Source organism: Grammomys surdaster, unplaced genomic scaffold, assembly GCF_004785775.1.
Source record: "Grammomys surdaster isolate TR1022 unplaced genomic scaffold, NIH_TR_1.0 167, whole genome shotgun sequence".
NCBI lineage: Eukaryota > Metazoa > Chordata > Mammalia > Rodentia > Muridae > Grammomys > Grammomys surdaster.
The window spans coordinates 28,776-100,864 of NW_021604615.1; the positions used below are offsets into that span (position 1 = coordinate 28,776).

The 72,089-nt window shown below is 37.8% G+C and overlaps 1 protein-coding gene across 1 annotated transcript; it reads right to left on the reverse strand.

Annotated features, from left to right (window-relative positions):
- Window positions 1-5,619: 5,619 nt before the first annotated feature.
- Shcbp1 (SHC binding and spindle associated 1) lies at window positions 5,620-39,269 on the reverse strand. Its single transcript, XM_028766382.1, has 13 exons — window positions 39,162-39,269; window positions 30,601-30,768; window positions 30,349-30,464; window positions 27,349-27,557; window positions 24,148-24,240; window positions 18,634-18,867; window positions 18,373-18,541; window positions 17,969-18,089; window positions 14,697-14,828; window positions 12,218-12,336; window positions 9,748-9,834; window positions 9,274-9,415; window positions 5,620-6,095 (listed from the first exon to the last, which is right to left on the reverse strand). The coding sequence occupies exons 1-13, from the start codon at window positions 39,262-39,264 to the stop codon at window positions 5,782-5,784; spliced, it is 2,007 nt and encodes a 668-aa protein (XP_028622215.1). The 5' UTR covers window positions 39,265-39,269; the 3' UTR covers window positions 5,620-5,781.
- Window positions 39,270-72,089: the final 32,820 nt, after the last annotated feature.

The following is a 72,089-nucleotide window of genomic DNA, read 5'->3' on the forward strand; positions in this document are numbered from 1 at the left end:
GCCTCTGCATCAGCTCCTGCTTCTTGACCTGCTTGAGTTCCAGTCCTCACTTCCTTTGGTGATGAACAGCAATGTGGAAATGTAGACTGAATAAACCCTTTCCTCCCCAACTTGCTTCTTGGTGATGATGTTTGTGCAGGAATAGAAACCCTGACAAAGACTTATTTAGATTCTTGATTGCTCTGGTCTGTGAACCTACAAAAATGGCCATTTTGGACTTCTATTGATCATCTAAAATTGATGACCTGACTACCCAATGCTAGTCAACTACTGTCAAAGCAGGAAAGCTCTCACTTTCCTTCCTCCACATCCCGTTCTTTGCTGTGAATACACCAGCTACAAAGGTGGTTGGTAAACTCAATTCTTACACAGATCTCTCTTTATTTCTAATCCCCCTAAAAAAGTCAGGTAGGTAAGAGGGACACTCATTCACTGGTCTCTCTTCCTTCTCACTGACCAGTCAGGGGCCAGCCTGGAAGGAGTTGCAGGACTGTCTACCAGGCACTGGACAGTAGAGGCAGGATCATGTGTTCAAAGCAAGCATGAGGCAAGCCTAAGCTACAGAAGATATTGTTCTCAGCAGAAACAAATAATCAAACACTTGAGAAAAAAAGAATAAAATTCTTAATGACCCAGAGACACTGAAGAATAGAAACAAATAGATTAGAGCAGTGATGAATTAAGAAAATGAAAATTTAAAAGTAATGCCAACAGTTGACTTCTTTAAAAGATAAATCTAATTGAAAAAAATGCATAGCTATACGGACTTTAAAAAAGCACAGGCTATTCCCTGGTAGAAGAAATGGCACTAATAAGGTAATGTCTGACCTTGACCCTCTTGTTCTACGTTAGCTGCTGAGACTTGTAACCTGACACACATAGCTACAGCCAACTGCCCGTATGTCAGCCCTGTGAGATGACTTATCTATGTCAACCAAGATTGTATATATCTCTATAGGACAGTTCCCTAATTGGAAATTCACTGTTCATTTACTCAACACAACCTCACCAAATTGTACACCCACCAATCTGGTCTATTCAGTCATATCCATGGAGTATGAAGTAATACACGCTGTGAAATTACAAAATCACCACCACTCCAGAATAAGGTCTTTCTTCATAATGGTGACCCCTGAAGCTGACTCCCTTAAACTTAAGTCTGTGATGTCGCTATTGCCTATCCTGTTAAACCATGCAGGGTACACAGTAAACTGTTCTTCCTGTACTGATCTGAAGGCAGAAGCCATCCTCCACATGCAAATCTTTTCCCTGTAATGGACAATTAATCACATGACTCAAATTTTAGAACTCTGTTATGATACATCCCTTTAACTTAAGGATTTAGGATGTTTAAACAAGAGGAAAGCAAGGTCATTGCCCTGGGAAACAAGAGACTAGGCTCAAGGGGAATTCAAGTCAACATATAGCTTGCTTCAGAAACTTTTTTATTGGAGAAGCTGAAGATGCAGCTGTTCTAGAATTACTATGCTTTCCCGGGGAGAAATCATTCCATACACACATAAAAGATTAATTTAAAAATCCCTTTAATAATAGCTTGCATCCAACTCGAATTTGTAGTGACATTTTTGAGAATTCTGAAAGTTTGGTTTCTTAAAAAAAAAAAAAAACACAGAAATCTCATGAGAATGTGCTTTGGTTTTAATACCAGGTGTAGTGATGTGAGGCTGCTTCTGACTATCTGCAACCACGGACCAGGATTTGCAACATGCTCTAGCAGAAGCATGGTTTTGCCAGCTACAGATTTCTGTGATGGTGTAACACTTGGAATTCCAGGAACTTTTTGGAGGGCACATAAATGGGAGGACCCTGAGAGGGAGGGTGGAGGGTTGTTGGTCTTTTAGGAAGATTGGTTGTGGTTTGTTTGTAGCTGTGGCCAAAGAAGAAACAAAGGAAAGAAATTAGATTCAAGGATCTCTTTCTCCTCTATCCTTATCTCCTACATGATGGGCGTGGCTTAGTCTCCTTTAGGTTCAGGTCCCAGGTTATGTTTTATTTATTTATTTATTTGTTTGTTTGTTTGTTTTTGTTTTTTGAGACAGGGTTTCTCTGTGTAGTTCTGACTGTCCTGGAACTCACTCTGTAGACCAGGCTGGCCTCAAACTCAGAAATCCACCTGTCTCTGCCTCCCAAGTGCTGGGATTAAAGGCGTGTGCCACCACCGCTTGGCCCAGGTTATGTTTTAAACAATTTAAATATGGACTGGAGACTACAAGTCTAGCCACATAGACTGATAGGATATTTACACAGCAAAGATATTCCCAGGTTTATTTCTTAAGTACATCAGTGCCCTAAAACAGAATGTCATTCTTTGGTAATGAGATCCTAAGTGGAAGGTCCCAGATGGTGAAAAACATAGCAAAATGAGAAGATAGAAAGTATAAAAGCTGGGGTAGGGAGGTCTTGTACGAGCTATGTCTTATGCTAGGTAAGCTTAAGAAGAATACCACCTTATATACTCCTTATATGGAGGAAATGGGAGACATCTATCAAGTCAGCAGAAACATATGAAGAAACTATGAAGTCCAAGCTAGTTGCTTCTGAGATAGAAAGCAGGGATCTACAACTTAGAACACATTCCAAGAGGTTGTAAAACAATTTACCAAAGGTCATAAAAATGGAACTAACAATTTATTATAGGTACAAAGCCAGAAAATAAAATATTGACTGGGTTTATCTATACAAAACTTCAATGATAACTAAGTTATGGTCTTTAACTCTCCAGGAATCTGTAGAGCTAGTGACAGATAAAAATGTCTAGTCTTAATGGATACATACATAAACATTCTCTGTTGTAAAGGTCTTATTTATGATTTGAATTTATGTTTGAACTTTTGGAAAGCTTTTTTTTTTTTTAAAAGATGCTTGGAAAAACCATATGATCTATTCCCCTAGAAAAGGTACAAAAACTAGGAACGAAGACATTGCAAGGGCATTGTTACATCAGAGCAGAAGTAAAGAACAAGACAGGAAGAAGGACTGCAGAGTAGAATAACTGAGAAATTAAAAGGAAGCTTAGAAATTAAGAGAGAACTTTTTAGAATTTTTTTTTGAGAAGAACTTAGAAATAAAGATTAAAATCACTTTTCAAAGTGTCCCCGTTTCTTCCTGCAATTAGCAGGTGGGGATAAGGACAAAGGCTACTTTACTTAATCCCTCTATTTTATGATGAGGTGCTGAATGTCAGAGACTGCAGTTTCTGGCCTCTGGAACTCAGGCGGGCCAGTACTACTGTAAAGTAACTTAAGACTTAAGAAAGGTAAACGTCTTATTAAAAAGCAACCCTAAATATCGTGCAAAACCAAGTCTTGGCCCTACCAACGCTATTCCCTATCGACTACCTTCAAGAGATTGTCGGAGCTGACTCCAACACTAAGCATTAGTAAATCCTTTACATCATCAATTCTACTCTTTTACACCACAGTTTAATATTGGATTGCCACCCAACACATGGGATATCTTTTACAGCCTCCACAAAATTAATTTCAGATGGATCGTATACCTTAAATGCCAAGGGCAGAACTTGTAGAAACTAGGGCTCTCTGAGTTTCTCATTCTGCCAAGGATGTTTCTACACATAAACCACTGTTCCAAATGCTCTGCACAAATATAGCCTCCATAGTGAAGGTATTCAGAGGCTACTGCTGAGTCTAGAGAGTGGGTAGGACAAGGGACCTCACAGACGGCTGCTGGTTCCCACCCAGCCTCAGGAAAGACCTACCACACTACTCCCGCTAATCAGCCCCCTGCCCCTCCCTGTTGTTGGCAATGACCCTGTGCTTACCATGTCACAAATTCGAAGCTTGACTGCGCTCACCTCACAACACTCAGAAGCAGGGCTCAGAGCACATCACATCAGCAGCGTGGCTCCCAAAATAACCCGCCTTACCTTCTGACTGGCAAGTCTGCCTAAGGCTCTGATTGGCCAGTGAGTCTTGAGTGACATGCGCACCTTAGGGTTAGCGTGTGTTCAGTGGTCGTTCCTAGCCCAAACTTCTGGTACAGAGTCAGACCTTTTTCAGCTCTGCAGGGATCTTATGCCGATCCTCCAATAGCTTACCTGTCTGTCTTGCCATCCATTCCCAGGGAGGACCCACTGCTCCAGCTCCCACTAATCAACCATCTGCTCCTCCCCTTTGTGGGCAGTGACCTTGTGCTCACCAGCTGCTGACTACAGAGATTGCTTGAGCTCCCCTCACAATACTCAGTAGGGATTTCCCCTTCTTCCTCCAGGAATCTAGGTAGATAGCTTGCATAGCCCATTACTCAATTTGCAGTGGAGTTATTAACCTGTCCCACAAGTAGAAGGGTGCCCAAAATATTAACAAAGAAAAATTTTAGAAAAATTTTTTGTGGCTTCATGCTGGGTTCAGGTAAATTGCAGCTACTTCTTACCTGGTAGATATGAGACAATCCTGGAAGAAAAGCAGGAAACGGATGACAAACACTGTGGAGCACTAATCTTAGCTGGCACATCTTCCTCATAATAAAGCTGCTTTAGCCTCTGAGCTTTTGGGCTACCTGGATGAGAACATTGTTGAGCCAGTTCATGAAGCTTTACCTGTGGGAAGAGGCTTTGAGAAGTTTTAGCTGATGAACAGAAGAAATAAGGAAAAATTCAAACAACAGTCTTATGAAATTTCCATACGCCTAAAAAAGGGTCAGGGACAAATTGTTAACTGCAATATACTTTTGCATACTTAAAAATTTTTACATGCATTTAAATGAAGAGTCCCCTAACCTGCTGCCCAAACCCTAATCCCTAACCCTAACAACTCTAACCCCTAACCCTAACAACCCTAACTCTAACACAACCCAAAACCCTAACCCTAGCCGTTAGGACATTAATGACTACACAGTTTTAAACCAGCCTGAGGTATAAAATTATTGTCTTAAATAGAAAAGTCGGGGAGGCAAGAAAGAGAGAAAAACAGGAGGGGTGGAGAGTGAAAAGAATGATTAGAATACAATTAGACACTTTTTATATATTCAATACTGGCTCTGAATACATTTGTTTCGTACCTGTAACCTATTGTTTCCTTATTGAATATACTACATTTCAATATAAAAATGTATCCCATTCGAACATGTGTCATGTGTTTTTAATATCAGTACATGGGAGGCAGAGGTAGGCACGTCAATATGAGTCTGAGGTCAACATGGTTTATACACTGAGTTTCTGGACAGCAACTGCTAAATACACTATCACAAACAAACAAACAAACAAACAAAGGAACACTGAACACATGGTGCCTGCTGCATCCTCATTCTCACATCTTGAATCTCTTTTCTCTTTCACCTTCAAATGCTAAAGGGTATTTACAAGAAAAAAAGTAATAGCAGGCTCAATATGGCAGAGCTATGCAGTTAAGAAGAGATTTTCTAGATAAGAAATCTCCAATTAGATTTATTTCTTTTGGGGGGAGGGAAGTGAGGGGGAGAGCTGGGTATTGAACTTTGGGCATTAGGCCTTGGACATGTTAGACAAATGCTCTACTACTGAGCTACATCTACAGTCATATTTTATGTTTTTTTTGTGGCTTTGTTACAAAGGTATGCTTTGTATATAATACATGTAGATAGAAATAAATCTACATTTCATACAAACTTAATCAAGTATACTTTATTTAATATACAGCCATGAAGCAAATGAAGCAAAATATATAAGCATATAAGTATGTAAGTATAATTATAAGTATATAAGCAGCATGCTTAGGACATGTTCAAAATACAATATTTTGTGAGCTACTGATATCATTGTAACTAGTAAAGAAATGTGCCAAAACTCCCTTTGCCATTCCACTTAAACTGGTTCCCCATAATTTCAATAAACATCTCCTGTGACATAATGTTGTCATCAGCTTGTATGATTCCAAGTTCACTCAGTCTTTTCTTCTTCCGGCCTTTTTGCATGGAAACAACAAGTAGTTCACTTATAATTTCACAATTTCCCTTAGCTTGTTCATTAAAGTCAGCTGTGGCATAAGGCTCCATTTTGCTAGTCACACACTGAAGCATTTCTTCCAGATCTAATCCTTCAGTGACATCTGCCTCTTTATTTTTCTGAACCGTATTGTCTGAGGAAATAAATTATAATGAAGTTAAATATACAGTCTAAACCAACAAGGAGATTTCTAATACAGTCTTTTAGACTCAAGTATTTTCTTCCAAAAGTTTATTATAGGATTTCTTTACTGTAAGAATCTCAATGAGTAGCTACTTGGATCTTCTTGCGAAGTTTCATAACATTAATAGAGTCATCAATTCTAAACTTTACCTTCCTCATCCTTAAATCTCAGTCACTGGAAAGATAATTTCCTAGACATTTACTATCTACTAAGTTATGCATTGGGAGCTAGGATGCAAAGAATAATATAGTACTGCTACTTTTGTTAAATAAACTCATAATCTACCAGCTAGTTCCCATCCTCAAGAACGTCCTCTCATGCAGGTGGCCAGCCCTATCCATCTGGGATTTGGAGTTGAGGTGGAACATAGAGTTGGATGAAAGCCCAAACTGATGATCTCCATCTTTGTAACTAACTACTGGGGGCTAGAAGCTTATGGCTGCTGGAAACTTAACACTCTCTTGCTTATTTTCTGGCTGAAAACCACTGGCTTCTTTTCTCTTTAACTCTGTGTGCTTGAATAAGTGCTGGGGAAACTTAACCCTTTGTGCTTAAATAAGCACTGAGGAAACAACTCTTTGTTACTGTTCTGTGCCTCAATAAGTGCTAAAAACGTCACTCTTTTTTCCCCCTTTTTTTATTGGATATTTTCTTTATTTACATTTCAAATGTTATCCCCTCTCTTGGTCCTCCTCCCCCGAAAAAACACCTATCCCATTCCCCTTCCCTTGCTTCTGTGAGGGTGTTCTCCTACCCACCCACCCACTCCCACCTCCTTGCCCTCAAATTTCCCTACACTGGGGCATCAAGCCTTCACAGGACCAAGGGCCTCTCCTCCCATGGATGCCCAACAAGGCCATGATGCTACATATGCAGCTGGAGCTATGGGTTCCCACATATGTACTCCTTGGTTGGAGGTTTAGTCCCTGGGAGCTTTGGGGGGGGTCTGGTTGGTTGATATTATTGTTCTTCCTATGGGGTTGGAAGCCCCTTTAGTTCCTTCAGTCCTTTCTCTAACTCCTGCACTGGGGTCCTCATTGGGGACTCTGTGCTCAGTTCAATGGTTGGCTGCAAGCATCTGCCTCTGTATTTGTCAGGTTCTGGCAGAGCCTGTTGACAAGAGACTGCTAAAACTTAACTCTTATGCCTAAATAAGTGCTAGGCAACTATGAAAAGGATTCATTACTAGTGCTTCCTTCTCTGGCCAGTTAGCTAAGAAGCTTCTCACTGGCCAGAAAGTTTGTTAACTCTTTTTGAACCAGAGAGAAAAGAAAGGAATAGAAAATAGTCACTCACACAAACAACACAAACATCAGGTGAAGTGGAAACAGACTACATCATCTGTCTTTATTGCTTTCAGCCTTTTTATAGCATTTTAGCCAAAAATTTCTCTATTTAAGAAGAATTACCTCTTAGATAAAATGTTACATAAAAGGGGAGTTACAGAGAAGTATTAATAGCAATTACAAAGTTTCATATTATAAGCTCATTATAAGTTCAAAGCAAAAATTTTTACATGGCTTTGCCCTATCATAGTGTACACCTGTGGCGTCATCCTTGTACCTGAATGTTTTAACACAAATTTGTCCTAAGCATATATGGTTTTTTAGTCTAATTATAAAAGCTCATTATATTGCTTATCATGCAGCTTTTATTTGCTATTTATGAGGAGTGGGCACATTTTATTCCTGATTCTAACTTTATTACATATTTCTAGTAAAACATATAAAACCATCTTAAAACTTCTTCCTAAAATTATTTGAATCAAATCAGAAATTCTATGAAGTCATTAATTCATCTAAACAGTATTAATGAGAGTTCATCTTTATGTTGAACTGCAGGAAATCTGCTCAATAGGGTGGGCTAATGCCCAGGAATCCTTAGGCATAAGGATTACATCCTGTTACATATAACAGTGGCGGGAAAGGTATATCAGCTAGCTGCACAAAGCAACCCTGAGATGAAGTCTCTAGGGACCTTTGCCTCTCAGAGCTCACCTGTTACAGACAATGCAAATATGGTGGGCCACCTCCAGAAAGGTCATCTGCTAGCCTTAGCCTTTCCTAGATGGCTCTGGACATTCTTATGATTGTTACATGCCAAAAATATTTTGTATTATCATCTTGCAATGTGATTAAGGCTATTTAAGAAAGCTTTTATTCCTAGCTGGTTGCTGAAGATTCAAAACATGAGAAATTAGTTTGAATCTGTGTATCTTAATCAATGGGGCTACAGAATGATTCCAGCCAAGACAGACCTTAGTCCTAAAATCTATACTATGGATTCTGCAAATGAATGACAGGAATACACTTGGATTCTTCCACCAGAGCTTTCATGGTAAGATTCTGTTCAACATACATTTCAATTTTACTTTGTTCTGTCCTGAGTGGAATGGCTCCTGAAGAATGACAAGGCCTATCCTTTAAACCACTTCAAAATTTCCACAGCCATATTAATACTTTTTACTTCTTTATGTCTAATAATTAAAAGTGATTTACATCAGTGGCTTGAGATTTATAAATTTCCACTGTGTGTGCTTACCTTTTATGTCAGGAAAAGTGGCTGACAGGGAGACACTTACTTTTACCAGTGAAAAGTAAAGGCAAAAGAAACCTCAAACTTAGAAAATTCATTTCCTACTTTCATTCTCCACAAATATTTACAGAAGTCATTTTGACACAAGAACCCAAGAAGACTTACTGAACCACACCAAAGCTCCGAATGAATAGATCAACTATCAAATTTGAAAGTACCTTCCATGCTTAGATTCAATAATGGCTTCACCATTCTTTATGAACTTGTTCTATCTCTATGACAAAGCAAACTCAAATCTTTATGTTTTTTTTGAAAAGTGATCTCTGACTCTCTGAGGTTAAGTATAACTTTGAACTTCAATCCTCCTGCTTCTAACTTCCAAATGTTGGGACTGTCCTACAGTTTTGTGCATTTTAGGCCAACACTCTACAAGCTGAACTATATCCACAGACTTACAGCAATATTTTTGAGGGAGAAAACCAAAGTCCTCATCAGAATTTGGTACTGAAATATAGTAAACTAGATCTAGTTTTATATTCAATTAATAAATGCATTTACATCCTTTAAAATTAAATTACTAAATATAGCATACCATTAATTTCATCTTGGGCATTTTCCTGTAGATCACAGAAAATCGTAGGCTTCACCAAAACAACACCATAACCTTCATTATTATGTATGACGTTATTTATCATAGATATTTTGGGAATATCATAATGTTCATCAAGGAAGTCCTGTGACATTGAAAACAAATGTCTTAAGGAATTATCATATTAAACATATTTTTCATAAGTTCTTTATCCTTTCTCACACTATTTCTAAAAATAAAAGTAGAAAAGCTATGCTTTATTAGTAAGTTGTAGCACTAAATCCATAGTAAGTGTTATTTTTGTAGATCTAAAGATAACAAAAGATTATTTTAACTGCTATTAGTGTTACTAAAATGTAAACACTGTTTATGCTTTACAAAACAAACTAACAGAGTACAACATAATGAAATAAACATAACTTTTTAGGAGTGAAATCATTCTAACCTTTAGAAAAAACCGTTTCAGCCAATACCCACCTTAATGAGGATTCCTTCTTTGCAGTGATGGATTTCATTGTCAGTCAGGGTACATTTACTTCCAGGATATATTTCTATACCAGCACCCTATAAATTATGAGATAAAGTTTTAAAACATCAAACCAAGGGCTGGAGAGATGACTCATCAGTTAAGACCACTGGCTACTCTTCTAGAGGACCCAGGGTTCAATTCCTAGCATCCAAATGGTGGCTCACAAAAATAAGCCTAGTTACAGGGGATCTTATGCCCTCTTCTGACCCCTCTACATGAGCACCAGGAAAATATGTGGTACACAGACACAGAAGAGGGTGAAACACTTATATACAAACAAATATTTTAGAAAGAAAAGATATAAAGGTTTATTACTATGACTTCTTAGCCTGTCAGATAGTATTAATGTAAAATATACTACTTTAAAGATAACATTTTATTTCTTTCCTTTCCTTCTTTCCTTCCTTCTTTCTTTCACATTTATTTATATTGGGGATGTTTGTGAATGTACAAACGTGTGTGTATATATGCCATGGTATGTCTCTGGAAGTCAGAAGACAATTTGTAGGAGTTGGTTCTCTCTTGTAGTGATATGCATAGTAAAGCCTTTGTGTCTGGCTTTAAATGAAATGTTTCAGCAAAGCCTTTGCTATATTTGGGTTAATCAGTACAGGTTGAGAAATTGTTTTGAGACTGTTTTAACCTTGAAGAACTGTCATCTCTCTGGAAGATCTGCATATGGTACTACATGAGAGCTTGCACCTGCACAAACCCTGGTCCTAGAACATTCCTGGCAAACTTTTCTTACTTTTGATTATGGCTAGCTATGATAAAAAAGAACCAAGATTTGTGTGAGTTGTCTGCTCTCTCAGGCAGCAAGGTCAAGATAACTTTGGTAAGTATATCCTTTCCCAGTCCCAATTAATTTTGTGTAACGATTGAATAAAAAAAGTAACTGGAGTGAACTAGTCATGGTCAGTCTTCCAGGAAGGCTGAACCTCGTCTCTGTTTCTTCCTCAATTATCTTGGTGAGCTTCTTTCTCTACTGTGGCACCTATGACAAACACTCAACACTCCTCTTCCATCATTTTGGTTCCCAAGGACCAAAGTCAGGTTTCCAGGTTTAGTAGCAAGCATGCAACCCATTGTCATTTTGCTGGCCTTTATTAGGCAGTTCTAATCCATATTGCCACCAAGCAATATTGGGGGCACCAAGCAATGCTACAATGCTGAACATCTATTGATAATTAATCACTTCCAAAATTGTAGTCATGTGACTAAAGAAATTGTTTGTTTACTAAAATGCCTACAATACAAGCATGAAATATTTGGATTCCAAACACAACAATGTGAATGTGTAACTCCAGTCCTAGGAGGAGAGAGAGGAGGATCACTGTGTCTCACTGACTAACTGAGCTCCACATCCAGTGAAACTCTACTTGAAAAAAATATTGTAAAATGACTGAGGAAGATACTCAATGTCAACTACTATCTTAAATATGCACGTGTACCTCAGCATACATGTACACATACAAACACACACATATACACATTACACTGCACCGATACACACACTAGCACACACACACTTATAAAGAAATACATATACATATATAAGGAGTAAAGAATGCCACACTTAATGCTTATTACACATTTTCATTCTAGACAAATCAACTTTCTGATTATACTAATAAATTACTTAACAATTTTGTTGAAAGACGTAGTTATTCAAAATGACCATTGTTTCAATAATTAGTTGGACACAAGCATTTAAATATACAAGCCTAAGACAGCTCTTGCTCTAAACCACATGTCATATAAGCAGCAATAAATGAATACAGAGGGTTTAAAAAAAGAGACACAAGAAGTTGGAAAAGTAATAGAGAGGTAGGGGAAAAATTAGAGAGGGAAAAGGAGGTAGATATGTATATTCATGTGTGAACGTCTTAAGCACTTACAGCAATAGCTTCAATTGTTACAAACCTATTTACAAAGTTATAAGCTTTTAAAAAGATTTTAAAAATTATGTATATATGAGTAGGTCTGTGTGTAGGAATATGAAAATTTGAATACAGGTGCCCAGAGTTCACAAAAAGGATGTCAGGACCTCTGGATCTCAAGTTACAAGTAGATGTTAGTATGCTGACATGGGTAACTGAATCTGGGTTCCCTCAAAGTGCAGTATATGCTCTTAACCACTAGCAACTTTTCCAGTTCCACAAAGTTTAATCTTAAAGGTCTATACTTATTAAAGTTTACCATTGAGAACATTAGATAACCAATTTTATTTTCAGTGGCCTGTTTATAAAATGCTATAGCAGTTATATGTTTAATGACTACCTACATTTTAGATGAATAGGAGATATTAGTGTCTAATTTTCATTGAAGAAATAATAGATTTTCATCTTGGTATCATATTTGATTGATTTATTTCAAATTAAACACCATAAGTACTTCTTTCCAAAGATAAAGCAATACCTTGGCACCATATACATCTGAGTTTTTCATGAAAAGTTCTGCTGATGTGCGCACTGTGACTCCTGTAGTTTCACATTGCAGGACACAGTTTTCCAGTGTGGTCTTGCCATGGTGAATGACTGTAACAAAGATATTCAATTATTTTAAGTAATATATCAGTATCAGAAACAGTGTAAAGCTAGCATTAGATGTTGTGATAACTTTTTATAAAAATGTCTCTTGCCACAAAAAATACTTAATTTTTGATGCACTTTGCATCCAAGCTAATAATATATGTTGAGATCATTTAAGATTGGACACTTAACCTATCCTGTTGAGTATTAAGCTGTTTACAGCTGCCTTGGTCACTGGTCTACTGCTGTGAAGGGACATCATGACCAAGACAACTTTTATAAGAGAAACCATTTAAAGTGTATGTGTAGGATTAACAGTTTTAGAGGGTTAGTTCATCATCATCACAGTGGGGAGCATGGTAGTGGATAAGGAGACGTGATACTAGAAAAGTACCAGAGAATTTTACATCCTCATCAGCAGCTAGCAGGCAGCAAGTGAGATTCAGCCTGGTGTGGAATTTTTAAATCTATAAGGCCACCTCTGAAACCACACCTTCTCCAACAAGAACACATCCTCTAATCCTTCCCAATAGTCCACCAATTGGAAGCCAAGCAGTCAAATAAATGGGCCAATTTGGGGCCATTCTTATTCAAACCACCACACCAGCCTTTAAGGGAACAGTGTAACCAACTTGTTTTGAACTTATCATGTAATCAACTTTTACAACTTAAGTGAATGTGTAGCTTTAATCTTAATTTATATACTATCTCACATCTCTGACCATATAATGTATATGTTTATGTGCATGATGTGGTAATAATTTGCTGAAAGCAGCCAACAGGCTGACAACAACCTTAAAAACAAAATTTTTAAGGTTTTTTCCACCATAAATTTTGAAAGCAACATATGGGTAAAAATATGCCATGCTATGAGCAGTAAGAAAAACATAAGACTTAAATTCTATGATCTCTTGGGAAATCCAAATATAAACAATTAGTCCACACCTTTTCCTAGAGCTGACAGACTTCCTGTTGAGATGAGTAAACTCAAAATCTGCATGTCACTGTTGCTGATTTAGATTACTTTTTACTATCCTTTGCATATTGATGATAAAGATTTGCTTTTTCAGTACCTATGCTCAATAATCAAGCATATATGGTCCTCATGTTATTAAGAAAAAAAAACAGTAAGTAAAAGATGAATGATTTTGTATTCAATAAAGATTTATATATAATGGATAAAATGATTTTCAAAGAAGGAAAAACTATAAAGTTTATCAAAGTTAAAATGAAAGTTAAGATGGCTGATATTTCCAAAATTGAACGGAAAAGTAGAAAGTTTGTACAAACTGTGATGGTATAGATCATAATTAGACAACAGGATATTTTTCAGAGGTATCATTTAAATTTTGTTACACGTTACAAACTCATAAAATATATGGAAGTATCTATTTTTAACTATTTTCTAAAAACTAAAGGCTATATTTTTAATAATGAATGACTAGCTTAGTGGATAATGCATTTGCCAAAACACGAGGACCTAAGTTGAAATGCCCAGAACTCTGGTAAAGCCAGGTATAGTAGTGTACACATGCAATCCCAGTGATCCTATAGTGAGATAAGAGGTGGACACAGGAAAAGTACCAAAAGATCCCAGGCCAGCTATCCTGATATTAACTGCAGTTAACAGGTGGATAACATACCCTATAAAGCAAATACTAGAGCAACGTTTTGGTCACTTTTTGAGTGTCTATAACAAAATACCTAATACATGATTCTAGCATCTGTAAACTTAGAACAGCATGGTATCTGATAAGATCTCCCCAGATATGTTACAATGCTTGAGAGGCATAAGGAAAAGGAATTGCAGGCAGAAAGGGCATATCTACTACCAAGGAAAATAGAGTACAGAGGTATCATGTTCATTCTTATAAGAACTTACTTCCTGGAAACTAATCTGCTCCTATGAAACCTATATTAATCCATTCCTGAGAATAGAGGCCCTGTAATCTAATTACCTACCACTAGGTCCAATCTCTAATGGGTTCCACACTTTAACACTGTTATACTTGTGTAAGATACGGTGAAATAGGCCTATAAATCCAGGGCTCGGAAGGCTGAGATAGGATGCCATTTGTTATAAATTCCAGGACAGCTAGTTCAGAGTGAGACCTTTTCTCAAAAACAAGAACAAAAACCAAACAACAAGCAACAACAACAACAAAACAGTAACAGAAAATAAATTACTAAGTTTCCAAGAATAAAACAAATTATTTTTCACTTTGATGCTTCCTAAATTGTCATGCTATACAAGTTATTAATCTGTCTTTCATATATTCAACTATATTAAATTTTAACTTCCATGCAGAGTCAACTTTTCTATCAAAGCTCAAAACAAAAAATACACCAAATATGCAGATACTTACTTAAGATTCCTTCTACAGAATCATGCTGAATAAATTTTATGCCTGAAATTTTAACATCCATACCCGTGCAATCCACAAACGTATCTCCTTTGCCCCTCTTTTCTATGACAATATCATCTGGTAGACCATATCCTAAGGAAGAGAGTAAAATCACTTAGGAAGAATGAAGAGAAACATCTACATACAAAAAGATTAAGACAATCGAAATGTTTAACAACTGATGAACAAACAATGAAAATGAAGCACATATGCACAATGGAATTGTATACAACCATAAGAAAGGAAGATAGCAAATTTGCAGGAAAATGGATAGAAGTAGAAAGTATTACACTAAGTAGAGTAGCCTAAGCCCACAAAGAGAAACTCAAATTTTCTTTCTTGAATACATAGCTTCAAAAGTTATTATTATTTTTTAAATTTGAATTATGGTCAGAGGAAGCACTAAAGGAGGAGGTAACAGGGACGTGAAAGTGGGGGACTAGGCATGAAAGGGTTTGGGCAGGGATATAGGTAGGGGTACTGGGAAGATAGGGAAAAGGGAAAGAAAACTAAGGAAGCATAAAAAAAGCTATACGGAAACCTACTACTGCTCCTGCTCCCTGCTCCCTGCTCTCCCTGCTCCTCCCTGCTCCTCCTCCCCCTCCTCCTCCTCCTCCCACTACTACTACTGCTACTACTAATTTTAGGAATTTAAGTAAGAAAAAAGAAGCTTTTAAATAAGAGTCCAATACCAGATATGATATAATGTCCTATGACTTGTGGGCCAGAAAGGTTTCAGAAGACAACAAACGTACATAGGCTATTGTCATTGCTCTTAGTCACCCACCAGAACTTGAGAGTAACATACTTTTGTTGTAGGACACAAAGAAAGAGATATGGAACTGTGCAGAAAATGTTCTCTAACCTGGCTATGGTTCACAGTACCAGAAGGTGCTATCCAGGCTGCTAAGAAAGAATCCTATCAACAGTCTCACCTAACTGTAGATCACACATGTGATAAAACACAACTGTCAGACAGGGTATTCCCACTGATACAACGGTAGCATGACTATTTTGGAAATAACTAACTGCTTTGTAAATGGACACGAAGTCTGCTCCTCAGGATAGATTACATACCTGGTACTCTCAACCTGGTCAAAATTTTATGGCTGGGGAGCTCATGATCCCAAGGAAAGAGCATACCACCTCTGTCTACAAAAATTAACATGCTATCCAACTGCCTTCTAAACATGTTTTTAGCCTTTGCAGAGGGAGATATATCTGGCCAAAGTGCTGATCAACCTCTGCTGAATAACCACTATCAAAACCCCAGGAGATATCACAGAAGTCAAGGCACAACAAAATTTAACAATCAGAACATTATGAAGAATATCATGAAATGCTGCCATCCAGATATGACATGGTCATTGCAGCCATGAACAAACAGCATTTATCGATGCCTATATAAGACTGAGCCTTTCAGTTTTTCATCATAGATAGATGAGGTGTCTATGAGACTTCATTCCTTCCTAAGGAGCTAATGACTGCTAATGGATGCTGAAGAGGATAAGTATGGGTTTAATTAGAGTACTATGTAGAAAAAAGTGGTTCAGATAAAAAAAGGAGGAAAATGATAGAAGGTAATGAGTGAGGATGAATAAAATTATAATACATAGTATTTGTTTATGAAACTGTCAAGATGAAGTAAATAAATACCTCTTTTAGTTTTAAAACAGTACTAATAAAGCCAAAGCAACACTGAGTTTAAAGAAAAAAAAAAAGCATCACCATTTACCAAAAACAGTATGGTGTTGGTTTGTGTGCATGTACACACACACGTAGGGCATGTAGATCAATGGAACATAAGATCCAGATATAAACCCATGCAGCTACAACTATTTTATTCTTGACAAAGACTACAAAAATATTCATTGAAGAAAAGACTGTCTCTTTAACAAAGTATGTTTCGAGAAAGATGTATGCACGTAGGAGAATGAAATTAGATGACTCCTCATCTCTCTCTCTCCCTCTCCCCCTCCCCTCACACACAAAGAAAACCAATGCTAAATTGATCAAATATCTGAACATAAGCCTCCAAACTCTGAAACTGTCAGAAGAATAAACAGAGAAGACTTCAAGATCTATGCATAAATAAGGACTCCATGTATTTAGGAGAAAAGATTAACAATAAATTTGACCTAATGAAACTAAAAATCATCTGTACAGCAAAGGACCATGTTAATTGAGGGAAAAATGTACCTTTCAAAATGGGAGAAAATATTTTTCAGCTATACATTCAACAGATGGTTAATATAGAGAATATAAAAAGGACTCAAAGAACTAAAAGAAAACAAAGAACACAATGAAAAAGGACACAGTACTGAATAGAGAGTATTCAAAGTAGTAAAAATGGCCAATAAATATCTTTAGTCTTTGGGAAATGCAAATTAAAACTACCATGAGATTTCATCTTGCCATAGTCAAAATGGCCATCCTTAAGAGAATAAATGATACCAAATGCTGGTGAAAGACGTAGAGAATTCTTATGCACTATAAGTAGGAATGTAATATGGACTATGGAAATCAGTGTGGAGGTTTATCTCAATATGCTAAAAATAGAGTTAACATGACTCTGCTATACTACTCCTGGACATATACTCAAAGACCTCTCCAAACTAAAGAGATATTTGCTTATTTGTATTTATTTCTGTTGTACTCATAATTGAAAAAAAAAGAATCAGAATAGATATGCATCAACTGATGATGGATAATAAAATTGTTGTACATATATATACTATACATATTATGGTACATATTCACAATTCAATTATTAAAAAAAGAGATGAAATTATAAAGTTCACAGGTAAATAGATATAGAAAATATTAAGTGAGGTAATCCAGATGGAAAAAGACAAATACCTTGTTTTCTCTCTTACATGTGTATCTTAATTTCTAATTTTTATGTATTTGTGTTTATATGAGAGGAGATGAATGTATTTGTCATGAAACTAGAAAAAGACCAATGAGAGGAAGAAAAAGCATTAAGGGAGAGGGGTGTGAAAAATAATATAACACATGTCATATGAAAGCAGAAGGAAAACTGAAGATCAAAGGGTTCAAACAGTTATAGGGAATAAGGAGATGGTGACAAGCACCGGTTGTAGAGATGGTAAACCAAAACCAAAAATGAAATTAGATGGGTTGATTCACTCTTGGTGTTAAACAAGATCACTAACTTACTTTACTGTTTTCTTGTTACAAATGAAAGTTTGGTTATGATCTTCCATACTCACCTTCCAACTCAATGGAGTCAGCTATGGAACAGGTACCATGAACTATATAATGGCCAGGACAAATAATGACAGTGTCACCATCATAGCAGGCATTTATACCAGACAACAGATCACTATGGAACTAGAAAACAACAGCATATTGTAAAAATACATCCCTAAAAGCCACTTAGGTAGTACTTCAAGTGCCTTTATGCATCACATGAAAATTAATCGAAACTTTTTTTTTATAGTGCTTTTAGCCCAGTTGTGTGCTTGTCACTGAAGTTACAGGCAGATAATCTGTGTGCTTACAATTTGGATCTCACAAAAAACCAGGTCCAGAAAGTTCCTATAAATACTTTGTAGAATTGGTGAAAACTTGGAGTGAATCAAAAATAGTCACTTAGAGCCATAATTTCTTTTACCTGAATTTCCGTTTCTTCTTTGCAAGACTCCTCACAAAACCTGTCCCTGAATAGAGACCGAAGTAGACCTGTCTTCATGGTGGAGGAAACCACATGGATGACCTTCTGGCCATTTTGACGAGTACCCTTTGCTTGGATATTAGAGTTCTTCTGATAACCAAAAACATACCTTTAAAAAAACCAAGAAGACCCATCAGTTCTCACTAAGATAGCTAGAAAGATGACATGTTAAATAATTAAGAACAACAAAAATACACATACCTCAACAAAGGGTTCTCAATGAGTTTTAGCTTTTGTTTCAACTGTTCAATTTCTGAATACAAATTTAACCCTTCCACCATGGAGATATTTTCCTGCTCTGAGTCAGAATTACAATTTGACAAACTGCTTCTCAGATTTAAAAATTTCCTGTAACTCTCTTCACATTGAGACAACAGATTGTGGTAGTCAACAATAAGTCCTGAGGGAACTCGATCTTCAAGTATATCATAATACCTGAAAGTTTAAAAGCAAATTAAAATCCATTCCCTTTTCTAGTATATTTTCCTATCATTAAGACTGGATTTAGTCCTCAAATATCCAGCTTATTTTATTATTGCTTTTAACACTCTTTGTTCACAAGCCATTTTTCCTGGGTCACTTCTTACTTTTCTATTCCTTTCCCTACTCATCTGACATCTGCAAACCTACAATTCTCATTCTTGATCCATTGGCCTGTGAGTGAGTCATCTTTCTTTGGTAAGCCTCTTATTCCCTTTCCCTGGCCTTTATCTCACCCCTCCCCACCAGCTGCAAATTCACAATCCCAATTCTAGACCTGTCCTCATGAACCATCTTCATTTGTAAACCTTCTTTCTTATACTAGTTATAGACCTGTAGTTTAAAAGCCATCTTTCCCTAGTTCAATTAAATAGCTCATCCACCTATGATACCTGGTCTTGCTCTAGGGGCATATCTCCTAATCTGGCCTAATTTAAAGAAGGCCAGATTCACATATCAGACACAACCAAAGGAAAAACGTCCACATTCCCAGATCAAATTATAAAAACAAAAACAACATGAAAGGGCAAAATAGTACCATCAAACCACTGGTCCTACAGAAGTGCTATCTAATGAGAACTTCCTAAATGAACTTCAGATCACAGAATTTAGAAAAACATTCATAAATTTTATCAAAAAATTTAAAAGCACAAACATTTAACTGATCTCCAAGAGGATAATAATAAATACTTAAGTAACATACAAGAAAATATATCTAAATATACAGCTGAATGAGGATAATTTGAGATTTGAAAACAATTCAATAAAGAGAAACATTAAAGAGAATATAAGTCAAAGTGAAGGTGAAAAGAAAAAACTCAATATTCCAATTAGAGAACTTGTTTTGTTTTGTTTTGTTTTACGAGACAGGGTTTTTCTGTGTAGTCCTGGCTGTCCTGGAACTCACTCTGTAGACCAGGCTGGCCTCGAACTCAGAAATCCGCCTGCCTCTGCCTCCCAAGTGCTGGGATTAAAGGCGTGCACCACCACTGCACGGCTCCAATTAGAGAACTTGAGAGGAAAGTCTTACAATTATATGCGACAAATAGAAGACTGACTAGCAAGACTCTAAGATATAGCACAGGTCTAGGGAGAAAAAAAAGCTAAGAAATGATTATTATTTTTAATCAAAAAGTTAAACAAAAAAGAAACTCAGAAATGTGGGATACCATCAAAATTTGAAATTGTAGGCATAGAAGGAGAAGAATCTAAAAGCAATGACATGGACCAGATCTTCAACAACATCATTGCAGAAAACTTCCAAACCAAGGACACAATCATATAAGTAGGAAGCACTAAGAACTCAAAACCAGAAAATTAAACACTCTACAATATATCATAGTCAAAACACTATACAGGACAAAGAAAAAATATAATAAGCTAGAAGAGAGGAGACACAAATGACATATAAAGGAAAGTACTCCAGAATAACATCTGATTTCTCAATGGAAGTCCTGAAGGCACAGGCAAAAGCAGTACACTCTAAGTTCTAAAAGACCACAACTGTCAACTCAGATTGTACCCAGAAAAAAATTTATCTGACATAGTTGAATGATTAAAACAAAACAAAAAAAACCTTCATGATTCAAAGTGGCATAAAAAATTCCTATACAATAATAATAAAAAACCTTAATACAGAAACCTAATCCCATTAGCCTATCTAAATATTTAAATATAAAATTGATACAAATAAAACTCTGGTAAATGTATAAACTCATAGACGTTAAAACTACTCATTACTGAATGGCAAACTGGTCAAAGAAATCAAAATATTCCTCAAACTAAATAAGAACAAAAGAACACCACCATAAAACCTCTGAGACACATTAGAAGCAGTTCTTGGAGAGAAGTTTATAGCCCACAGGACCTACATTAGAAAATCAGAAAGAGCACAAATAAATGACTTAATGATACAGGTCTTAATGATCATTTGATTAATGATTAATAATTATGAAATAATAATGAAAATAATAACTACTTAATGATTCAAGAATGTAGAAAATTGCAAAAATTAAAGTAGCAATTAATAAGATAGAGAAAAAAAAACTACAAAGCATTAATGAATCAAGAGTTAGTTCTTTGAAAGATAAATAGACCTCTGTTCCAACTCAACAAAGAAAAGAGATAAAAAAAAAATTAAAAAGTATGCAGTAGATACATCCAATGGGTAAATTAATGGGTAAAAGGTAATGAAAAAAGAAAATAAAAATAAAACTTAAGTACAATAGTACTGTCATTATATATAATTTTTTATTGGTTACTTTATTTATTTACATTTCAAATGTTGTCCCCCTTCCCAGTTTCCCCTCTACAAACCCCCATCCCATCCCCCTCCCCCGTGACTCTATGAGGGTGCTCCCGTACCCAGCCACCCAGCCACCCAGCCACTCCCGCTTCACTGCCCTAGCATCCCCCTTCCCTGGGGTACTGAGCCTCCACAGGACCAAGTGCCTCTCCTCCAATTGGTGCCAGATTAGGCAATCCTCTGCTACATATGCAGCTGGAGCCATGGGTCCCTACATGTGTATCCTTTGGTTGGTGGGAGCTCTGAGGGGTCTGGTTAGTTGATATTGTTGTTCTTCCTATGGGGTTCCAAACCCCTTCAGCTCCTTCATTCCTTTCCCTAATTCTTCCATTGGGGTGCCTGTGTTCAGTCTAATGGTTGGCTGTGAGCATCTGCATCCAAAAATTTTAACACAGAATTGTTCTTGTCTAAGGAAATGCAGGGACAAAGAGTGGAGCAAAGACTGAAGGAAAGGCCATCCAGAGACTGCCCCACCTGGGGATCCATCCCATCTGCAGACACCAAACCCAGACATTATTGCTGATGCAAAGAAGCACTTGCTGACAGGGGCCTGGTATAGCTGTTCCCTGAGAGGCCCTGCCAGCATCTGACATTATATATACATATATACATACATAAACAACATATATATATGCTGTTTTATTTCTCAGTTAAAAATATACTAAGTAGCCCCAGACCAGAGGTTTTTAACCATAACAATATCATACCCACATGTGGAACATCTAAAAATGTAAATGCTCTGGCTCCTAGTCAGAACAATTAACACATGCACTTTCTAAATGTCTCTACAGAAACTAATATATACTAAATGTTGAGAACTATTGACTTAGGTGTTTTGTTTTGGAGAAGAGTTTTGTTGTTTTAAATCAGCAATGCTCTGAATAAGATGGGAGAAGATTTAAGCTTCACATCTATAAAAGTCAATCATTGCTGTTTAAGAGGAACCAGAACAGAAAATATTCAGTCTCTTAATATTCAGGAGTCTTAATGTACTATCTCAGTTGATATGGTTATACATATCAAATTATAGTGACTGAGTAGGGCATCAGATACCATTACAGATGGTTATGAGCCACCACGTGATTGCTGGGGATTGAACTCAGGACCTCTGGGAGAGCAGTCAGTACACCTAATCACTGAGCCATCTCTCCAGCTCCTCAAATAATATTTTAAAGAAAATAAATTTCTTGGCTTTTCAAATATTAGGGGACACTGGAAAAGAATGGACTTGGTTAACCTATATGCATCTAAAGACAATCTGTAAATCTACTTTTCAAACAAAGAAACTAAACCATAACTGACTGACACATAAGATCAACCAAGCTATGAAGACCAGGCTCAAATTTTAAAAAAAAGTCTACTAGCATTTCTGCAACCATGTTAATTAGCTTATTTTTTTATTATACTGATACTCCATAGTTTGGAAATAATACACCAAATTCATATTTCAGATCCCTATGTTTTGGTAAAGTGTATTTTGAATTAAAAAGGAAAATACACACAATGTAAAATAAATGATTCCATTTAAATGTTGCCTGTTGACAGTACTTCTCCTATCAGCACAGGGAGCTTTTCCTGTCTGTTAACATTTCTATCATTCCATTTTTTCAACATAGTGTCATATTTTCTTCTCCTTAACAAAAAATTTCCCTTAGGTTCTCCCATTTGCCAGTATATGACACTATATTAATTAATCCTTGTTAACACATGCAAGACTGTCAAATCAGAACACAATTTTTTTCCAGGTAAAGATCAAATGTGCCATATACATATGATATTCACCTATAATTAAGATTCACATCTATAAAAGTCAATCATTGCTGTTTAAGAGGAACCAGAACAAACAGAAAATATTCAGTCTCTTAACAATATTCAGGAGTCTTAATGTACTATCTAAGTTTAATATTATTCAGTGAACTGAACACACAGGAATAAGGGTCTTAAATGGCTAAGTGTCAAGGAGGAGAGCATGGAATGAAAAATACAGAAGACAAAAATAAAATAAAGTAAAATAAAATAAAATAAAATAAAATAATAAAAAAAAAGAAAGCCAGGCAGTGGTGGCACACGCCTTTAATCCCAGCACTTGGGAGGCTGAGGCAGGCGGATTTCTGAGTTCGAGGCCAGCCTGGTCTACAGAGTGAGTTCCAGGACAGCCAGGGCTAAACAGAGAAACCCTGTCTCGAAAAATCAAAAAAAAAAAAAAAAATACAGAAGACATATTGTTGGGATCAGAAGGTTTTGTATAAGCTAAAGACTTATTCCAGGAAAGTTTATTAAAAAGCAGAACATCTCATTTACTGTTTGTAGAGGGGAAATGGTCAAGGTTAGCAGAGATAATGATGGCAAAGAAAATGTAGGATTCCTCAGATACAGCTGCCTTGGTACTGATAACCGTGTCCCTTTAGAGGGGAAAGCAAATTTCCCAGGAGCTAAACCTGTAACTCAGTCCTACTGTGGCCCCAGTCCTACTCTGGATTTTGCCACATCTGCCCCTGGACAAGGACACAGAACTAGAATTGCCTGTCCTCCCTTCTTTTTTCTCATTGTAGGATACCGAAGAAGCTTTGGATTGAATTAGCTCTTAACAATTCAGATTTACAAGCTTTCAACCTAGATAGTCTTAAAATTTATTAAATTTAGTTTATAAATATAGCATAGCGTGAGGGCATCCTTATTATCAGAATACTTAGGAGATTGAGACAAGACAAACACAAGTTCAAACCCAGGTTGGTCTATAGAAAGATTCTATCTCAAAACAAAAGAGAACACACACACACACACATACACACACACACATTGCAGATGTTTATTTTCTCCCACAAGGTTTATATAATAACTTGTCACAAATGCACTATTTGTACACCGATCTACTTCTGGCCCATAAAGCTCCTGGGTGCTTAACTACCACATCAGTAATAAATACTTACAATCTCAATCGAGGTTCAACACATCTGACAAAATAATCATACTCATCCTCCTCTTCTTCATCCCAACTCCTCCAGATGTTTTTGTAGAAAAATCTGAAAAGAAACTTAATATCAATAAAATTCAACCACTGGCTCAAGAGGGTGGATATTGTAGTTTAAATACGCCCATCATAGGCTCATGTGGGTCAACACTTGGTCCCCAGCAGGTGACAATGTTTAGAAAGATGAGGAAATGTTTAGATAAAGTCTTGCAGAAAGTAATACTGAGTGCAAGGTTTTAACTTAGCTGTACCTGTTGTTATTTCTCTGCATCCATACTGCCTGTACAAGGTTTGGGGATGGCATCACACAACCTTCCTTACTATGATGGTCTATACAGCCCTTGGGGCAGTAAACGAAAAGAAATCCTTTTTTCACTAAGTTCCTTTTCTTTGGGTATTTTGTCTTAACAACAGGATATAAACTTTAGTTTTATGTCATAACAGTTTTTGTGTTAACAGCTGGAACTTCCCACCTACCAACATATCAAGTATATATTATATTATAAGATGTATTAAAGTTGGGTATTTGCTACAGTTGACATTTATGAGTCATACAAAATAAAGCCTTCAAACAAGTTAGGTTCCCTACAATATTGGAACACTGCTATCAGGGCAATCTACTTTTTTTTGGTTTTGTTTTTTAAGTGGGCTAGTTTTTGTTATTTTGAGAGAAAATTGTGTTCTGTAGTAAGCTGGTTTTGAACTCCTAATACTCCAGCTTCAAGAGTGCTGGGATTATAGGTGTGGATCACCAGTCCAGGCAAGATTTCCATTGGATCACAACTATTTATTAACAATCAATGACGTAACAGATGGCAGTGTCATTCATTCAGGTAGTAAAGAAAGAAATTAGGATTTACATAAAAGTTGTGCTTTAAGTGTATTTCAGATGAGATGATTTGACTTACAAATGAGTAATGTCCAATAACAAATCAATATAGCCTTTTCCCCTTCCAGTGACAAGGGATAAAAAATAGAGACATAAATCTAGGACTTACTGATAAAATTTATTGCTTTTTATTAAAGCAGTAAAAGATGATACAGGAACTTAATATAAAGCATTAGCTCCCAACCACAGCTACACATTAAGTGTCTCCTGGTATACACTTTTAAGAATTTATTTCCTAGCTGGATGGTGGTGCATTTAATCTCAGCACTTGGGAGGCAGAAGTAAGATCTCTATGAATTTGAGGCTAGCCTGGTCTACTAAGTGCTAGGTCAGTTCCAGGGTTACATAGTGTGTCCATCTCAAATGAACAAACAATCAACAACAAAAAAGGATCTCAGGGGGGAAGATGATATCCATAATTTCTTTAAAACTCCCTAGATGTTTTAACATATTTTTGAAAGATTTCAAAAATATATAGCAAAAGAAAACACAGATAATATTATTAATAGCAGCTTCAAAAATATCAGTTCACAGGTAATCTTTTTCCATTTCTACCCAACTCATGTATTTCTCTTCTCTCCCATATCATCTTGATATCAGATTATTTCAAAACAAATTGCAGGCATATTAGTCATTTATTTTTAGAATGTATCTTTAAAACACTTTTGGTTCAGAGTCCTTACAAGCAAACCTTCAATTTTATACTCTTTCAAATTTCTTTGTAGCATTTCTTTGTCAAATGTCTCTCACTTTCTCCACCTGGTAAATATATTTAAGTTTCATACCTAGCCCAAATTATTACCAATACCAATACAGTACCAGATACTTATGTATCATTTATCAATATTATTGATATCATCTAATCTTCCAGGTCCTAAAATATACATCTAATTTTATTATTTTTAGTATCTTTTCAAATATGTTTCTTTGAAATTTTTTTTTGTGAAAGACAAATTTGTTTAGACAAATAGGCTTAATAATTAAAAAATGAGTATATCTGTGCCTATTATAACAACATAGAAGAGTTGTATTTATATTCCCCACCTTAAAGAGGCAAATACAAAACAAAGAACAAATATACTAGCATGCACAGAGATTATATAGAACTTGAAAAAACAAAATGTTGGGGATGGAGAGATGGCTCCGTGCTTAAGAACACTGACTGCTCTTCCAGAAGTGCTGAGTTCAACTTCTAGCAACCACATGGTGGCTCACATTCAGCTGTAATGGGATCCAATGCCCTTTTCTGGTGTGTCTGCAGACAGCAACAGCACATTCACATACATAAAACAAATAAATCTTAAAAACAACAACAAAAAAAATCCCCCTAAAAACCCAAAATATCTTCATTATTAAGTAATAATACAATTTTCTTCTTTTATTCACCAAATCAGATTTAGATTTTAAGAGTCCAATTAAAGACAGTCATGATACATATCCATTTTAAGCAGCTAAAAGCAAAATTTCTTACACACACACACACACACACACACAGAGAGAGAGAGAGAGAGAGAGAGAGAGAGCATATAACTCTAGTTACAGGAGATATAATGCGTCCATGTTCACCAGGTATACATTTATATATTTGGTGAACATTTATAAATGTAGGCAAAATACCAATACATATAAAATAAAATCTTTTTAAAAAATGAAGTATATTTAGTAATCCATATATTACAGAGACATTATTTCACTTAAAGGGACACCAACACCTACAAAAAAAGACACATGAACACATCCTCTAAGAACCTTCAAAGTAGCATGAGAAAATAGTCTCTCTGGTTAGACATATTCTTGAAAATGATGTATACTATTCCAACTAGTAGTATACAACTTTATTTTCTTACCTTTCATCTTTTTTTCTGTCCTATTACATTCAAAATGTAACAATCACAAGCCTTAGCATCCATGACTTTTAAAACAGTTTCTAAATCAATAAGAGCCAAATTAACAATTCTTTATCTTTTGTAAACATTTGGAGAATTTTAATGATAAACAAGAATTCCAAATAATATTTTTTTCAACATTTTTTATGGGTTTGAAGTGATAAGATGAAAATTTGAGACATTAAAATTTTTTTATTTTTTTATTTTTAAAAGATTTCCTAGGGCATGGATATGTGGCTCAGTGGTAAAGACATTTCCTAGCGTATATGAGGGCCTAGGTTCAAGCCTCATGACAGAAAAAAAGAAAAGAAAAAAAGAAAAGGATTTATTTTAATTAAATTGCAGTTCTGACCACAAGGTTACTTCTATCAATGTTCCTTTCTACCTGACGTGCTCAATTGCAAATGCCATCTGGTGCAATTCATGTGAGTCATCTGATACCACCCACAACTCCTGCAGAGGCAGATGAAACTCCTTCAGGTCCAAAAGCTCCTTCACATTGGCCAAGGTAAAAGTGCTCAATTTAGATTCATAGATACATGGCTCTGCAAGCCTCACTACTGCCTTCAATGATGAAAAGTCCACATTTGTAACCTGAAATTAAAAATAATGTGTTTCATTTTAATACCCAGAAATCAAAGTGGAAACACACAACATAAAATACTATTTATAACTTACTTTTAAAAAAAGTATGTAATGTGTCAGAGTGTTTTCTAAGGACAAACAGAACAGAAATGGCTCTTATCCTCAGAATATAAATCAAGGAAAAAAATAAACAGGAGGACTTATGGATAAGATTACAGAAAAAAAATTGCCTTGGTAGAGACAGTGGAAGAAAAGACTTTGAATTTTTTAAAAATGAGAATATTTAAAAAAAAAAAAAAGAGGAACAGCACTAGAAATTAAAAAGGCAGTGATAGAAAAACTGAAATGTATTGAGAAAAAGATAGGCAACTAAAGTTCCTTAGCAGTGGGAGGGAAAACAGGAGCCTCCTTCAAAAGGTAAGCCAGGTGGTGCTGGTATAGAGAATGAGAGTCTGATTTTCAGAACAAGACCACAGCTTTTTCAGTAAAGCAGTGATTCTCTGGAATTTTACTAATACTCTATATGACTGGGAGGGCACAGGCCAGGAAAAATGTTACTTATTTAGAACTGAGCTAAAACTGGGGCCTCATTATGAGGAACAACCATAATAAAGAAAGTCTGAATTTAACCTGCCACAACTTCATATTACAGACAGATAGCTCTGGATCCCAGCTAGAGAGAGCAGAAAGGCCGGATGCTGAAAAGTAGAAAAGTGCCAGCACTAGGAAGCTCTGATCAAATAGTGAAATGCACAAAGAAAACCAGCCCCATCCTCAGCTGCCAAGAGCAGAAGTCCTCAACTGAAAGTAACCCCTAGAGTTCCACTGCCCTAAGGCTAAACTCAACAGAGCCATCAACCTCTAGTCATCTATCTGTCATTCACTGCTCTGAGTTCTAAAACTTGGATGTTCTAATAGTCTACTTTACTTGCATCTCTCTAGCAATCTGATTAATATTTAAAAGACTTCCAATGTACAAACAAACTAGACCTATATAAGAGTTCAGTGCTGTAGTTGTTTCGTACATTCTTATACATTTGAGAGATAACTCACAAGTAGAACATTAGCTACCTCATGGGTATAAACTGGAAAACATCAAGAGGCTGACAAAAATCTGCACAGCCCATGGGTAACACAAAGATAAACTACTAAAGTGAAGACAGATCTGGTGGACCTCAGACACTGTAAAATGCAGATTCAACACCAGCATAAGACAAAGGTACATAAGCCCAGTAACCTTCTACCTCTCCCACCCTATGCATGTGACAGTTTCCAGTTTTCAAGGACCTAGAAAGAAGCCGCTCCAACATTATTACTATTATTACTATTATTATTATACCCATTATATTTTATTGTCCCTCAGCTTTTTGTCTTTAATACAATATCAGATGTATTTTTATTTCATTTATTTTTTAAAATGGTTACAACTTTAAAAAAGAATTATTACTTCACTTCCTACATTCACCTAATTTGTGAACTTTTTTCATTAGTGGGTACTCTTTTTTCTCCTTCTTTTGTTTCACTCCCCCCCCCCTTGAATTCTGTCCTATAGTTTTAGTAATATTTAATGGCTTTTGTTTAAATAATGTTTTAATTTTTATTCCTCTCCATATATTTAATTTTGAACTTTTTCATTCCTTAGGGGTTTTCCCCTCCTTTCTGTGTTTAATCCCTTGCTCCTTTTTTTCCCTCTTCTTAACACTTTTCAACCTTTTATCTTCTCATTTATTTAACCTTGGCTGTCTTCTATTTCTTTCTTTTCCCAGCCTCTTTCTTTTACCTCATTAATGCATTAGAGATACATTTATCCTAAATAATTTTTAACTTTATAACACATTCTATACGAATTTTCCCACTGTCTGGCTTATGGTCATCAGTGATGTATTAGTGGGCTTTGATTTTATGTATATTTCTACATTTTCTATACTTTAGTGTTGAGCTATCAGAACTGTGTTCCCCTCGCTGACTGGTATTGGGAATTAAAACCTGAAGAAAGGATTTAATTTAATTTAATTTAATTGGGAATTAAAACCAGGAAGCTACCCATGTATAATCTCCAAGTAAAACCAGAAAAGTTATCTAAACCAACAAATGTATATATTCCATCACAAAATACACAAGCAAACAGGAAAAAGTAACATAACAGGATGCCTCCAAAATAACACAACTTTTCAACTGCTGAATTTAGATACTGAAATAGGTAAAAATACCAAATGAAGATATCAAAATTCTCTGCTATACATTTGTGGCCAAGAATCTAGAGTTTGGCAAGGCTCAGCAGATAAAGGTGCTTTCTGCCAAACCTGAGTTCCTGGGGTCAGTTCCCTGAATCTAGAAGGTAGAAGAAGAAACTGACTTCCATAAGTTGTCCTCTGATTTCTACATGAATATACAGGCGTATGCACACATGCATGCACACACACAATTAATAAACATAAAAATATATAAAAATTTAAAAAGAAACATGAAATGGAGGAAAATATCTTAATGGAGGCATAAAATAGAAAAGGGTAAAGGAATACATGTGATAAGAAAGCAGAAGTCAGAACTAACTGGAGGGGGTTTCTGGGGAGGACAACAGATGAGAACAAATTATGTCACACATGTTTGAGGATGCCATGCATTAAAACTAGCACGTTTAACCCTTAAAAATTAGTTTAAGACTTTACTATTAAAAATGATCAATGACTCCAAGGAGGATTAAAAAGAAACAGATTAATTCAATCCAGGACCTAGGAAACAAAGTCAGAAACACAGAATACAGCTTGGAAAAATATATTCATAAGAGAATTCAACTTACCTCAACCAACACCTCAAACACATTTGTGTGCCAGACTGCCCACCATCCAGATGGTTCAAGGACTTTTTCCAAGAAGCTGACTGTGAATTCCTTTACCTCAGAGGCCTTACAGTCAGCTACAAATTAAATAAGAATTGGAAATGTATAGATAAGAAGTTAATAAATCCATCTGAATCCACTTTCTGAGAACAATCTGACAATCTGTGGACAAGCTACTTGCAAAATAAAACTACAAGAAAAGAAATTACTCACCTAAAATATAATCTTGATAGGCTCTGAATCGCTCATAAAACAGAAGTTCATTTGTTTGGATAATTTGTGGAAAAAGAATTTTTCTTTCAGGCATGAGAGATTTTACAGTGGCACCTGGATCAGCATGATAGCCACGATCGCTGCATGGATCTGCATCGTGGAATAAACCTAAAACAATATAACACAAAGACTCAACTATCTAGTGTAGCACTCATGGGCTACACTACTTTGGCTCCCAACAGGTTGCACTTGAACACCTGCCCAAGAGTTATCTGGATTCACGAATGGAAGACAAACACACACAACACACACACACACACCAGTTAATTTGAAAATGCCTTGGCTAGCTCAAATTACTCGGCAGTTCTAATTCTTCCTACAGCATGCACACATTTCCCTCCTGTAATCCTGGCTTAACACCTTCTAATTCTACATTTTATCTTTGTTGCCCTGGCTCCTTCTGGCCAGCTCCCCTAGTCTTTGCTGCCCAAGACATTTCTGGGCAGCCCTTTCAGGGGCCCATATTCCTTCTCACCTACATTTCAGATTTTCCTTCTGCAGCTCTCAATCTGATCCATCTCCCTCTGAATCGTGGCAATTCCTCTCTTTCTTTCAGTTCCTAGCTTGCGCCCCCTCTTTCTCCGTCCAGCCATTGGCTGTTGGTTCTTTATTGGTTGTTCAAAAACCAATTGGGGGTAAGGACCTTTAGCATTTGGACAGATTGTCGACTAATTCAAAGCATTAGAAACAATCCCTAACATCTAGTTATCAGATAGTGTTCCTAACTGCAAGTCTATTTTAAAGGATTTTTGTTTTTAATTATTTGTATGTGTTTAACCCTGTGTGGGCATGAATAGGAGTGCCAAAGGCCAGAAGCACTGGAACTCTCCGTGCCTACTAAACTACCTCACATGGATGGTGGAATTTGAATGTGGGTGATCCACTGCAAAAGCAGTACTATTAACTGAGCCAGCTCTCCAGATCCCAGGATTTTTATTTTTTACTATAATTAGCAGGGTTAGACCAAATATCTTGTAGCTAATTTTTCCTCTAAAACAATTCCACCAATATATATTTTAAAAAGGAACTACATGGAGCTGGGGAGATGGCTCAGCAGTTAAAAACATATACTGTTCTTGCAGAGGACCAGAGTTTAATTTCTAGCACCCATGTGGCAGTTAACAATCTCCAGTTCCAGGAAATCTAATGCCCTCTTCTGGCCTAGGCAAGCTGTTTCAGGTACATAGTATAAGTATTCCTGCTTGGATGGAAGGGTATCCTGGGACTCAGAAGCCCAGGAATCACACAGCTCTGAGGGGGAAAGGTATCCCAGTGAAAGGGCATACTGAGATACAGGGGGCCACAAACCACACAGCTCTTGAGAGAAAGCCTCCTCAGCAGAGATGTTACAGCTCCCAGGAGAGGGTATCACTAGCTGAGCTGAGGGGCTCAGGAGCTTCAGCCCCACTCCACTTCATCAATTCTTCTCTTCATTGCTCCTTGGCTTCTTCCAATAAAAGAGTCACACCAGGCAGCAAATCTCATAAAACAGATTAATTGGAGAGTCCATAGTGTGGAGGGACAAATCTAGGGATGGATGCCTCTGCCCCTAGGAGCAGACAGTAGGGAAATGGAAAAAGGGCTTACATAGGAATTCTTGGCGGTGGGGGGGGGGGGGGGGGGGGGGGGGGGGGGGGGGGGGGGGGGATTTTTTGGGGGCGGGGTTTTATAGATTTAGGATTTGGTGCTTTTTTGTTTTTTGGGGTTTTGTTGTTGTTGTTGTTTGTTGTTGTTGTTTTTGGAAGCTCAGAGATTGGTTCTTCCCAGTTTGTGGGGTTCCTTTAGGAATGATTAGGAGGTATGTCATTGTTGGATGAGGTATGTCACTAAGGGTGGGCTTTGAGGTTTATGAACTCTTCTTCTTGCTCACAGCACTGTCATTAGGACAAAATAGCAGCCTATGGAATGGGAAAATATCTTTTCCAACCCTACATCTGACAGAGGGCTAATATCCAAAATATATAAACAACTCAAATAGATATGAACAAACCACATAACTCAAAAAAAAATGAAGCTAAACAGAGAAATATCAACAGAGGAACCTCTAATGGTCAAGAAACACTTTAAGAAATGTTCAATGTCCTTAGTCATTAGGAAAATGCAAATCAAAACGACTCTGAGATTCCCTTTTATACCCATTACAATGGCTAAGATTAAAAGCTCAAGTGACACCACATGCTGGCGAGGATGTAGAGCAAGGGGAACACTCTTACACTGCTCGTAGGAGTGCAAACATGTACAATCTCTCTGGATGTAAATTTGGTGATTTCTCAGAAAATTGGGAATAGTTCTACCTCAAGACCCAGCTATACCACTCCTGGGCATATACCCAAAAAGATGCTCCATCATACCACAAGGACAATTGCTCAACTATGGCAGCAGCTTTATAGCCAGTAACTGGAAACAATCCAGATGCTCTTCAACCGAAAAATGGATAAAAATGTGGTTCATTTACACAAATGGATTACTATTCAGCTATTAAAAAGGACATCATGAAATTTGCAGGCAAATGGATAGAACTGAAAAAATATTATCCTGAGTGAAGTAACCCATACCCAAACAGACATGTATGGTATGTATTCACTTATAAGTGGATATTAGCCATAAAGTACAGCATACCCACGATACAATCCACAGATCCAAAGCAGCTAAATAACAAGGAGGGCCCAAGGGAGGATGCTTGAATCTCATTTAGAATGGGAAATAAAATAATCATTGGTGGTGGATAGAGGGAGGAAACTGGGTGGGAGTGGGGATGGGGAGGGGAAGTGTATGTGGGGAATCAGGTGTAGGGAGAGCAGGGCATCTCTAGGATGTACCAGAGACCTGATATGGGGGAGGCTACAGGGAGTCTATGAGGGTGACTCTGGCTGAGACTCCTAGCAGTGGGGGATATGGAGCCTAAAATGGCTCCCTCCTGTAACTAAGCAGGACTCTCAGTGGAGGGATAAGGAAACCAACCCACCCACAGAACTTTTGACCTAAAATTTGTCCTGCCTAAAAGAAGTGCAGAGACTAAGATGGAGCAGAGACTGAGGGAATGGCCAACAACTGGCCTAACTTGAAGCCCATCCCATAATAAAGAACCAATCCCTGACACTATTGATACTCTGTTAGGCTTAACAGTTGGGTAAGAATTGAGGACCTGGAGTGGATAGGAATTCTACAAGAAGAAAAGAGTCAACTAACCTGGACCCTTAGGGGCTTCCAGAGACTGAACCACCAACCAAAAGCATATCTGGGCTGGACCAAGGCCTCCTGCACATATGTAGCAGAAGTGCAACTTCGTCTTCATGTGGGTCACCCAACTGGAGTGGGGACTGTCCCTGTTTCTGTTGCCTGCCTGTGGATCCTGTTCCCCTAACTGGGTGACTGACTGTCCCAGGGCAGAGGAGTACCCAAGGGAGCTTCACTTTTTCCTCAGAGAAAGGAAGGGGGTGTGGGGGAGAGGGTTCTAAGGATGGTACTGGAAGGTGAGGAAGAGGGGGCTGCAACTGGGATGTAAAATAATAAATAAATTAATGGGGAAAAAAGCAACTTAGGGAGGAAAGGGTTTATTTCATGCATAGTTGCATATAACAGTTCATAATCAAAAGCAGGCAGGAACAAAAGCAGGGAAGGGAGCAGGAGGCAGGAGCTGATGCAGCGGTCATGGAAGGGTGCTGCTTACTGGCTTGAATATCATGGCTTGCTCAGCCTGATTTCTTAGGACCACCAGCTCAGGGACAGCACCATTCACAATGAGTTGTGTCCTCCCTATCAAATATTAATTAAGAAATCTCCTACAGCCTGATAAGATTTTATGCAGGCATTTTCTCAGTTGAGGTTCAGTCCTTTCAGACACTTCTAGCTGTGTACAGATAACATAAAAGTAGCCAGCACAGTTACCATCACCCCAGAACATAGTTTTAGATTACCCCAATGTCTTAGTTAGGGTTTTACTGCTGGGAACAGACACCGAGACCAAGGCAAGTCTTATAAAGACAACATTTAATTGTGGCTGGCTTACATGTTCAGAGGTTCAGTCCATTATTATCAAGGCAGGTACATGGCAGCATCCAGGCAGACATGGTGCAGGAGGAACTGAGAGTTCTACATCTTCATCTGAATGGTGTTAACAGAATACTAACTTCCGGGCAGCTAGGAAGGTCACACCTTCTAATAGTGCCACTCCCTGGGCCAAGCATATACGAACCATCACATTCCAATCCTGGTCCCCGCAGGCTTGATCAAACATATGAGTCTATAGGGGCCATATCTAAACATAGCATAATGCAAAATACATTTAGTCCAAATTCAAAAGTCCCCATAGCCTACAGCAGTCTCACTAATGCTGAAAGTCCAAAGTTCAAAGTTCTCTTCTGAGATTCATCCAATTACTTAACTGTAATCACCAAGGCAAGACAGGAAAACATCTGGGCAAACTCCAAACTCTGTTTCTCCATAGCTGATGTCAAAGCAGTCTTCAGATCTCCAACTCCTTTTTCATCTTTGTTGACCAGCAACAAACTTCTTTCTCCTTTTTTCACTCACTCTTAGAAGCTTTCCTCAGCAGATATCCCACAGCCCTGACATCTTTAATATCGTGAGTCTCCAAGGCATCTTCAAATTCACAACTTCTTGTTCCAATGTCTGGGATCTACACATGACTTTCTGAGCTCTTCCAAAGGCCTGCCATCACTTCTCCAGCTCTGCACTCTGTAGCATGCTAAACTCAGGTTGATCCACTGCCTCTGGTGTTCTTGATGATCATCCCCATGGTAATGGGAACTCCAATACACTGGAGTCTTCTGCTGCAACTAGGCTTCACCAATAGGCTCTCATAGGCTCTCTTCATGATGCCAAGCCTCAACTCCTTTACATGACCCTTCAGTTGTGGGCCATCAACTACAACGGAGGCTACACCTTCACCAATGGCCTTCCATGGCCTCTCACAGTGCCATGCCTCAGCTGCTCTTCATGACCCCTTCATGCCTTTAAAACTAGTACCACCTGGATGACTCTTACACATTACCAAGAACAGCTGCAGAATGAGGCATTACCTTGGCTATCTCTGAAACACAGCTTCTTTGTGCTCTCAGAAAACTTCCCAGAAGATCTCACCTCAGTGATGATGGTCTCTTCTTAATCACTGCTAATTTCTTAGCTCCAGCTAACCAGCATTCAATTGTCCCAGTAGTCCCTTCTATTTTTCACTCTAACACCAGAGCCACATGCCAAAGCTGCTGAGTTCTGCTGCTTTCTGGGGCTGGAATATAGCCCCTCTTACTCCATTACCAGCTTTCTGTTTTCCAACTCCCTCTCTGCCTAAGCTTGGCTTTCCTGGAACTTGTTCTGTAGATTGACTTTGAACTCAGAGATCTGCATGGCTCTGTCTCCTGTAATGCTGGTATTCAAGGTATTTACCACCATCCCTGGATTTAAGCTTTTCTTCACCTAGAACATGCTTTGTCCCAGGCTGGCCTTGAATTTAGACATCTGTTTGGCTTTATCTCCTGGGATTAAAGGTGTGTAGCACCATGCTTGGATCTAAACTTAGCTGCGTAAGATCTTGCCCCCAAATCCTTTAATCTTTTATCTCCTAGAACATAGGGTTCAGTTCTGTTTCATTTCCTGGTGCTCCTTTAATACTTGAACCATATATTTTATATTTTTTCTTTCTAAGCTTGCTATGCTTGTTCAAAATGCTCTTCATGATACTTAACCAGAGAACAAAGTCTCTGCTGGGCTATTTTGAGACTTCCTTTGTCAGTGCAATTAATATAAATCTCTTTATCTTAAACTCAGGTAAACTCTTCAGACAATGGCAAAAGGCAGCCACATTCTTCACCAAAATGCCACAAAAACAGTCTCTAGGCCACATTCTGAAATTCTTCTTCACTGAAACTTCTTGAGCCAGGTCTGCACAGTTCAAATCATACTCAGCAACAAAGTCTTCCACACTAGGATACTAGGGTAGCCCATTAACCCCAACTTAAAGCCCTCCACTGCTTTATAAAGTTCCAAAATCCACATTTCTCAAAACAAAAGCATGGTCAGGCCTATCACAGCAATACTCCAGTTCCTAGTACTAACTTCTGTTTTAGGGTTTTACTGCTGGGAACAGACACCATGACCAAGGCAAGAGTTCAGTCCATTATTATCAAGGCAGGAACATGGCAGCGTCCAGGCAGGCATGGTGCAGGAGGAACTGAGAGTTCTACATTTTCACCTGAAGGCTGTTAACAGAATACTGACTTCCAAGCAGCTAGGAATAGAGTCTTAAAGCCCACGCCCACAGAGAATCACCTACTCCAACAAGGCCAAACCTTTTAATAGTGCCACTCCCTGGGCCAAGCATATACAAACCATCACACCCAAATTCTATGTTACAATGTAGACGCAGTTTCATTAAGTTTTTTTTTAATAGTAACAAAATAAAATAAGTCATAAATCAAGGCATTCTTCAAATATATTGGTGAAAACATAAAAGGCAAGTTATAGCCATATAGATAGCTCTCAGCTATAAACCTCAGATGCTGATAGCATTCTTAGCCCTTTGATTGGTAGAAACTAGAGTTTATTAAGTTGATAGATTCCAAATGCTTTTTAGCTGTATCTGTCTTTAAAATTAAAATTATATTAAAAAAAATTTCCAGGCTGGAGAGATGGCTCAGTGGTTAAGAGCACTGACTGTTCTTCTGGAGGTCCTGAGTTCAAATCCCAGCAACCACATGGTGGCTCACAACCATCTGTACCGGGATCTGATGCCCTCTTATGGGATGTTTGAAAGCAGATACAGTAAATAAATGGATAAACCTTAAAAAAAAATTTCCCCGCAACAAGTAGAAAAATGAACTCATCTACCAGAGACATTCATGTTTATATTTACATATTAAGAATGAGTACCACAAGAAAGCTAAGATTCCTATTACCTCACATAGCTTCTTTAAATGGCGAGAATACACTCTACTCTTCATGCTGTTCATTAAGTTTTGTTTTTGTTTTTTCCTTTCTTTTTTCGAGACAGGGTTTCTCTGTATAGCTCTGGCTGTCCCGGAACTCACTCTGTAGACCAGGCTGGCCTGGAACTGCCTCTGCCTCCCAAATGCTGGAATCAAAGGTGTGCATCACCACTGCCTGGCAAAGGTTTGTTTATTTATTTATGTATGTATATGAGTACACTGTAGCTGTCATCAGACACACCAGAAGAGGGCATCATACCCCATTGCAGATGGTTGTGAGCCACCATGTGGTTGCTGGGAATTGAACTTAGGACCTGTGGAAGAGTAGTCAGCGCTCTTAACCACTGAGCCATCTCTCCAGCCCCATTCATTAAGTTTCCTTTGACAAACATGGCCTCAGTTTCCCTTTGCTTTGGGAAACCATCAAGTAAACTCTATTTCTCTAAGTTCAGTGTTTTATTGTGACTGTTGTTTTGGTTTGGTTTTATGCAGGCAAAGTTTCTTGTAGCCCAGGCTGCTCTCCAATTTATTAGGTAGCCAAGGATGGCCCTTTATTCCCATTGCTCCTGCTACTACTACACTCAAGTGCTGGGATCACAGGTATGCACTATTATTCCTGACTCGTAAATGTGACTTTTAATATTTCATATATGGCAGTATACAAATTTAGTTCCTTACAGCTACTTTAAAGCTGACACTTCATATTATAACATTTTCACATAGGAAATACTGTTTTCTAAGGCAGTAAAACTGTACAAATGAAACTTTTGGCTGTTCACAAAGTACGTTAGTTGCAGAATTAAGTCACAGCTATGATTTCTCACTTCAATCAAACTCTTTTATTATACATTATAACTGAATGTGTTAACATAAACTAGCCTTAAAAAATCATCAGGGCCAGGCATGGTAATTCATGTCTTTAAACCCAGTACAGGTGGAACTCTGAGTCAGAGGCTGGCCTGGTCTACATAATGAGTTTCATGTCAGCCAGAGCTACGTAGAGACCCTGCCTCAAAATAAAAAAGGAACTGAGGATATTGCTCAGTGGTAGAGCACTTTTCCTAGCATATGTAAGGACATAGTTAGGCAAATAAAAATTAAAATGGAATCCCCATGACAAGGTACAAAGAACTTGAGGGTTAGAAAATCTGGGTTATTTTTATTTCTAGATTCTATTCGAACTCAGCTCTGCTGTCATCTGTCCTCATTGTTTAGGATCAGAGTTCAATGTTGTTTTTATAAAGGAGAAGTGTAGCACATGATCCCTTAGATGTAGGTTAAAAAAAAAAAACTTGGCTCAGCAAATAAATGAATACTGCTCCCTGTGTCCCTTTCATCTGGGCAATCTCCACCCAGATCCAACTCTTTCTCTTCTCCAGAAGCTGAGTCAAGAGGATAGAGAACCTAAATTGGGCACAGTATCTGCCGACTCCGAAGTCGTGAGAGTGGGGCCAGGCCCGGCGCAGCACTCCCCACGCAGGTAATCGCGTCCTAAGGCTGTTCAGGCCCGGCCGGCAACCATAAAAACAGCCCTCCGACACGGACTGAGGTGCTCACCTTCCTTCCAGGACGTCGAATCCTCCTCCGCCGCCAAGTCAGGTCTCGATGGAACCATAACTTTAGGTTCCAGAACTACACCGGTCCGCAAATCATCAGCCATTTCAAATTTACGCGGGCGGCTGTCACAAACCAGAACGCGATGACGACATCACTAGCGTCGGTACTCGGATAGAGGAGCCTCTTCAGCTTTCAGTAAATGCTCTGATAGTGCTTCAGCGCCACCTATGGGATTGGCAGACTGTTCTGGAGCAAATTCTTCCCAGTCACTGGTTTAGCCAAACAAAAGGAAGTAGAATGTTAATATAATTTGGAATGATTTCTCAAAAATCAGTAAGGCGAACTTGGATGTTGAGCATAGTAGAAAAGATAATGAAAGTGAAATGATTAAGTTATGCCATCTTGATTAACTCTATTTTATGTTTGCTTAAAGAGTTCTTTGGCCAGCCGGGCAGTGGTGTCACATGTCTTTAATTCCAGCACTTGGGAGGCAGAGACAGGTGGATTTCTGAGTTTGAGGCCAGCCTGGTCTACAGAATAAGTTGCAGGACAGCCAGGGTTACACAGAGAAACTCTGTCTCGAAAAACCAAAAGAGTTCTTGGGCCAGTTGGCCTTGGCAACACCTTTTAGACTTCCAGGGCCTTGCCCATGGTCCAGAGGTATTAATCGAAATAATTGGCAAGTTATGTCCAAAATAACTACTATTTTTTGCTAATAATAAATGTTTCTAGATTACTCTAACATCCACTTTACTTTGGTGTACCTTAGTGGCTTTTGCCTTTAAAACTATATATCCCTGAGCTTTGTCACCAAGTGACTTTTTAGAGGCTAAAGTCTGGTCTTTAATAAAAAGGACTTAAAACTTAAAAAGTTTTAATTGGCTTAATCAGTGTGGTTGTCAATTACAGTGGATCATTACAAAAAGTAAAAAAACAAGAAACCAAACACAAAAACAAACAAAAACCACGTATGTGTTTCAGCCACTACTAATGAATGCTAGTGCCATGAAAAAAAAATCCCTTCATTACTCAGGAGCTGACTACAGAAAGAAACAATATTATAATGTTGGCATAAGCAGCTCTGTCACTGTCACTAACAGGAACCAGATACTGGGTTGTTTCAAATTATATTAAATTATATTTAGATGGGCTATGGTGGCATATGCCTTTAATTCTAGTTCTCTAGAGTCAGAAGCAGAGACAGAGACAGGAGGTAGGTCACTAGGAGTTCCAGGCCAGATTGGTCTATAAATCAAATTCCAGTCCAGTTAGAGTGACATGGCAAAACATTGTCTCAAAATGTTATATTTAGTATGCTAATTGATTAACTTTTAATAATTTAAACTGTAACTAACAGTAATAGCTAGTATTTACTATGCAAACTACTGCCAGCAAGTTTTACCTACAATATCTTATTTAAACCTCAAAATCATTCTATAGAGCTGGAAAAATGTTTCAACTGATGTGATAGTTGCTAGGCAAGCATAAGGATATGTTTGGTTCCCAAACCCACATAAAAAACTAGATATGGTAGTAACCATTTGTAATCTCAGTGCTGGAAGAGGGATGGTTTTGAGACAGGACCACTCTGGATCTTACTGGCCAACAAGTCTATCCAAATTGGCAAAATTCAGGTTTGGTGAGAGACTTTAATTTAAAAATTAGAGTGGGGAGCCATAGAAGATGACACCCAACCTAAACCTCTGTTATCTACACATATGTCCACACACTCACATGAACATACATGTACCACAGACACATAAATATATGTAAATTAATACATAAATATTTTATGTCTTTGAGTATCCTGGGGGATAGTCTTGCTATCCCCCAGGAGTCTGCCTTTTACTATGTACTCAATAAGCTTGTTTTCTTTAAAAAAAAATATTCCTGTGAGATAAGAAGTAGCAGTACAATGTACTCATTTCTCAATGAGGTGTAGAAGTCATGAAGTTGAGTAACTTCTCCAAGTTAATTCAATAGCTTTTCAATGGACTGTTGCTCTGGTGGCTGGCTGTTAGTCATCAAGATGTCTGTGTTTGGAGTGACTTAGTGAGGCCTTGGGTGAACCAGATTCTAGAGAGTTGTGTTTTTTTTTCCCCCCGTAGTTGTCGAACCCCTTCCCAGTTGCTCCCAAGAGACAAAGTTTCTTTAGTATCAGTTCATTTTTTCTCTTTAGATTACCATCTTCACCAGCTTGCCACAGGTATCTCAGTAGCACCTGAACTTAATGCTTTCTCATCCTCGATGCCACTTCTTGAGGTATGTTGTATGAAAAAAAATTAATTTCAGTAACAGAAAAAAAGAAAAGAATTGCCAGAATCAAGCTTTTAGTCTTCTGTAGACTAGTCTAATCCAATGTTCTGGGAAGCTGTGCTATATTCCATGTAGAGCTCAGCCTGGTAGAGTGGAAGCATCAGTATCATCCCTTTGTTTCAACAGCCCACCTCCCAACATAGTCTGCCTTGTACTATGTATTTAAAGCCAAATTCTGATATTATTATTTTATTTCTTATAAAACCTCACAGTATTTTTTCTGAAAAATTTAAATGATAAATTCTCACTAGGTGTCCTAGGCTGGCCTGAAATTTGCTGTGTAGTCTAGGCTGGCCTTGAACTCATAATTTTCCTGCTGGAATTATATTACCATGCTTAGTCTAGCTTGTCTTATCTTCAGAATAAACTTTTAGCCCTTTATTCATTCTTCTCTAACTTTATCCCCTGATCTTTTAATTCTTTCCATAGGCAGATTTTTCTATCCTTGTTTCCAGATATCTGTAGGACTCAGTTCATGTACCTCAGACACTATATATATATATATATATATATATATATATATATATATACACACGTGTGTGTGTGTATGTATGTATGTATGTATGTATGTATATACCCCTTATTTTCTGCATTTGGTCTCCTGTGTTTAGTAATAGAAAATCCACTAATTTAATTGTAGGCAATTCTCAAAAGCTTCCATGACTATCTGTGTTAATTACTTTTCTATTACTATGATAAAACACCATGATCAAGGCAACTGGTAAAAGAAAGTGTATAATTTGGTATATGGTTCAAGAAGATTAGAGTCTTTTATGGATGAGAGAAGGCATGGCAGTAAGAACAGCTGAGAGCTCATATCTGGAACCTTATGTGTAAGTCAGATAGTGCTTTGGGGATGGCGGGGGGCTTTGAAGCCCCAAAATCTCAAATATATGAGCCTATCGAGGTCATCTGTATTCCAACCACCACATTCTACTCCCTATAGGCTTATAGCAATATTATATTGCAAAAATGCATCCAGTTCAGCTTCAAAAGTCCCCACAGTTTATCACAGTCTCAATTCTCCTTAAAAGTCCAAAATACAAATTCTCTTTTGAGACTCATGGCAATCTCTTAACTGTAATCCCTTGTAAAATCAAAATATAAAAGCAGATCACATACACTCAACATACAGTGACAGAGACTATACATTGCTTCAAAAAGGAAGCAAAGGGGGCATAGTGAAGAAATACTGGACCAAAGTAAGACTGAAACCCAGCAGGGAAAACTCAAAATTCTGCATCTCCATATGTAGTGTCAAAGTGTTCTACTCTTCAGATCTCCAACTCCTTTCACCTTTGTTGATTACAACAGATTGCTTTCTTTTGGGTTCGTTCAACATTAAGAGGTAAAGATAACTGTTTCTTTTACTGTGTATATATCTGAGTCCATGTATGTATGTGTATATATAAAATCTACAGTTACATATACATTCCATGCACTTGTATATTGGATTTTGCATTATGAATTTCCATATAGCCAAGTTAGCTATTTTCTTTCAGAAACAGCTGACCATTCAAGAAGTAATAGTAATACATTTGGGGAATATAGAGTACTAGCTGAGGCTGGCTTAATGGTTAAGAGGACTGACTGCTCTTCCAGAGAGAGTCTTAAGTTTAGTTCTCAGCAACTACATGGTGGCTCACAACCATCTGTAATGGGATCCGGTACCCTCTTCTGGTGTGTCTGAAGACAGCTACAATGTACTTGTATACATAAAATAAATTAATAAATCTTTTAAAAATTCTGAAAGAATTAATAGAAATATTTAAAAAGAGTACTATCGCTGGGCAGTGGTGGCACATGTCTTCAATCCCAGCTCTTGGGAGGCAGAGGCAGGTGGATTTCTGAGTTCGAGGCCAGCCTGGTCTACAGAGTGAGTTCCAGGACAGTCAGGGCTACACAGAGAAACCCTACAAAAAAAAAAAAAAAAAAAAGAGTACTATCTCTGGGCTGAGAATCTAACTTGGTGGTAGAGTGCTTCCATTATATACTTGAGGCTGAGACCCTAGATTCAATCCAAAGTGCCACAAATACAAAAACAACAAACTATACTTTAAATAACTTGTAAATTTTTGATCATCCTCTCCATATAGTTGAATATATGCATTTGATATGTATATCTGTGTCAGATACATATGTGTTCATATTTTGATATATGTATATATACTAAATTTATCTTATGTGTTCTTATGTATATATTTATATACATAAGTTCATAGACCTTTCTTTAAATCACAGCATATATTGTCTACGAAAGGTAATCTTTCATGGAAAATACTTCTTACTTGAAATTTCAGATATGGGATTGTGTGTGTTCCTCTCCTTTTTTGTGAATGGTGGTAGCAGGTCCACCATTATGTGTATGCATGTATCAGATTCTTGGTATTTTTTCAAATCCCTACCTAGGACATCTGTTTGGTAGGGTTTTCTCTATCACATATTTTTCCCTTTTTGTATTTCTGATTACCTGTTGGATACTCTAACAGTTATCTTGCTTATTCATTTACTTACTTTATGCCTTACTCTACTCCTAAGATTAGCTCATTTATGAACATACTGACTATAGTACCTAGAGTCTTAGAGTTCGGCTTGGGTGGTATGATTGCCTGGTACATAGCTTTCTTTGGAATGGGTGAACAAATGAAGAGATTTATCACTCATCTGCTTGTACACTGTGATGCCTGTTGCAGAATGTAGGCTCTGCCTGTAGATTATATAGAGCTTTATTTATAATATAAACACAATGGATGTTGGTAACAGTGAATAGGCCTAAAGTGGATAAATATAAATTTAATGGTATTAACATGTACGACCTACAGAAAGAATTCTTTCACAATTCTCATGCTATAGGTGTTGACTCTGAGGACTTCAGCATTCTTCCTCCTGAAATAAAGCATGAGATCACAGCTGGTATGAAGGAGTTTACCAAGAAAAGATGAACATTGTTTGAAGAAATGTCAGAAGCAGAACACCCAGCAGTGAACAGTAGCACACCAATGCTTAGAATTAAGAACTTCAGCAAAACTTAAGGAAGAGAAAATAGATAGGTGGTAGAATCTAAGTCTTCACTTTATCCAGTATTCCAGTTACAAGAACACAGCGTTTGTGTATCTCATGTTTCATGAAGCATAGTTTATTTATTACAACTCATAAACTTTCAAACAAGTCTTCTACACTTTCCATCCAAAACTAGGCCTTTTCTTCTGTGTGTTATCAGCACCTTGTAACATGATATTCTAGTTCTCAGCACAAAACACTCTGATCATGGCTACACTCTTAGCAGGCACATCAGTATTTCACATAGTAAGTTCCCAGCATAATTTGATTCTTGGGCTAGTTCATAGACCTTACTTTACATCACAGCATGCACTGTCTATGAAAAGTAATCATTCATGGAAAATACTTCCAACTTGAAATTCTAGATATGGGATTGTGTGTGTTCCTCTCCTTCTTTCTGAATGGTGGAAGCAGGTCCACCTGAATATGGAACTCCTAATGGTGACTTCAAAGTCACAGGAAGCTGGAACTGGTGCAGTATATATATATAGTTGTGTGTTGTTGAATATGTCCTGATTGTGTTGCTTTTGATTACTTAATTCTTGCCCCCGTTCAACACTTGTCTTTAGTTTCTGATGTGTGATTTCCATTTAACTTCTGGTTGGCAATATATGCTATTTCCAGCAGTTCTCTTCAAACACTGAGGCAAAAAGTAAATTTGAAGCATCCCTTTATTAATTGATGTAATGATTTTTTTTAATTTGCTGTGGACTTTTGAGCTCATCCTAGGCCCTTAAGATAACACTTGTAGCCTATCTTTAGAACTCAACTTCATGGGAACAAGTGACATGCACTTTGAAAAGAGTTTTGACACAATTATGCCTCCTTGTGCACATGGGATTGTGTTACACCAGGAAGTCCCCCCTTTTTTCCTGAAAATTATACTGTATTTAAATATGCCTACAATAAGCTGTCCAGTGTCAAACTATTGAAATTTGGACCAACACCAGATAGTAAGTCATGTTGCATCTGATTGGTTTCCTTCTTGTCTCATGTGACTCGTTACTCTCTTAAAGATGCCATTTGCAGACATCTTCCACAATGGTAGCAGATCTGTCTGGTAGTTTTGGATTAATGTTTGACTTGCAAAGAAAGTTTGAAGAAATTATAAGAAAGTGTAGCAGGTACAGGCAGTGGTGGTGCATTCCTTTAATCCTGGCACTTGGGAGGCAGAAGCAGGTGGATTTCTGAGCTCAAGGCCAGCCTGGTCTACAGAGTGAGTTCCAGGACAACCAGGACTATACAGAGAAACCCTGTCTTGAAAAAAAGTGGAAAAAAAGAAAAGAAAAAAAGAAAAGAAAAGAAAAAAGAGAAGAGAGGAGAGGAGGGGAGAGGAGGGGAGGTGAGGGGACGGGAGGTGAGGGGAGGGGAGAGGAGAAGAGAAAAGAAAAGTAAAGCAGAGCCAACATTGGAACCTGGAGAAAGGAAAAAGCTATAGAAATGAAACTAGTTTTGCACAACCTTTGAGAGTGGTTCCTGGTCTCCTTTGGAAATGTATACAATGTACAGAAGCAGAAAGCTCGTAGAACTGCTGAGTTAAGGGTTAACTTGACTCTTTCTGGCCACTGCCTGACAGCTTTGCCCATGTCATTATCATTAGAGTTTCATAGGAAAATAAATGTAGCTGACCTCAGAGCTCTGAGCTCTGAAGTATAATAAGTCAAAAGTTAAAGTTTAAATAATGATAAGTTTGCAATTATTAGTTTGGCCACAGGCCTGGGAATAGGGGAAGCTTAAAACTTTGGGGAACAATTTTAATCCTTTTATTCTATTTTGTTTACTTTTATTGCCTTGTTGTTCAATCACCTTATCAACAAAATAGATAATTCTTGAAGTCATTCACTGTAAAGAGATAGGGATTCCCATTAGGAACTATTGGGCATATACCCAAAAGATGCTCCAACATATAACAAGGACACATATTTCACTATGTTTATAGCAACTTTATTTATAATAGCCAGAAGCTGGAAACAACCCAGATGTCCCTCAACAGACGAATGGATTCAGAAAATGTGGTACCTTTACACAATGGAATACTACTCAGCTATTAATACCAATGACTTCATGAAATTCGCAGGCAAATGGATGGAACTAGAAAATATCATCCTGAGTGAGGTAACCCATATACAAAAGAACACATATGGTATGTACTCACTGATAAGTGGATATTAGCCCAAAAGCTCACAATGCCCACAATACAACCGACAGACCATAGGGAGCTTAGGAGGAAGGAAGACCAGGGCGTGGATGCTTCAGTCCTGTATTGAGATGGGAATAGGATGATCGCAGGAGGTGAAGGGAGGGAAAGAGGAGGGAGAGGAAATAAGGCAGGCAGTATCAGGCACCAGAGGGACAGAAGAGAGGTACAGAGGGTTGGTAAATCGAATAAAAATATGTAGCAGTGGGAGATGAAGAACTGGGGTAACCACTGGAGGGTTCCAGATGCCAGGGAAGTGAGAGGCTCCCAGGACCCAACAGGGATGACTTTAGAAGAAATGTGAGTAGTGAAAGGGAAATAGAACCTGTATAAACCACCTCCAGTAGACAGGCATGGGCCTCAGTTGAGGATTGGGGCCACCTGCCCATCTTAAAGTTTTTAATCCAGAAGTGTTCCTGCCCAAAGGAAAGACAGGGACAAAAAATGGAGTAGAGACTGAAGGAAGGGCCATCCGGGGACTGCCCTACCTAGGAATCCATTCTGTCTGCAGACACCAAATTCTGACCCTGTTGCTGTTGCCAAGAAGCATTTACTGACAGGAACCTAGTGTGGCTGTTCTTTGGAAGGTTCTGCCAGCAACTGAACAATGCAGATGTGGACGTTAGAGTCAACCACCAGACTGAGCCTGTGGAACCCGGGTGGGGGAGCTGGGGCAAGGACTGGAGGAGCGGAGGTAGATTGCAACCTCATAGGAAGAACAACATCGGTTTTTATTGTGTATGAACCATGAAGAAATAATTTGGCTTCTAACTTACAGAGGCATGCTGCAAAGAAAACTATGGTAGCTGGAAAAGTGTGTGGGATTTTTGGAAGACAGGAGTGTTATATTATGGGAATACTGGTTATTTGTCAAGGCATGTCAAAATGAGAAGTAGAAACATATTTTCAGAGACTAACAGCTCATTTAAACTGATTCCAATTACCTGCTCTAAGTGAATGGCATACATATTGATCTTCTTTTAAACCTTTCCTGTGGTGATGTAAATTCATAAAGGTAGAAGCTACCCAAAACACCTCCTGGTGGTTCAGTCAGTTGGTATTCCAATTTGTAAATGTTATATTGGTGAGACTAAGTGAATTCTGTACCCATTGTTAGGAAAATTTATTTTCTATCAATATAATGGTTTACACAGGATAAAAACCTATTTATTTTCAATGTTTAAAACATTTATTATCATTTAGAATTGACGTCTTCTTAGTTATTATGACAATTATGCCTTTCCTTGTGAAGGCTGAGGTCATCCTTGCTAAAGATAATGTTCTCTTTCTCTAACAGAGACTTAACCATGTAGCCACTGCTATGATTCTGATGTGTACTAAGTGTTGTTTACATGACTTTCTTATATCATACTTTGTTAATATATGAAATTTTACTATAATTTCTCAGCTATATGAGGTTAAACGACTATGCAAGTACAAATACACTTACTGCAAGTTTTGAACTAATTATTATCATTTGATATTTTAATGAATTATGTATAAATTGTTCAACAAATGATAAAGAATGCATCAACATATCTCTGTTCATTAATTCAACAATTGATGGCTCCAGAAACTCATAAAGGTAAATAATTTTGTTTTTTATTTTAATTTGACCAATTCTGTGTAGATAACCTACTAATAGAATATAAAACCTTACCTTTTCAGCCTTCATTAATACTTAAAGTTTATTAAGGGAACTAGAACTTATTAATTGCATATTATACCTTGGCTTGTGATTGCCAGCTTAAAATACCTCGAATAATGTTCAGTGAGTACTGTTAAACACCCACAGTTCTGATGATATAGTAGTATATCATCAGTATAATAATTGACATTATTATAAATAACTGACAATAATAAATTAATTTATATTATAAATGACTGTCAATAATACATTAATCTGTAGAAGATACAAAATGTTTTAAAGTTTTTCTTTGATCAACAAAAATAGACATTTAAAAACCAATGCTATACAAGATATACATAGTTGTGATTCTAAATTATTTTAGACAAGTTTGAAAGAAAGAGTAAAATAGTTGTTTATAAAAATTAAACACTTTTTAAAGATAGTTATTTATTGATTTTAAGTACATGTGTACACTGTAGCTGTCTTTAGGCACACCAGAAGAGGGCACTGGATACCTTTATGGATGGCTGTGAGCCACCATGTGGTTGCTAGGAATTGAAGTCAGGACCTCTGGAAGAGCAGTCAGTGTTCTTAACCACTAAGTCATCTCTCCAGCTCTAAAATAAATATTTTTAGTGATGCTTGGATAAAATATGTATTCAGGCTATAAAATATCTCTAACATGTTTTAATCATCTCTGTGACTATTGATTCAAGGCAAAAATAACATAATTCAATTTCTAGATGTAAGAATTTAAATTTGAGTTTTTGAAAATGACCCACCACATTTACAGTCTTGCATATGAATTATGGCTTTGCATATTATGAAATATAATGATCTTCATTGAGAAAAAAGTGTCGGTTCTTACATAGACTAGAAGAATTGCTATATTTTAGTGGAATAGTTTTAAAATAGACTGAATTTTCTTCCACTCTCTTTCTGCCGCTTTTATCTATCCACATTATAAATGTTATTGAAGAACCATAGATCTGTGTCTTTCTTTGGTCTCCTGCAAACCCTGTAGCCTATTAAATGCCAGTGCTATGACTATAGCAATTATTGGAAACCAAAAGATGCAAATTGTAATCTCATAGAGAACCAAGCCCATCAGATATTTTGAATACAGATGCAATTTCTGTGTATCTCATGAATAGAACTATGTCTCCTAATTGCTGAGGCTACATTGGTTTCTGCTTCTGGAAGGGAAGCTACCTTCCTTGCAGTGAATCTCTTGTTAGTGTGATATAAGGTGCCTTCTTATCTTGGGCTACTACATCATTTATCTTAAAGTCTATTTATCACAGTTTCATAATTTGCAAAATTAGCTGAAACTTTTGGCCAGTAGGCTTATGCACAGGATTCTATATACACCATCTCTTCTTATTTAACTGGTGATGAATGAATATGAAATTTATATCTTTTGCTGAGCCCTATGATATGTTCAGCTCTCTAGTTTATAGTCATCTAGCTAAACTTCTATAATAGAACTTACAAGTTGATATATAATCATAGTCACAGTGTACAATAAATGCTCAATAAACAAGGGAATAAATGCACTATCTAGCTATAGCTTAGGCCCAGGGACCTCTCTTCAGTGATGCATTTGCATTTCTGACTATGATGTTTTTGACTCCCTTCAGGACATAGAATAATGTTCTATATGGAATATCACATGAAAAGTCCTTCAAGAAGGTTCATAAATCTTTAATGAGTTGGATTAGTAGGTAATACAGATTTTATTAATGACATTGCCTTAATATAAAAAATTGAATAATTCTAGTTTTGTTTGGAAAACCTATCAAGTTGTAGTCTGAGGGGACATGTTTGTATATTAAATGGAGTCCTATAGAACACACAATGATAAAGTGAGACTCACATGAAAAGAATAAACCTTTTTCGAGACCCCTGGCATATAGAGGCTGAAGCCAGGCCATTCGTGCTCCAGGAACTTAGCTGACTAGAAAAGAGCAGAGCCAAGAATGCAGGTCATCTGGTTCATAGGCTTTGGGCTCTGGGTTCTAGGAACTGGTTGACCATAAAGAAAATACCAGTCATCTGGGCTGTTCCAAGGACTGGCTGGCCACATGATAGATGATTAAACAAGATTAAACTCTTAAAAAAATAAGTACACAGGATGTGTTTCCCACATGATCGAATGACCTGGGGACCTTCCACTGTTTTTATGATACTGTCTGCTGATGTTCTTATGATTCCCCCTTACCCCCTGGATTGTACCCCCCTAGTTTGTGGTTTTCTCCTTTAAATACCCCTTGCTCCCGAGCCTCGAGGTCGACGCTGTTCTTTCGAGCCTTGGCCCCAGCCAGCTGATACCCCGAAATCCAGAAATAAAGCCTTTTGCGGTTTACAGCAAGTTTGGTCTCTTGTGTGATTCTGGGTAGTCGAAATCTCTTGTGGCTTGATTGGGGGGTCCCCCACTCCGGGCCTTACACATGAACACATTAAAGGTTTAAAAAGTAACCTGGAGAAATATATGCTAAATAAGACTTATTTTCTACATGTCTAATAAGAACTTAAATTTACCAAACCACCTCCGATGTCTCTAAAACTCAGGTTTGGATGTAATAATTCAATGCCATGCAAGGGGATGTATAACACCACTCCAAAAGCATGGCTATGGTTGATGGCCTCATCTAGACTTTTGTCACCTTCCATGTTGATCATTCCAACAAGCTACTAATTAGCTTCTGGGCTTGCCCTTTAGCTACTACTGCCAGAACTAGTTATTAGAATATCACACATGATCATGCTAGTGACCACTTCAATGATCTTTATCAGCTCTTGTCACTTATAGATGAAGTCAATGCTGCACTGAAGTCTCACTTCAATGTTCATCAACAGTCCTGTCTTTGGCAATAATTCTCTGAGTGTGAATGTCATTTCCTTTACGATACTTCTCTTTAAACCAACCCACCAAAGTGCTTCTCTAACACTCCAGAGACAGCTCTTTTATAATAATTGCCAAGCTTATTTGGTATTTATTTAGTGTCTTTCTCTTTTTGATCCAAGTGTCACATTTTCAGTGCAATCATTTCTATTCACTTGTTTTCCATTTGCATCTTGAATAGTCTCAGTAAGATAAGAATTTTCTCTCTTCTGTAAAGATTATAAAATATAGTATTCTTTAGCCTGTTTCATTAGTTTCAGACCCTGTACTTCTTTGCTTCTTTGAAACTAATTAGACCAATAGACAGGAAATATTGCAGAATCTTCTCTTTTTTTGTTTTTGTTTTTGTTTTATTTTGTTTTGTTTTTCGAGACAGGGTTTCTCTGTATAGCCCTGGCTGTCCTGGAACTCACTTTGTAGACCAGGCTGGCCTTGAACTCAGAAATCCGCTGGTCTCTGCCTCCCAAGTGCTGGGATTAAAGGCGTGCAACACCACCGCACGGCACAGAATCTTCTCAAGAGTCAGTTTCTGTAAAAGATTCCAAGATTCTAACATTGCTTAAGTACTCAGAATTGTATCTTTTTTCCCACTAACCCTACATCCAATAGAGAGCTAATATCCAAAATATATAAAGAACTCAAGAAGTTAACCTCCAAAAACCCCAAATAACCCAATAAAAAATGGGGTATAGAGCTAAACAGAGAATTCTTAGCAGAGGAATCTCGAATGGCTGAGAAGCACTTAAAGAAATGTTCAACATCCTTAGTCATCATCGAAATGAAAATCAAAATGACCCTGAGATTCCACCAAAAACTCACTCAAATGACAGCACATGCTGGCAAGGATGTGGAGAAAAAGAAATACTCCTCCTTTGTTGGTGGGATAGCAAACTGGTACAAGTACTTGGGAAATCAATCTGTCAGTTCCTCAGAAAATTGGAAATAGACCTACCTGAAGACCCAGCTATTCCACTCCTTGGCATACACTCAAAAGATGCTCCAAAATATAACAAGGATGCATGCTCCACTATGTTCATGCAGCCTTATTTGTGATATCGAGAAGCTAGAAACAACCCAAATGTCCCTCAACCAAAGAATGGATACAGAAAAATGTGGTTAATTTACACAATGGAATACTATTGAGCTATTTAAAAAAGAGAACATTATGAATTTTGCAGGCAAATGGATGGAACTAGAAAATATCATCCTGAGTGAGGTAACCCAGACCCAAAAGGATATGTATAGTTTGTAATCTCTGATAAGTGGATATTAGTCAAAAAGTACAGAATACCCAGTATACCCACAAGTTTATACTGGGTTTAACAAACAAGAAGGTCCAAGTGAGGATGCTCCAATCCCACTTAGAAAAGGAAACAAAATAATCATGGGAAGCAGAAAGAGGGATGGAACTGGATGGGGAAAAAAGAGGAGAAGAGGAAAAGGGGAACAGGATCAGTTATGGATGGGGAACAAGAGAGAAACCCAGAGGACCAGGAGAATGAATGAAAATATGCAGCTTCTGGGAGTTGGAGGTGGGAGGACCCTCTAGAAAGTTCTAGAAACCTAGGCAGTGAGAGACTATCAGGACTCAATGAGGGTGACCTTAGCCAAAATGCTCAACAGTGGGGAGAGGAAACTTGAAGAGTCCACTTACAGTAGATAGGGTCCAAGTGGACAGACAAGATTACCAACCCACAGTCAAAATTTCTGACCCAGAATTATTCCTGTCTAAAAGAACTACAGAGACAAAAATGAAGAGACTGAAGGAAAGGCTGTTCAGTGACTGGCCCATCTTGGGATCCATTTCAGGGGGGAAGGGTGCACCAAGGTCTGACACTATTACTAATGCTAGATGTGTTTACAGGAAGAAGCCTAGCATGGCTGCACTCTGAGAGGCCTAACAAGCAGCTAACTGAGACAGAAGCATATTCTTACACCCAACCATTGGACTGAAGTCGGGGACTCCGATGGAGGAATTAGGGAAGGATTGAAGGAGATGAAGGGCAAGCCTGCAGGAAGATCAGCAGTCTCAACTAACCCAGACCCCTGGTAGATCTCAGAGACTGAGCCATCAACCAGGCAGCATATACGAACTGGTCCAAGGCCCCTGCCACATATATAGCAGAGGACTATCTGGTCTGGCCTCAGTGGGAGAAGATGCACCTGATCCTTGAGAGAGTCCCAGGGAAGGGGGAGGATACTCTTGGGGGGGTGGGAGAAGGGGGAAGCACTCTCTTGGAGGCAAGGAGGAGGAAGAATGGGGTGAGGAACTGTGGGGAAGGATGGGAGGGGGCAACAACTGGAATGTAAATAAAATAATGGAATGTAAAATACTTAATAAAAACCAGAATTGTATTTTTTTTTATGTTGGCCTTTGACCATTTACTAATCTGAAAATTCTTTAATATTTATTCAAAAAGTCTGCAGGCATTTTTCAAAAGCACATGGCACTATTCACTAGAAGATTCAGTTAAATGACAACCTCTTTCACTTAATGGAGTAGTTTATACTTTAAATTTTGCTGACAGGTTTCATGGTAGCCTTTAAATGGAAGTTTAAACTCACTTTTCATAGCTGTTTAATACCTGATATTCTTTTCTTTTTTTGCGTGTTTCTATGCTCTGACCCTTTCACTTTTTATTGTTCCTATTGACCTACCTTAAAGGTAGGAAAGAGTCCAGCAGCAGAGACAATTCACTGTTGAATTCTCAGAAAAATCGCCATTGAAATGTGGCAGAATATTGCTAATTTTCACTATACTCTTGAAATCGTTTCCATTCCCAAGAGATCAAGAACATGTGGTAAATTTTAAATCACTATCAGTAAAGATTTATAGCTGCAAAATAGTATTTACTTTTTTATATAAAAAAGTTTTAAAGTAGATAAACCCAAGACAGCAGCACAATTGTGAAATGTCTTAATTATATTTTATTTGTGAAGTTTTGATATTTATGTTGCAATATCAAGTTCAATGAGCAAATAATATTCCAAGATTAGAGTAGACAACTTTCTTCTAAAAGTGCAGATGTTCCTCCTTCATGAAATATTCTCCCTGCAAAGGTTATCTGGAAATGTTCTCCCTGTCAAGGTTATTGACTCCATGATAATTAGAAGCAGCCTGATTCTGGGATGCGGAGTGTGTCTATGTCCTTAGCAAAAATGGTAAATGTTGAGACCTTCAGGGTAGCCCTTAAGGCTGTGGGAAAGAATTCTAAAAACATGGGTTTAAAAATTTCTCAACTATGCAAAATATAAGGATAAAATATGAATTATTTGAGGAGGTCCATGAACGTAAAAGAACAAAACCAGCTGCACCAAAAGACAGCTTGTCAGAAAGATATTAGGGAAGGAGATAAAGAGATTTAGGGAGGTTATCACAGGGCAAGACCCCTCCCAGCTAAGTTTATTGTCTGTGTTTGCAAATGCAGACAGATCTCTGAAATCATTTGCATGTTAAAAAATGTGCTTGCTATCTCTTTATAAAAATCTAGGGGTGTTGGAATGCTTATTTGTGAGATAATCAAAAGGGAACCTGGAGTAAATGACCAAATTGATATGTAAATAAAAGACTGGGCCTTGGTCTGTGAGAGTAGAGCTATCTGGATAAGCTGTCCAGAGATCTTTAGAGAAAGCTGCCTCAAGCAGCTTATCTAAAAAGCTGTCTTGAGCAGAACATAGGCCGTCAGCTTCTATCCCATGACTGACTTCAAGTCCTTTTTTCACCATTCTCAAACACCCCTTCTCTCAGGAACCCCTCTCCAAGCAGAGGCTGGTCCTTAGCAGTGTATTAGAATTTCATTGTATTGTTGGGACAACTGCCCTCCCTTCAAGCCTCACAGCTGACTGGGAAATGATCCACATGAGATGAAGTACCATTTCAGTGTTTTGAAACTTCTAGAATTTCATGACATGGTTTATTTAAATAAACTATTTAAATACAGTAACACTTTAGAAAGATGTTTCCACATGATAATCAATACAACAAAACTTTAGGCATAGCTATATCAAAACCCCTTAGCAAAGTAGCAAAGCACCTGTGACCTTTACTATAGAAATAAGTTCTATTGACTAATAAACAATGCTCAAGGCAAGGCCTAATGAGGAAGGATTTGTAATAAGCATAAAGATAGATTCTATTGATGAAGGATGCAAAGTACACAGAACTTTTTTCATGTGAATGATTTCTATTCATTGAGAGACTACTAAGCTCAGGATAAAGGTTTAACCAATGCTCAGGATATTGGGGGATTCAGGAAAGCTGGCTTCATAGAATAGCAAAAAGATCACCAGATTGTCAGACAATATCCACTCCAGCTTTTCAGGTAACCAGACTGAAGACCTCTGCAGAGGGGAGACCCTCACTCAAGTCTCAGAAAGTCACAACCACCCAGTAATCTGCTCGAGACACCGTGTACCAGAGCAATAGCGAGGTTTATTAGGGCGTGACAACTAGCTGCCGGTCAATTCGTATGCCCACTCAGGAGCAGAATTGACCCCGACAGCCAGTTTGAGAGGGGTTTTTAAAGGGAAAAACCACAAACCAAGGAATGGGGAGGGGGTGAGGTGTTGCTAGGGTGGTATAACATAAAAATAGTGGAACATTCCAAAGGAACCCAACCTACTGGAGTCAGGGTCAGGTGAAAACTCTCAGTACGCTTATCTTTCTCAAGAATGTGGTCCTGCCCTGTTACTTCGGCCTTGTCCTGTCACTGCAGTTACCAGCCTGGTTCCCAGCTTGGTTCCTCCTAGTTCACTTGCATTCTTTCCTTTCTCTTTGTGATAGGCCAGTTCCAGTAATGGTGACTGGTCTTTCCACATTCCTAATTTGCTTCATGGCTCAGTTTCTCAGAAAATTTTCCATGTCCTTATAAAGAAAGCCTAAAGAATATTTTATATGTCTAAAAAGGATTCTATATACCCAGTATCTATAATTTTTCACTCTACACAGACATAAGTCATTTTTTTTCCTTTGAAGAAAATAGGCCCATATGCTTAACAAATTTGTTTCCTCTAATGTGTTCTTTAAGCTGTGCCTGCTACAACTGTATGATAATATTAATATTTTGAAGTAAAATGCTCAAGTCTTAACTATAAACTGAGCACTATTTGCTAGTTCACCAATCTTTTAAATGTTCAATCTCATTTTCAACAATGAATCATAACCTCTGAGGAATGCATTTGTAGAGTGAAAAATTATAGATACTGGGTATATAGAATTCTTTTTAGACATATAAAATATTCTTTAGGCTTTCTTTATAAAGACATGGAGAAACCGAGCCATGAAACAAGTTAAGAATGTGGACAGGCTAGTTACGGGAACTGGCTAGAATGCAAGTTAGCCAAGCTGAGAACCACAGTGACAGGGCAAGGCCGAAGTAACAGGGCAGGACCACATTCTTGAGGAAAGATAAGGATACAGAAAGTTTTCACATGACCCTGACTCACGTAGGTTGGGTTCCTTTGGAATGTTCTGCTATTTTTATGTTATGCCACCTTAACAACCATGAGCCCCCTCCCCATTCCTTGGTTTGTGGTTTTTCCCCTTAAAAACCCCTCTCAAACTGGCTGTCGGGGTCAATTCAGCTCCTGTGTGGGCATACGAATTGACCAGCAGCTAGTTGTCACACCCTAATAAACCTCGCTATTGCTCTGGTACACGGTGTCTCGAGCAGATTACTGGGTGGTTGCGACTTTCTGAGACTTGAGTGAGGGACTCCCCTCTGCGGAGGTCTTCACATTCTTTGTAAATCATATTTGGAGCATAGTAACCTCCTTTATAGAACACAGTGATACTCTGAGCTTTGTACTATCTAGAAATTCCCACTGGATTATATGGGTATTTCTATTGTAAGGCCCCAGGAGTGGGGAGACCCCCACTCAAGCCACAGGAGATTATGACCATCCAGAATCATGCGAGAGACTGAACTTGCTGCAAACCACAAAAGTCTTTATTTCCGGATTTTGGGGTATCAGTCGACTGAGGCTGACGCTCACAAGGGGAGCATTGATCCTGAGGCTTGGAAGCAAGGTGTATTTAAAGGAGAAAACCACAAACCAGGGGGGTAAAGGGGGAAATCATAAAAGAGGAACAGTAGTGAATCATAAACCAAGGTGGGGAATGGGAAACATCTTACACACGTCATAAACCAGGGTGGGGAGTGGGAAACATCCCGTACACATTTTTCTCAGGAATGTGACCTTAACCTAGCCCATTGTGGTCAGTCACTTCCTGGGGTGACTTGACCAACCTGTATTTGTATTTCTGCTATTCTTCGTCAGAACGACCTGGCTGACTTGCCCCCTGGCTAATTCTTCAGGTGGCCAGCTAGTTCCTGGAACCTAGGCCTGTAAACCTGTCAACCTTAATTCAGATGGAGGGGGGGGTTCTCTATGAATTTTTATTCTTTCACTATTACAGTTAAAAGATTCTTATAATCAATCTTGTGGTGCTATTGTCTTCTGATTTAAATAAGTAACTACTACAGCTTTTAAAAACCATTTTATATGTTTGGGTGTTTTGTCTGTTTATATATATCTGTGCATCACCTGCTGTAGGACTTTTGGGTCTCAGTTTGAATTTATGATTAAAAGAATCCCACTGTCCCAGGACACATCCTGGGAGGGGCACATTCCATTCCTTAGTCAGAGGACACTTGCTAGATTAACATTCAGAGGAAAAAGGGAGAGAAGTATTAACATTCCTCAGACCACAAGGAAGGGAACCCACCTGTGGGTGAGGAAGGACCAGAGCACACAGAAACATTCCAGGAATCAGGAAGCTGGGCCCTTAATGTAATAAACCTGGGGAAACAGAAGACACTCCTTGTCATAATCTGAATCACCTAGAGACTGGACCTGGAAAGGTCAGACTTTGTGGTTTGCCCTCGTGAAGTCTGTATAAATACTGTTCCCAGCTTTTGTTCGGGGCTCTCTTGCCTGCATGTGTGAGAGAGTCCAACATTGCCTAAGAAGGTCAGAGGAAGGGCACTGGATACCATGAAACTGAAGTTATAGATGGTCGTGAGCTGCTATGTGGGTTCTGAGAATTGAGCCCAGGTCCTCTGAAACAGCAGCCAGTGTTCTCAACTGTTGAGCCATCACTCCAGCCCCAATGACTACTACTTAAAAGTGATTACTTCAAAATCTTGCCTAGAAGTTCATACTGAGAGGAGCCATGTTTTGAGATGAAATAATTGTGAATACTCTAAATATCCCACATGTTATACTCAAATTATTGTTTTTCCTTACAAAGATTTTTTTATAAGATAGTTCAAAGGAAACTTGAATATTTAATTTTTTGCCCTTAAAGATTATATTCTTTATATAAATTATTTCAAGAGTCAATTTCATGGCATTCTGTTTATATTATATAAATGGTTGTAATTTTATGAGGTTGTTTCTTCTAGAATATTTATATGGTATTTAAATGCAAAAGAATACCCAGACATGGCAGTCCATGTCTTTAATCCCAGCACTTGGGAGACACAGAGAAACCCTGTTTCAGAAAAAACAAACAAAAATAGATTGTTGAAAGGTCTTTGCAGTGAAAGAGTATCCTGGTAATGAGAGCCAAGGAATGCCACAAAATCACACCATGCAACACATATTATGCAAGAAATTTATTGTGTGTGTGTGTGCGTGTGTGTGTGTGTGCAAAATGGCTGCCTATGAGCTTAAATGGAAAACAGAGTCACTGAAAGTAGGAAGGAACATGGTTCTGGAACGTGGGTAGGTCTTACAATGTCAATAGTAAACATTATCAATGAAAATTTACTCATCCTTATAATGTTTTCTATAGGACCTTAGATAAATACTTCAAATCACCTTAGATAAATACTTTTATTATTTATTTACTTTTACATGTATACATGTATTGTTTTGAAGAGGAACTTTGGAGAGGCAGGCGGATTTCTGAGTTTGAGGCTAGCCTAGTCTACAGAGAGAATTCCAGGACAGCCAGGGCTACACAGAGAAACCCTGTCTCGGAAAAACCAGAAAAAAAATGAAGAGGAACTTTGGAACACTGGTGTTCCTCCCCATCTCCCCATGGGAGAGGCTAATTAACATTTCTAGGTCAGAGGACACTTGCTGTATTAACATTCCTCAGTTAGAGGAGGAAGAGAGAGGCTGATTAGCATTCTTCAGACCACAAGGAAGGGAACCCATCTGTAGGTGAGGAAGGCCCAGAGCACACACATACTGCAGGATGGACCAACCCTTGCCACTTACAGACAAGGGAGGTCCTTGACACCTCATTTCCCAAAGACCAATCAGTTTAAAAGTTCTGCCAATCATGTTGTGCCTAGTCACTGTTTCTCTAGTCTACCCTTTAAACTGTATAAAAACTGACCAAGTGGGCTGCCTGGGGTCACCACTCCACCTTCAGATCATTAAAATTCCTCTTGCTTTTTGCAACAATTTATGTCTCCACATGGTTCACTCGGGGGTCTCTGGTAAGCTAGGGCTCCCCAAGAGTCTTACAGTATACATGAATGTATATATGAAAGAATGCATGTATGTTTGCATGCATGTGTGTGTATGTATGTGTGTACATGTATGTAGAGGCCAAAGATTTAAGGTCAGTATCAGATATTTCCCTGGATTATTATCTATTTATTTTACTGAGGATAGTTCTCATCCCAAACCTGAGATTTAATGACAGATAATCTGGAAATCTAGTTTGCCCTGGGGATACACTGTTTCTGCTTCTTGAGCACTAGGTTTACAGGTTTATGTTTTTGTTTACATAGATTCTAGGGAACCAAACTGGTTATCATGCAATGACTTTATCCACTGTTCTATCTGTTGTGTTTATTAAAAGATAAAGAGGTAAAGAGTATGGGTGTGTGGAGAGGTATGGGGGAAGGGGATGTCTCAGAGGGCCCATGCCGAGGCATTTCTTCCCCCTGAGGGACCAGCTACACACTGGTATAGCATAGAATAGAGTTTATTCAGAGCATGGGGAGGGGAGCCAAGAGGGTAGTAGAGGCAGAGAGAGAGAGAGAGAGAGAGAGAGAGAGGAGAAGAGAAGAGAAGAGAAGAGAAGAGAAGAGAAGAGAAGAGAAGAGAAGAGAAGAGAAGAGAAGAGAAGTAGAGGAGTAGAGGCCGGTCATGACCACGTGGAGAGAGGGGAAGGGAAGAGGGGAGGGGGGAGAGGACAGGGGGAAGCTAGAGGCAAGAGAGCAGGAGAGCAGGAGATTAAGAGAGTAAGGAGGGGCAAGCAGCCCCTTTTATAGTGGGCAGGCCTACCTGGCTGTTGCCAAGTAACTGTGGAGAGAAGCATACCTGGCTGTTGCCAGTTAATTGTGGAGGTGGAGTTTAGACAGAATACTAACACTATCCCCCTAGCCCATTTTTTAAATGGCTGTATATGCTGGATACAGTTGTGCTCTCTTAGAGGCTGTAAGCAATCATTAGTGGTTATAGTTGATTATTAAATTCTCTTTGAAGATATTTATCTTGGGAGTTTAATTTTCAGTTATAGTAAAATATTCATATATGTTGTAAAAATTTCATTTTCTTGTGGAAGTAAAGTTGTCATCATTATTAAATGGAAATTGTAAGCTCTGGCTATTCAGAAAGACAAAATGAAAAGTCAGAGACACACTTGCTGTTACACACTTGTTAGACAACAGTATTAATATGGTCAATTATCTTTTAAAATAATGTGTAAAGTCAGAGATATCAGATTTTACCAGTAGATAGTCATCAGTAAAGTTTTTGTAACAAAGACTGGAAGTCTTAGAGACTCTCCTGGGGTTTGCTGTGCTCTAACAACTATTAATCCCTGTGGAGAGCCAGTGTTTGTGGGAGAAAGAGAGTAGGCATTAGAATGTTATATGTGGTCCCAAAATGACAACATAAAGATACACAATTATAGACAGCACAGGAGCATATTGTTGAGTGGAATTGAATATCTTTTTATCTTTTGTTCCCAAATAACAGGTCATAAAGTATATACTACCACATATTACCAAGTCTTGGCGTTGTATTATAAAATTGCTATAGAAATCTTATAGTCCATCACCAGTCTTTCTTTTTATCCAGTTGAAACAAGTGATGACCTTTAAGACATAGTTTTTTAACAGTATTTAAGTTATTATTTGCTTCATTTAGTGTTGTAGAAATAGATGGTGGTATCAACTTAAGTAAAATTCAGAGAGACTCTTATCTGTGAAATGTTAAGTTAAATTATGAGGTATTTTTTATTTTTTAATTGAGGGTAAGAGTAGTGTGGACATTACACAGTGTAGGTGTGGAATGTATGAAGGTAAAAGGACAACTTGGGGAATTCTGTTTTCTACTTCCATGTGGTTTCTAGCAAGCACCTTTACTTACTGAGCCTCTTTCTATCCCTGTCAAGTATGTTTAAATAGTTTACTGGTTTGCTTCATCCAAAGTCAGTGAGTACCTTGAATTGAGAAGGGCACCATTTCTATCAGGTTTTGCTTTGTGTGACTTGAAAAAATATTTTTTATTATGTTCTGTAATCATGCAAAATACTGTTTCTTTATGACATTTTCATACATGTATAGTATTCTGCTCATGCTCATCTTTTTTTTTTTTTGCCTTTTTCTTCTTTGCCCCCTTTCCCCTTCCATGCATGAAAATAGTTCCATGCCAACATTTTAAAATCTAGATACCATATATAAAAAGAACACACAATATTTGCCTTTCTTTCCATTCCTCTCTTCTTTCACACATCCACCAACTCCTTCCTCCTTCTACACTGTTCCCTTTCTACATTTGTATCTAAAAAAAAAATCTGGATAAATCTTGATTAAATCTTAAATATAGAATCCTCATATGAGGAATAAAATATACCTGTGGGCCTGGCTAATTTCACTTAGCATGTTAAAACTACAGCCTTTCTTTTTCCTTTCCAGAGGCCAGAGAAGATGATGATAACAAGCAAATAGTCAAAGAGATCATGGAAAGATGGTTTATTTAGACTCTGATAGCAAAATTTCCTGGAAAGGTCTTCACTTTGTTGGTCATAGATTTTGATTACTGAAACCAAAGATTGTTAGGGTGCTGTGATTTGGCCATTAGTATAATTTCTTATAAACTTGTTGTAGTCGATTACTTTCCAATTTTATTCATTGTCATATTTTACTTGGAAGAAGGAAACATTGCAAGCTTCTACTTTGTGACCTCAAACAACACTAAAATTTAGATAAAAATTACTTCTGCTTTCCAGTGTATTATGACCTGGACTTATGTATAACTCCTTAATGGTTTAAAACAGATTTTTTAAAGAAACGATCAATGTTTAACACCTCTCTCTCTTTTCATCTTCTCTCATACATTACATCCCTATAGTAATTTTCCCCAACCCTCCACTCTTTCCAGTCTCTCCCCTCACCTCCTTCCCCAGATTCACTCCTTCTCCATTTTATTTCAAATAAAGAAGTGCAGGCCTTCCATAGTATCAACCAAACATGGCTTAGCAAGTTATAATAAAACTAGACACAGACCCTCATATCAAGACTGGACAAGGCAACCCAGTAGGAGGAAAGAGCTTGAAGTGAAGACAAGAGAGTCAGAGACATCCTCTTCTTTTACTGTTGAGAGTCCCAGAAGAACGTCTAGCTAAATAACCGTAACTTAAATGCAGAAGACCTAGCTCAGACCCATACAGGTACCTGATTGTTGCTTCTGTGTCTATGAGCACCTATGAGCTCTGAATGTTAACATTTTCCCTGGTTTCTTTCCAGAATTTTCTGGGTAAGTAGCTTTAAATCTTCCTATTATAAACTTATAATTCCAGGTAAGTTGTGAACTTAATCATACTTCTAGAGAATATGTGTGAAATACCAGTCATAAAAGGTCTATTATTGTCAATCTTGATGTACTTTAAATTTTAGCACTATTTCTATGTGCCAAGTAGCTCTGGATTCTTTTGGGGTTTTGTAGTCCAGTGTTTTTATAAATACGCACCTATAGAATAGGGAAGAGTATTAGAAATCACATGAAATTCCTGCCACTGCTTTGAATTTTAGGGGTTTGTTTTTGTATTTCTTTACTCATCTCTAGTCTTCTTTTATGACCTCCAGTTCTCTCACCAGCATCTTTTCCAACTGAATATTAAATCCTCTGTCTCTCTGTGGCTGGCCCAGTTCAGCCCAGTCTTCTGTTGTTCTTACCTATTTCATTTAGCTGCCTTCTCTGAAGTGTACTATCTCAACTTATCCTAATTTCTTTCATCTTCAGAAGTACACACCTAGGACTTTAGAATCTTGAGAGAGGGGGCTGGAGAGATGGCTCAGTGGTTAAGAGCACTGACTGCACTTCCAGAGGTTCTGAGTTCAAATCTCAGCAACCACATGGTGGCTCACAACCATCTGTAATGGGATCTGATGCCCTCTTCTGGTGTGTCTGAAGACAGCTACAGTGTACTCATATATAATAAATAAATAAATCTTAAAAAAAAAGAATCTTGAGAGAACAAGATTTAGTAATTCCCAACTTTCTAAACACTGGAGGGAGATGATTAAAGTCCCTTCCAATACTGAAATAAAAAATTATCTGGATGCTATTCTATCTAGTGTGCTTAGTGTTAGAGGCTTTGTTCATATCTACTGATGGCCTCCTGGTACAGAAATAGATTCTGTGTTTTGGGAAGCCAGTGATTTTTATTAAAAAAAACTGATTACTTTGGTGTATTTGTCTAACTTGAGAAAAACATAAAAAAATGAGGTTCATTTGGAAAAATTTCTGAAAATGGTAGTGTTTGTGTCTCTAAACAGAAAGACATGTAATACTGAAACTGAGTCCTTTTACAGGTTATTTTCATATTCTGTTACTGCTCAAAGTTCACTTCAAGAAACAAATTTCTTGAACTATCTGCTGTATAGGTTCTTTCTGAAAAGCACCACTCTTCACTCAAGACTCAGAAACTACTTTTGTCTTCTTCTTGTAAGCATTCTGTTCTGCATCTAGAACCTTTGACTTTAGGACTGTATACATGTGGGCTATGTTATAAGTATTTTCTGGTCAGAAGATTTACACTTACAATAGAGGCAAAGTGAAACTGAGCCATAACCATTCATGTCCCCATATTTTTTGTGTGATGAAACAGTATTTTTTCCTTTATCTATTTACATGGGCACATCTGGTTCAATGTTACATATATTCATTTGTTCCTATGTGAAAGGTTCAGAATGCTTTTCTTTCTTAATTTTCACTTTTCCTACTAACCTTTGGTCACAAGTGCTTCAGAGACTGCAGCAAACTTACCTCAATTACTTGGAAATCTGCAATATAATATTCCCAGAAACATCAAAATAAAATGCAAGTATTTGCCTCATAGAACTATACTGAGGAATAACACCAAATTGGAACTTTCTCAGGTCTTTCGATAATTCCCACTACATTCTGGTGGTAGATGTCTATGCACATCTGTTTCTGGAGGAGCTCCTCATTACCTTTGACCATCTTTGCAGAGAAACTACTACCATCCTCTGGGACATGAGATTTAAGCCAGAGAAAGAAAATAAAATTGTATATATGTTTAAACAACTGTTGATCTCAAGGAAATTTCTAGTTTCACTAGCCTGAATATTACGTTGCACAAAGTTATGAAGAAAATCAAAAGATTGTATAGTGAATAATGTCTGTGAATGAAGACATGGGAGCATCAGGTAATTTCCAGTAGATCATTACACATACATAAAGACACACACACACTGTGAGAATAAAAGCTGACTCTCTAAACTTCCCTTATCTTATGCAAATACTTTACACACATGAAATAGATGCTTCTGTAGCATTAGGGTAACTTGTTACCAAATATGTTTACTCAGTCCTCTAATTTCATGGTAACACAAACTTTCAATAACACCATAGCATGTCATCATTGCAAAATGATAAATTTAAATATGATGTCTAACTGAATGTTATTTTTTTTTCATTTTAAAAAAATAGTCAAAATTAGCCTTGAACTTGAAATCTTCTTACTCCAATCTTACAAATGCTAGTTTACAGGTATGTACCACCACACTCATCCAATGTTGTTAATTCTTTTATATGTAGGTGTATCTTTAGAAATAAAGAACAAGCTACAGTATAATTTACAAATAAATCTGAAAAGGCAGATACATGATGTAATGGTCAGTACTATGTGTCTGTGGTTCTTACTAGTGCTCTCTTAGAGGTGGGCTGTCATTTCTGCCTGGCAGATTGAACCTCTGGTGTGACTATGGAATCAACCAAGCATGTGGATCTGATGTTATGGGCAAGATTTCCCTCTAACAGGGGGAAAAAGTTTGAAAACAACATAAGAATAGCTGAGATTCTGGACCCATTATGGTTTTTTAAAATTATTTTTATTATTATTGTTTTTAAGCCTAGTAAATTTAACTGTTTTACAGAAATGAAAATAATTAATAACTTTGAGTTGGAAGAACATGACAACTTTTAAGTTTATAATTTCACATAAGCAGATATATGGTTCACTTTGAAGTTTAAATTGCTTCTAATAAACACAGACCTAGATATTTCAAATTCTTTTGTGTGTTTTCATGTGGCCCTTGGAGATTAGAATAAGGTTTAAGGTAATTAAAATCAATGTGACAAGAGTAAAGAATTAGGACTTTGTGCCACATGATTGCCTATACTGTATTGGTTGGCAACATACTGCAATGTACTCAGTTGGGCTGTCATGTGCCTTGGTGACACTTGTTCCTCCAAGGTCAGCTCTACTGTTTTGGCTGAACATTGTTGTCAGGAGCCATAATTGGACAAGCTAATAATTAGCAGGTGATCATCCTGAAATGCTTGCCTTGGATTATTATATAATCTGCGATAAGTGCGTCCTCATCCAGCAAGGCTGTGGGGAACTTATTTTAGGAAAGATTCCTGCTATTAATATGCTTTTCCTATTATTATTATTGTTATTATTATTATTATTATTAAACATATGTAACAATCACTAAGCAATAGCACACCCCTTGGGAGCAGATCTTTGCAGACCCATGAAGATGTACTGTCTTGTAATGATGCTATACAGACGAATAGATGACTTCTTAAGTCTTAATGATGATCCTATAAGAATTCCTAAAATTATATCAATGATTATTAAGCTCTTTTATAATTGGACTGCTATTAGGTCCCTTTCTGATAGTCAAAACTTCAATGAGAACTCTGCCTGTCTCCCGAGTGTCATCAATTAATTGCCCTTAGATAGTATGGTTACTATATCCTGCTCAGAGCACATTACAAGAGGTCGTAAAACAGTTAACCAAAGGTCATTAAAAGGGAACTCATGATTTATTATAGGTACTAGGACAGAAGATGAAATATCGCCTGGGTTTATCTATACAAAATTTCACTAATTTCTTAGTTATAGTTTTAAACCTTCAGTGAGCCTGTGGAGCTAGATAAGTGATGGATGTTTAGTCAGATAATTACTCCTAATGGATATGCATGTAAACATTCTCTATTGTAAACTTCTATTTCAATTTATGATTTGATTTTTGGTGTGAACTTGTGATGAACTTTGTAACATGTGACCATGTACTCTGTAAGATGTATAAGTACTGAGGACAAAGAGATGAGAGTTAGGTCCTTTTGGTCTGGGCCCGAGCACTGAACAGATCCCAAGTGGCTGCTCTGCACCCAATCTCACAAAACCCAGAAGAAGCAGGCCTCCCAGGAGCTCTAACCTGGGCAATATCTTAGGTAAGGAGACAGCAGCCCCGCCCCCCCCCCAAACAGGGAGTAACTGGAACCCACTAGGACCCAGGAATTCACTCCTGGCCCAGAGTACTGGTTCCTTCCTGTCTGGGCCCAAGCACTGAGCAGATCTTGGGCCCTAGCTCTAACCCTAGTAGTAACACCCACCCCACACAGTTCTGAAACAACTAAGGTAATAGGAAAGACAGGATCCAGTAAGAGACATGGCAAGTAGCGCTAAGGTGATCTAGATGGCGAAAGGCAAACACAAGAACATAAGCATCAGCAACCCAGGGTAGTTGGCATCATTAGAACCTAGTTCTCCCACACTGGAAAGTCCTGAATTCCTCATATCATCAGGAAAGCAAGATTCAGATTTAAAATCACTTCTAATGATGATGATAGAGGATGTTAAGAAGGACATAAATAACACTCTCAAAGAATTTGAAGAGAACACAGGTAAACAGGTAGAAGACCTTAAAGAGGAAACACAAAAATCCTTTAAAGAATTATAGAAAAACACAAACAAGCAGGTGAAGGAATTGAACAAATCCATCCAGGACATGAAAATGGAAGTAGAAACAATTAAGAAATCACAAAGAAAAACTACCCTGGAGATAGAAAACTTAGGAAAGAAATCAGGAATCATAGATTCAAACATCACCAACAGAAGACAAGAGATAGAAGAGAGAATCTCAGGTGCAGAAGATACCGTAGAAAATATTGACACAGCTGTCAAAGAAAACACAAAACGCAAAAAGTTCTTAACACAAAACATCCAGGAAATCTAGGACATAATGAGAAGACCAAACTTAAGGATAATAGGTATAGATGAGAGTGAAGATTCCCAACTTAAAGGGCCAATAAATATCTTCAACAAAATTATAGAAGAAAACTTCCCTAACCTTAGGAATGAGATACCCATAAACATACAAGAAGCCTACAGAACGCCAAATAGACTAGACCAGAAAAGAAATACCTTTGGTCACATAATAATCAAAACACCAAATGTACAAAACAAAGAAAGAATATTAAAAGCAGTAAGGGAAAAAGGACAAGTAACATATAAAGGCAGACCTATAAGAATTACACCAGACTTTTCACCAGAGACTATAAAAGCCAGAAGATCCTGGACTGACATCATACAGATCCTAAGAGAACTGGCAAATGCCAGTCCAGGCTACTATACTCAGCAAAACTCTCAATTACCATAGATGGAGAAACCAAGATATTCCATGACAAAACCAAATTTACACAATATCTTTCTACAAACCAGGCATTACAAAGGATATTAGCAGAAAAGCTCCAATACAAGGAGGGAAAATATACCCTAGACAGAGCAAGAAAGTAATCCTCTTCCAACAAATCCAAAAGAAGATAGCCACACAAAGATAATTCCACCTCTAATAACAAAAATAACAGGAAGCAACAATCACTGTTCCTTAATGTGTCTTAACACCAATGGACTCAATTCCCCAATAAAAAGACATAGGCTAACGGACTGGATACGTAAACAGAACCCAGCATTTTGCTACATACAGGAAACCCACCTCAGTGATAAAGACAGACACTACCTTGGAGTAAAAGGCTGGAAAACAAATTTTCAAACAAATGTTCCCAAGAAACAAGCTGGAATAGCCATTCTAAAACCTCTAGCCCGAGAACACAAAGGGAGGTACTCATGGCTCCACCTGTATAGGTAGTTGAGAGTGGCCTTGTCAGGCATCAATGGAAGTGGAGGGCCTTGGTATCCAATAGTTTAGATTCCCTAGTGTTAGGGAATTTGAGGGCAGGGAGGTGGGAATGGGAGGATGGTGGGAGCACACCCTCATGAAAATTCTCAGAATTATATGGATTAGATATGATAGAGACAGGCCACCAGAAGACTAGATTCCAGAATTCAAACAAAAAATATCTTGATACTAAAATTCGTTTTGAGAATTGTCTATTGCAGAATACACAGCCTTGAGGTATCTACTCATCATGCAAGCTGAGCAGACCTGCTTGAACCTCTGATGTCCTGGAATCTCAGCTGAATGCAGTGAAGACACAGATGTCAGAGGCTTATCAATTTACTCTTCCCTCTGCCCCTCTTCTAATATCTCAACACCCATAATCAGCTTGAAGAAGTTAATGAAGAATCAGCACCTCTATTCCCCAGGCTTGGGGACTGGGGTGGTTAATATTGGGCTGTCTTTCTAGGAAAAGGTAGTGGTTTTGTTGGAACAGGGAGGAATAGCTAGGATTTATTGCATAGCCATAACGTATTGGCAGAAATCTGTATAATTGTTATTAAGCTGAAGTTATAATTTCTTAAATGGTACAAAATTTACTTTGATTTCAAATTTAAGGTTTTCATTGGTACGAGTTTCTTATTGAAATAGAAATGAGATTAATATTGTTACTCTCATAGGCATTGTGGCTATATAACACATTTAGGAATACAAGGCTTAAGCCCAGTCCTTCTTTAACTTTTTAAACTGATTTGAGATGGTTAGCCTGTGAGTTAAGGGCCTATAGCAAATCCATGGCTCTGAGTTTATTGTTAGGATGTTTTCTATATTTTATTTAGAAATAGCTGAGAGGAGTTAACAGACAACAGTCCAGATTGCCTTACATGGATAGTTGGTTTTCAAAACGTCAGAAGTCTACAGAATTGACGTTACAAACATTTCTGCATTAAGATTAATTTTGATTAGAGACCTATCTGTTCCTGACAGCTTCCTGTGTTGGATTCTAAGAAGAAGTTGAACGTCTTTGGAGTTACTCCAGTTGTGGTGAGACAGCCACTAGGCAACAATTACCTCTTTTCATCTACAGTCAAATTACTGTCCTGAAAAGGACACACTTGCAGAATAGTCGACTGATTATGTCTGCCAGGACAGAGTAATCAGCCCTTAATAATTCTGCATCACTAGGTCTGTCAGATGATCCTGGGCCAGAAGGCTGAAGATCAGCTTTCAACGTTTAGTATAGGGACTGTCCAGGTGTTCAGTGGTCTCTATAAATTGGCTAAGTTTTAGAAGCTATGCTTTGTGCTTCCCATGATTTCAGTTAATTCAGTCATTCTGGATTTCTGACGGGGTTGAAGACTTATAGTCTCATAGCCAATCCCGGCTGGCTATTTACTTTGAGAGAAAAAGACTTGAGAGGATAGTTTTCAGCTGGCATTCATTCTAAAGCCAAGAAAAAAGCCAGATTCAGAACTAAGTCTTTTAGTTAGGAGAGATGACAGAGGTTCTGGTTAGTCAACAAAATAATGGACTGGATATTAGGTCTATTTTGTACCTTACTGATACAAATTGGTATAGTTATGCTCTAATTGTATTTTGAGAGAAAAATTTTATCTTAACAGGAAGGATGATACGTAGGAGGAGCTATGATGGGAGGAGTAAGGAAAGGAAGAGGAGGAGTAAGGAGAGGAGGAGGAGCTAGGAGACAAGAGAGGGGGGTGGGGTAGGGTGGAGGGGAAAATGGAGGTGGAGGTCTGCCAGTCAAAGATAGTTGGTATATCTAGGCTGGGTATTGGGTTATACTTCTGATTGTATGGGCATCTTGTTATTGAGCATTACCAAACTTTTAAAGCCTTTGATAAACATTAAAAAAAAAAGAGATGAGAGTTAGTTAGTTAGATATAGAATAGAGAGTTAGAATAGAAGATAGAATAGAGCTAGAATAGAGTTTTTCCCTTTTTCTGGATAGAAGTTTTTCTTTTTCTTCATTTAGGACCTTTTTGCTTTTCCCCTTAGGTAGTTTTCATAAGAAACTTTTTAACAACTTAGTAATGAATGCTATAAGTGACATCTCTAAGTGTCTTTTCTTCCTGTGACCTCAGACTAGCAGGCTAAGTCAGAGCTCAGAAGTTCCTGCTGAGAGAGTACAAAGGCTATTTGCCTAATCCTCTGCTGTCCTTGGGCTGAGTTGTTAAGTGCCAGAAATGGCAGTTTCTTAAGCGGATACCAGAGGGCAGGCCAGCTACAGTAGCATAGGAAGTGAACTTTTCTAGCATAGATAGGTAAGATTTTATTTAAACAGGCACCCTAAATACTTTGTAAGGCCTAAGTCTTACCACGAATCTTGTAAGGCCCAAGGCCTTACCCTGAATCTCATGGCACATTGTCATGGTCAAACATATCTATGATTATCTCCTAGGCTCTGCCCTGTAAATTAGGATGTAGATATACTACACTGTAGCTCTCGGTGCATGAGATTTCTTAGGACTACTTCTCAATACTTTCCTGTTTGCACAGATCTTTGTACCTTTCATGTTCATTTAATATTCAGCCTACATAGGGCAGTAATAATATTATTTCACAGATAAGAACAAAGGTTCAGGTTGCACAACTGCAGGGTGAAATATGGGAACAGTCACACCCAGGTCTATTTGAATACAGTCTGAACTTATAATTACAGTACTGCCTTTATGCATTAAGAAAACTTTCAAACACCATTTTAAACAACTAAAGTTAGTTCTTCAAAAGAAAATAGACATTTAAAAAGAATAACAAATATATTTGAAAAAAAAAACCCACCTGTTTCTCTTAACACTCTCCCCAGACTTTCTACCCATGGAAGAAGATCTCAGGGAAGGCCAGGGTGGGAAATGCACAGCAGCACCGTTGGAAGGGGTGAGAGTTGTATCTTAGGCAGGAAGAATAGCTATGCAGGAACATCCAGGTATAGATGCAGGCCAATCCTCTTGAAGAAACATCAAAGGTGTGTTCCAGAGGGGCAGACAGCAAGATTGGTGAAGTTTGAAGTAGGAGAGGCACAGGGGAGCTGGATCATGGAAGTCTATGCTATGGGATAGGATACACAGATACAGGTTCCAGGGAGCTTGTGTAAGTGTAAATGTCTCTTTTATTTCCTCTGATGAAGGGATGAGATGAATCCAGAGCATTTCCTTCTCTGTTCTAAATATTTCTGGGTCTAGGCCTGAAGGCTTCTGGTCTCTGTACAATCTAATCTTCTGTAAATCCATACCTTGAAGGCTTCAGCTTCGGGCCTTCATCTGCTAACCTAGGCCTAGAATGATTCAGCTTCCCAGATTTACTGCTAAATAAACTCACACATTCTAGCTCTTTCTGAACTCTGGTTGGCTACTTAACTTAGCTGTTTTTGCTTAAACTCCTTTCTAAGCTGACT

What these genes read in the sequence shown, in the direction of transcription:
- Shcbp1 (XM_028766382.1), bottom strand. Translation starts at nt 39,264, where the DNA reads ATGGCTGATGATTTGCGGACCGGTGTAGTTCTGGAACCTAAAGTTATG. An exon ending in AAGAAGAAACGGAAATTCAG is followed by an intron (nt 18,090 to 18,372) that starts GTAAAAGAAATT and finishes GTTGTTTTCTAG; the next exon opens with TTCCATAGTGATCTGTTGTC. An exon ending in TGACTCCATTGAGTTGGAAG is followed by an intron (nt 14,829 to 17,968) that starts GTGAGTATGGAA and finishes TCTCTTCCTTAG; the next exon opens with GATATGGTCTACCAGATGAT.